Here is a 72,089-nt window from a genome sequence, read left to right as displayed (position 1 = left end):
GTATCCGGTTTGCTACTCAGAGTCATTCGGATAGGTATTAAAGCTTGCATCGACGTAACCCTTTACGCCGAACTCTTTATCACCTCCATAATCGAGAAACATGTCCTTATTTACTTCAAGGACAATTTTGACCGCTGTCCAATGATCCATTCCTGGATCATTCTTGTACCCCTTGACTGACTCATGGCAAGGCACACTTCCAGTGCGGTACACAGCACGGCATACTATAGAGCCTACGTCTGAAGCATAGGGGACGACCTTCGTCCTTTCTCTCTCTTCTGCCGTGGTCGAGCTTTAACTATTAACTTCATACCTTACATCTCAGGCAAGAACTCCTTCTTTGACTGATCCATCTTGAACACCTTCAAGATCATGTCAAGGTATGTGCTCATTTGAAAGTACCATTAAGCGTTTTTGATCTATCCTTATAGATCTTGATGCTCAATGTTCAAGCAGCTTAATCCAGGTTTTCTATTGAAAAACATCTTTCAAATAACCCTATATGCTTTCCAGAAATTCTACATCATTTCTGATCAACAACATATACTTATCAGAAATTCTATAGTGCTCCCACTCACTTCTTTGGAAATACAAGTTTCTCATAAACTTTGTATAAACCCAAAATCTTTGATCATCCTATCAAAGTGCATATTCCAACTCCGAGATGCTTACTCCAGTCCTTAGAAGGATCGCTGGAGCTAGCATACCTTTTAGCATCCTTAGGATCAACAAAAACCTTTCTGATTGTATCACATACAACCTTTCCTTACGAAAGTTGGTAAGGAAACTCATTTTGACATCTATCTGCCAGATTTCATAAATGCAGCTTATGCTAACATGATTCCGACGGACTCAAGCATCGCTACGGATGAGAAAATCTCATCGTAGTCAACTCCTTGAACTTGTGAAAAACTCTTCGCCACAAGTCGAGCTTCATAGACGGTGACATTACCGTCCACATCCGTCTTCTTCTTAAAGATCCATTTATCTCAATGGCTTGCCGATCATCGGGCAAGTCCACCAAAGTCCATGCTTTGTTCTGATACATGGATCCTATCTCGGATTCCATGGCTTCTAACCATTTGTCAGAATTTGGGCCCACCATCGCTTCTTCATAGCTCGTAGGTTCATTGTTGTCTAGCAACATGACCTTTAAGACAGGATCACCGTACCAATCTGAAGCAGTACGCGTCCTTGTCGTCCTACGAGGTTCGGTAGTGACTTGATCTGAAGTTTCATGATCACTATCATAAGCTTCTACTTCAATTGGTGTAGGTGCCACAGGAACAACTTCTTGTGCCCTGCTACACACTAGTTGAAGTGATGGTTCAATAACCACATCAAGTCTCCACCATCCTCCCACTCAACTTTTCGAGAGAAACCTTTCCTCGAGAAAGGACCCGATTTAAGAAACAATCCATATTGCTTTCGGATCTGAATTAGGAGGTATACCCAACTGTTTTGGGTGTCCTATGAAGATGCATTTTATCCACTTTGGGTTCGAGCTTATCAACCTGAAACTTTTTCACATAAGCGTCGCAGCCCCAAACCTTTAAGAAATGACAGCATAGGTTTCTCTAAACCGGTGTCATCTCAACGGAATTACGTGGTACCCTATTAAAGTGAATGTGGTTGTCTCTAATGCCTAACCCATGAACAATAGTGGTAATTCGATAAGAGACATCATGGTACGCACCATATCCAATAGGGTGCAAATATGATGTTCGGACACACCATCACACTATGGTGTTCCAGGCGGTATTAATTGCGAAACAATTTCCACAATGTCTTAATTGTGTGCCAAAACTCGTAACTCAGATATTCATCTCTATGATCATATCATAGACATTTTATCCTCTTGTCACAATGATCTTCTACTTCACTCTGAAATTACTTGAACCATTCAATAATTCAGACTTGTGTTTCATCAAGTAAATATTCTCAACATCTACTCGAATCATCTGTGAAGTAAGAACATAACGATATTCACTGCATGCCTCAGCACTCATTGGACCGCACACATCAAAATGTGTTACTTCCAACAAGTTGCTATCTTGTTCCATCTTACTGAAAATGAGGCTTTTCAGTCATCTTGCCCATGTGGTATGATTTGCATATCTCAAGTGATTCAAAATCAAGTGAGTCCAAACGATCCATCTGCATGGAGTTTCTTCATGCGTATACACCAATAGACATGGTTCGCATGTCTCAAACTTTTCAAAAACGAGTGAGTCCAAAGATCCATCAACATGGAGCTTCTTCATGCGTTTTATACCATTATGACTTACATGGCAGTGCCACAAGTAAGTGGTACTATCATTACTATCTTATATCTTTTGGCATGAAAATGTGTATCACTACGATCGAGATTCAATAAACCATTCCTTTAGGTGCAAGACCATTGAAGGTATTATTCAAATAAACAGAGTAACCATTATTCTCCTTAAATGAATAACCGTATTGCGATAGTCATAATCCAATCATGTCTATGCTCTATGCAAACACCAAATGACAATTATTCAGGTTTAATACTAATCTTGATGGTAGAGGGAGCGTGCGATGTTTGATCACATCAAACTTGGAAACACTTTCAACACATATCGTCAGCTCACCTTTAGCTAGTCTCCGTTTATTCCATAGCTCTTTTATTTCGAGTTACTAACACTTAGCAACCGAACCGGTATCTAATACCCTGGTGCTACTAGGAGTACTAGTAAAGTACACATTAACATAATGTATATCCAATATACTTCTATCGACCTTGCCAGCCTTCTCATCTACCAAGTATCTAGGGTAATTCTGCTCCAGTGGTTGTTTCCCTTATTACAGAAGCACTTAGTCTCGGGTTTGGGTTCAACCTTGGGTTTCTTCACTAGAGCAGCAGCTGATTTGCCGTTTCATGAAGTATCCCTTCTTGCCCTTGCCCTTCTTGAAAAACTAGTGGTTTCACCAACCATCAACAATTGATGCTCCTTCTTGATTTCTACTTTCGCGGTGTCTAACATCGCGAATACCTCAAGGATCATCATATATATCCCTGATATGTTATAGTTCATCATGAAGCTCTTGCAGCTTGGTGGCAATGACTTTGGAGAAACATCACTATCTCATCTGGAAGATCAACTCCCACTTGATTCAAGTGATTGTTGCACTCAGACAATCTGAGCACAAGCTCAACGATTGAGCTTTTCTCCCTTAGTTTGCAGGCTAAGAAAATCGTCGGAGGTCTTATACCTCTTGACGTGGGCACGAGCCTAAAATCCCAATCTCAGCCCTCGAAACATCTCATATGTTCCGCGACGTTTCGAAAATGTCTTTGGTGCCTCAACTCTAAACCGTTTAACTGAACTATCACGTAGCTATCAAAACGTGTATGTCCGATGTTCGCAACATCCACAGACGACGTTTGGGGTTCAGCATACTGAGCGGTGCATTAAGGACATAAGCTTTCTACTGTCCGCATAATTGCTACTATCAACTTTCAACTATATTTTCTCTAGGAACATATCTAAAAAGTGGAACTAAAGCGCGAGCTTACGACATAATTTGCAAAGATCTTTTGACTATGTTCAGGATAATTAAGTTCATCTTATGAACTCCCACTCAGATAGACATCCCTCTGGTCATCTAAGTGATTACATGATCCGAGTCAACTAGGCCGTGTCCGATCATCACGTGAGACGGACTAGTCATCATCGGTGAACATCTTCATGTTGATCGTATCTACTATACGACTCATGCTCGACCTTTCGGTCTCCGTGTTCCGAGGCCATGTCTGTACATGCTAGGCTCGTCAAGTTAACCCTAAGTGTTTTCGCGTGTGTAAATCTGTCTTACACCCGTTGTATGTGAACGTAAGAATCCATCACACCCGATCATCACGTGGTGCTTAGAAGCGACGAACTGTAGCAATGGTGCACAGTTAGGGGAGAACACTTCTCGTTCTAAGTAAACAAGATGCATAAACATGATAAACATCACATGCAATCAAATAGTGACATGATATGGCCAATATCATTTTGCTCCTTTTCATCTCCATCTTCGGGGCTCCATGATCATCATCGTCACCGGCATGACACCATGATCTCCATCATCATGATCTCCATCATCGTGTCTCCATGAAGTCGTCTTGCCAACTTATTACTTCTACTACTTTGGCTACCGGTTAGCAATAAAGTAAAGTAATTACATGGCGTTGTTCAATGACACGCAGGTCATACAATAAATAAAGACAACTCCTATGGCTCCTGCCGGTTGTCATACTCATCGACATGCAAGTCGTGAATCCTATTACAAGAACATGATCAATCTCATACATCACATATCATTCATCACATTCTTCTTGGCCATATCACATCACATAGCATACCCTGCAAAAACAAGTTAGACGTCCTCTAATTGTTGTTTGCATGTTTTACGTGGCTGCTATGGGTTTCTAGCAAGAACGTTTCTTACCTACGCAATACCACAACGTGATATGACAATTGCTATTTACCCTTCATAAGGACCCTTTTCATCGAATCCGTTCCGACTAAAGTGGGAGAGACTGGCACCCGCTAGCCACCTTATGCACCAAGTGCATGTCAATCGGTGGAACCTGTCTCACGTAAGAGTACGTGTAAGGTCGGTCCAGGCCGCTTCATCCCACAATACCGTCGAAACAAGATTGGACTAGTAACGGTAAGCATATTGAACAAAATCAACGCCCACAACTACTTTGTGTTCTACTCGTGCAAAGAATCTACGCAATAAACCTGGCTCTGATCCCACTGTTGGAGAACGTAGCAGAAATTCAAAATTTTCCTACGTGTCACCAAGATCTATCTATGGAGAAACCAACAACGAGGGGAAGGAGAGTGCATCTACATACCCTTGTAGATCGCTAAGCGGAAGCGTTCAAGAGAACGGGGTTGAAGGAGTCGTGCTCGTCGTGATTCAAATCACCGGAGATCCTAGTGCCGAACGGACGGCACCTCCGCGTTCAACACACGTACAGCCCGGTGACGTCTCCCACGCCTTGATCCAGCAAGGAGAGAGGGAGAGGTTGAGGAAGACTCCATCCAGCGGCAGCACAACGGCGTGGTGGTGGTGGAGGAGCGTGGCAATCCAGCAGGGCTTCGCCAAGCACCAAGGGAGAGGAGGAGGAGAGGCAGGGCTGCACCAAGAGGGAGAAGTTCTCATGTGTTGGGCTGCTCCAAAACCTCCAATATATATAGGGGAAAGGGGGGCTGCGCCCCCTTTAGGGTTTCCCACCCCAAGGGGTGCGGCCAGCCCTAGATGGGACTTGGGGGGCGGCCAAGAGGGGGAGAGAGGGGAGGCGCGCCTGGGGTGGGCCTTAGGGCCCATCTGCCCTAGGGTTTGCCCTCTCCCCTCCTAGTTGCGCCTTGGGCAAGGGTGGGAGGGGCACCAGCCCACTCTGGGGCTGGTCCCTTTCCACTCTAGGCCCATGCAAGCCTCCGGGGCTGGTGGCCCCACTTGGTGGACCCCCGGGACCCTCCCGGTGGTCCCGGTACGTTACCGATAAAACCCAAAACTTTTCCGGTGACCAAAACAGGACTTCCCATATATAAATCTTTACCTCCGGACCATTCCGGAACTCCTCATGACGTCCGGGATCTCATCCGGGACTCCGAACAACATTCGGTTACCACATACAAGCTTCCTTTATAACCCTAGCGTCATCGAACCTTAAGTGTGTAGACCCTACGGGTTCGGGAGACATGTAGACATGACCGAGACGTTCTCCGGTCAATAACCAACAGCGGGATCTGGATACCCATGTTGGCTCCCACATGTTCCACGATGATCTCATCGGATGAACCACGATGTCAAGGACTCAATCGATCCCGTATACAATTCCCTTTGTCTAGCGGTATTGTACTTGCCCGAGATTCGATCGTCGGTATACCGATACCTTGTTCAATCTCGTTACCGGCAAGTCTCTTTACTCGTTCCGTAACACATCATCCCGTGATCAACCCCTTGGTCACATTGTGCACATTATGATGATGTCCTACCGAGTGGGCCCAGAGATACCTCTCCGTTTACACGGAGTGACAAATCCCAGTCTCGATTCGTGCCAACCCAACAGACACTTTCGGAGATACCTGTAATGCACCTTTATAGCCACCCAGTTATGTTGTGACGTTTGGTACACCCAAAGCATTCCTACGGTATCCGGGAGTTTCACAATCTCATGGTCTAAGGAAAAGATACTTGACATTAGAAAACCTTTAGCATACGAACTACACGATCTTTGTGCTAGGCTTAGGATTTGGTCTTGTCCATCACATCATTCTCCTAATGATGTGATCCCGTTATCAACGACATCCAATGTCCATAGCCAGGAAACCATGACTATCTGTTGATCACAACGAGCTAGTCAACTAAAGGCTCACTAGGGACATATTGTGGTCTATGTATTCACACGTGTATTACGATTTCCGGATAATACAGTTATAGCATGAATAAAATACTATTATCATGAACAAAGAAATATAATAATAACACTTTTATTATTGCCTCTAGGGCATATTTCCAACACCATTGTCGTTGAACGAATCAGACCAGGGCAACACCCCGAACACGCCATCGAAATCCTGATCGAGCACCCCCGCACGACTAAGATGTCGGAGGAGGAAACCATACCTGCCATCCACAAACCATGAACACATCACACGATTCATCTTCCAGATGCCGTTGATGCAGACCACTATCTGCATCCGCTCCTTGACTACCTATCAAACTCCGCATCGCTGCTGGAGCAGAAGCCGTCGCAATGGTTGAGGCCGAGGACACGAGTCCACCACAAGAATGCCGCTACCAAGACATCCCCGCTTGAACAGGCAAGTTCCCAAATTCATCACCGGCTATAGAGTTGATCGCCTCGTCAGGGGGAGAATTGGAGCTTCTTTATTCAGCATCCTCACCGCTGCCGAAGCCAAGACGTTAACGACCACCACCGACGACCGAGTGGTCACCAGTGAAAGGAGCGGTCGGGGAATGACACCGGAAGGTTGGCCTCTCCTGGCAACAGCTAGGGTTCCAGTCCACACGCGACGAGAGGAAAAACCTTCAGCTTTGGTATTGTGCAGCATAGTACAACTTGCGTATGTTAATAATTTTTTATGGAGGTTGTGCAAAGTAGCGCACATGCTAATTTTCTTGTGGTTTCATCGAAGTTATAGCAACTCCAATAAGGCGACCCATTTCGTCCGCGGCCGTCCGTTTGGGTCGGTGCAGACAGAAAAGGCGGCCCAATGCGCCGACCCAAACGGACGCGCGTCCGTTTTTTGTCCGCAGGCGACCCATTCCTGGCCCATTCTTTAGCCTGATTTGCGTCGGCGCGGACACGTGACAGACGCGCGCGCGCTCGCCTACTCCTGTCCCCGGGCCTGCTCGTCTGTGGCACATTGGCCTCCCCTCCCCCCGGCCAACAAGCAACCCTCGCCCCCCGCCTCCTCCGTCACTGACGCCGCCCATTTTGTCGGCGACTCTTCCAGCTGCCGCCGCCTTCACATCCGCCCAGCAACGCCGCCCCTGCCCCCAGTCGCCCGCCGCCGCCGATTTGCCACCGGGGAGCAAGCTGGTTCCCGCCGCCGCTTCCCCCACCGCCCAGCCGCCCGCGACCAAGAAGACGCCTCGCCGCCCTCGTCACATACGACTAGCGCGCTCGTCGGACGCCGTCACACTCGTCGGACGCCGGTCGGGCAACTAGCTGGTCTGTGGCGCCACGTCTCCCCTCGCCGGCCGTCTCCTTCTTCGACGCCCGCAAGCTGTTCGACAGTTTGCCAAGGTACGAAAATGGACTCCGCCAACGAGTTCTTTTTCCACAATTTCCTTTGCGACTCCGACGATTCGTCGTCCGACGAGGAGGAGGAGATATTGGCTGCCGTGTTGGTCCATCACCACCTCAACAACCAGCGGCCGTTGTTCCGTGGCTCCATTCCGGGCCACCTTCCGGCGTTGAATCGTAACCGGGAGAGCGGGCATTTCCTTCTCTGGAAGGACTACTTTGATACAACAAACCCGTTGTTCAAACATCACAAATTCCGCCGCCGGTTCCGTATGAGTAGGCATGTTTTCAACCGTATTTGAGAGGGAGTGGTCGGCTATGATGACTACTTTGAGTGCAAAGAGTTTGTCGTCGGCAAGATTGGTTTCTCCTCTTACCAGAAATGCACTGCCGCCATCCGAATGCTTGCATAAGGAGTGCCCGGTGATCTCATTGACGAGTACGTCCGTATGAGCGAGTCTACATGCCTAGAGTCCCTGTATAAGTTCTGCAAGGCTGTGATTGCTGTGTTTGGCCCTGAGTATTTGAGAGAGCCGACAGCTGAAGATACAACCCGTTTGTTCGCGATGAATGCTAGCAGGGGCTTCCGGGGGATGCTTGGCAGCATAGACTGCATGCACTGGGAGTGGAAGAACTGCCTTTCTGCTTGGCAAGGGCAGTATAAGGGACATGTCAGGGCTTGCACTGTCATACTAGAGGCCGTGGTGTCTCAAGATCTGTGGATCTGGCACTCTTTCTTTGGCATGGCTGGATCACACAATGATATCAACGTGCTTCAGCGCTCGCCGGTGTTTGCTAGGCTTGCCGAAGGCAACAGCCCACCGGTGAACTTTAGTGTCAATGGCCACAACTAGGACAAAGGGTACTATTTGGGTGACGGTATCTATCCTCAGTGGACCACTATTGTAAAGACAATACCCAACCCTGTCGGAGAGAAAAGGAAAAGATTTGCCCAAGAGCAAGAGAGTGCTAGAAAGGATGTCGAGCATGCCTTTGGTGTTTTGCAATCTCGATGGGGCATCGTTCGATATTCTGCTAATACTTGGAGCACGCATAAACTATGGGAGGTGATGACTGCTTTGTTGGGGAACGTTGCAGAAAACAAAAAATTTCCTACGGTTTCACCAAGATCCATCTATGAGTTCATCTAGCAACGAGTGATCGGATTGCATCTACATACCTTTGTAGATCACGCGCGGAAGCATTCAAAGAACGGGGATGAGGAAGTCGTACTCGACGTGATCCAAATCACCGGAGATCCTAGCGCCGAACGGACGGCATCTCCGCGTCCAACACACGTACGGTCAGCGTGATGTCTCCTCCTTCTTGATCCAGCAAGGGGGAAGGAGAGGTTGATGAAGATCCAGCAGCACGACGGCGTGGTGGTGGATGCAGGAGTCACCGCAGCAGGGCTTCGCCGTTCTACTGCGAGAGGGAGAGGTGTAGTAGGGGAGAGGGAGGCGCCAAGAGTCAAGGGTGCGGCTGCCCCTCCCTCCCCCCCCCTTTATATAGGCTCCCCAAGGGGGGCGCCGGCCCTAGGAGATGGGATCTCCTAGGGGGCGCCGGCCAAGGGGTGGAGTGCCCCCCAAGCCAGGTGGGGCGCCCCCCCACCCTAGGGTTCCCAACCCTAGGCGCATGGGGTGGGCCAAGGGGGGCGCACCAGCCCACTATGGGATGGTTCCCCTCCCCATTTTAGCCCATGAGGCCCTTCGGGATGGGTGGCCCCACCCGGTGGACCCCCGGGACCCTTCCGGTGGTCCCGGTACAATACCGGTGACCCCCGAAACTTTCCCGATGGCCGAAACTGCACTTCCTATATATAATTCTTCACCTCCGAACCATTCCGGAACTCCTCGTGATGTTCGGGATCTCATCCAGGACTCCGAACAACTTTCGGGTTACTACATATTCATATCTCTACAACCCTAGCGTCACCGAACCTTAAGTGTGTAGACCCTACGGGTTCGGGAGACATGTAGACATGACCGAGATGGCTCTCCCATCAATAACCAACAGCGGGATATGGATACCCATGTTGGCTCCCACATGCTCCTCGATGATCTCATCGGATGAACCACGATGTCGAGGATTCAAGCAACCCCGTATACAATTCCCTTTGTCAATCGGTACGTTACTTGCCCGAGATTCGATCGTCGGTATCTGAATACCTCGTTCAATCTCGTTACCGGCAAGTCACTTTACTCGTACCATAATTCATGATCCCGTGACTAGACACTTGGTCACTTTGAGCTCATTATGATGATGCATTACCGAGTGGGCCCAGAGATACCTCTCCGTCATACAGAGTGACAAATCCCAGTCTTGATCCGTGTCAACCCAACAGACACTTTCGGAGATACCCGTAGTATACCTTTATAGTCACCCAGTTACGTTGTGACGTTTGGTACACCCAAAGCACTCCTACGGTATCCGCGAGTTACACGATCTGATGGTCTAAGGAAAAGATACTTGACATTGGAAAAACTCTAGCAAACAAACTATACGATCTTGTGCTATGTTTAGGATTGGGTCTTGTCCATCACATCATTCTCCTAATGATGTGATCTCGTTATCAATGACATCCAATGTCCATAGTCAGGAAACCATGACTATCTGTTGATCAACGAGCTAGTCAACTAGAGGCTTACTAGGGACATGTTGGTGTCTATGTATTCACACATGTATTACGATTTCCGGATAACACAATTATAGCATGAATAAAAGACAATTATCATGAACAAGGAAATATAATAATAATCCTTTTATTATTGCCTCTAGGGCATATTTCCAACAGTCTCCCACTTGCACTAGAGTCAATAATCTAGTTACATTGTGATGAATCGAACACCCATGGAATTCTGGTGTTGATCATGTTTTGCTCTAGGGAGAGGTTTAGTCAACGGATCTGCTACATTCAGGTCCGTATGTACTTTACAAATATCTATGTCTCCATCTTGAACATTTTCACGAATGGAGTTGAAGCGACGCTTGATGTGCCTGGTCTTCTTGTGAAACCTGGGCTCCTTGGCAAGTGCAATAGCTCCAGTGTTGTCACAGAAGAGTTTGATCGGCCCCGACGCATTGGGTATGACTCCTAGGTCGGTGATGAACTCCTTCACCCAAATTGCTTCATGCGCTGCCTCCGAGGCTGCCATGTACTCCGCTTCACATGTAGATCCCGCCACGACGCTCTGCTTGCAACTGCACCAGCTTACTGCCCCACCATTCAAAATATACACGTATCCGGTTTGTGACTTAGAGTCATCCAGATCTGTGTCGAAGCTAGCGTCGACGTAACCCTTTACGACGAGCTCTTCGTCACCTCCATAAACGAGAAACATTTCCTTAGTCCTTTTCAGGTACTTCAGGATATTCTTGACCGCTGTCCAGTGTTCCTTGCCGGGATTACTTTGGTACCTACCTACCAAACTTACGGCAAGGTTTACATCAGGTCTGGTACACAGCATGGCATACATAATAGACCCTATGGCTGAGGCATAGGGGATGACACTCATCTCTTCTATATCTTCTGCCGTGGTCGGACATTGAGCTGAGCTCAATTTCACACCTTGCAACACAGGCAAGAACCCCTTCTTAGACTGATCCATATTGAACTTCTTCAATATCTTATCAAGGTATGTGCTTTGTGAAAGACCTATGAGGCGTCTTGATCTATCTCTATAGATCTTGATGCCTAATATATAAGCAGCTTCTCCAAGGTCCTTCATTGAAAAACTCTTATTCAAGTAGGCCTTAATGCTGTCCAAAAGTCTCTATATCATTTCCCATCAAAAGTATGTCATCTACATATAATATGAGAAATGCTACAGAGCTCCCACTCACTTTCTTGTAAACGCAGGCTTCTCCATAAGTCTGCATAAACCCAAACGCTTTGATCATCTCATCAAAGCGAATATTCCAACTCCGAGATGCTTGCACCAGCCCATAAATGGATCGCTGGAGCTTGCATACCTTGTTAGCATTCTTAGGGTCGACAAAACCTTCCGGCTGCATCATATACAATTCTTCCTTAAGGAAACCATTAAGGAATGCCGTTTTGACGTCCATTTGCCATATCTTAATCATAGTATGCGGCAATTGCTAACATAATTCGGACGGACTTCAGCTTCGCTACCGGTGAGAAAGTCTCATCGTAGTCAACCCCTTGAACTTGCCGATAACCCTTAGCGACAAGTCGAGCTTTATAGATGGTAACATTACCATCCGCGTCCGTCTTCTTCTTAAAGATCCATTTGTTTTCTATCGCTCGCCGATCATCGGGCAAGTCTGTCAAAGTCCATACTTTGTTTTCATACATGGATCTTATCTCGGATTGCATGGCTTTAAGCCATTTGTTGGAATCTGGGCCCGCCATCGCTTCTTCATAGTTCGAAGGTTCACCGTTGTCTAACAACATGATTTCCAAGACAGGGTTGCCGTACCACTCTGGTGCGGAACGTGTCCTTGTGGACCTACGAAGTTCAGTAGCAACTTGATCTGAAGTTTCATGATCATCATCATTAACTTCCTCTCTAGTTGGTGTAGGCACCTCAGGAACATTTTCTTGAGTTGCACCACTTTCCGGTTCAAGAGGTAATACTTCATCAAGTTCTACTTTCCTCCCACTTACTTCTTTCGAGAGAAACTCTTTCTCTAGAAAGGATCCATTCTTGGCAACAAAGATCTTGCCTTCGGATCTGAGGTAGAAGGTATACCCAATAGTTTCTTTAGGGTATCCTATGAAGACGCATTTTTCCGACTTGGGTTCGAGCTTTTCAGGTTGAAGTTTCTTGACATAAGCATCGCATCCCCAAACTTTTAGAAACGACAGCTTAGGTTTCTTCCCAAACCATAATTCATACGGTGTCGTCTCAACGGATTTCGACGGAGCCCTATTTAAAGTGAATGCGGCAGTCTCTAAAGCATAGCCCCAAAATGATAGCGGTAAATCGGTAAGAGACATCATAGATCGCACCATATCTAATAGAGTGCGATTACGACGTTCGGACACACCATTACGCTGAGGTGTTCCAGGCGGCGTGAGTTGTGAAACTATTCCACATTTTCTTAAGTGTGTGCCAAATTCGTGACTCAAGTATTCTCCTCCACGATCTGATCGCAGGAACTTGATTTTCCTGTCACGTTGATTCTCAACCTCACTCTAAAATTCCTTGAACCTTTCAAAGGTCTCAGACTTGTGTTTCATTAAGTAGACATACCCATATCTACTCAAGTCATCAGTGAGGGTGAGAACATAACGATAACCACCGCGAGCCTCAACACTCATTGGACCGCACACATCAGTATGTATGATTTCCAATAAGTTGGTTGCTCGCTCCATTGTTCCTGAGAACGGAGTCTTGGTCATTTTACCCATGAGGCATGGTTCGCACGTGTCAAATGATTCGTAATCAAGAGACTCTAAAAGTCCATCTGCATGGAGCTTCTTCATGCGTTTGACACCTATGTGACCAAGGCGGCAGTGCCACAAGTATGTGGGACTATCATTATCAACCTTACATCTTTTGGTACTCACACTATGAATATGTGTAGCATTACGCTCGAGATTCATTAAGAATAAACCATTCACCATCGGAGCATGACCATAAAACATATCTCTCATATAAATAGAACAACCATTATTCTCGGATTTAAATGAGTAGCCATCTCGTATTAAACGAGATCCTGATACAATGTTCATGCTCAAACTTGGCACTAAATAACAATTATTGAGGTTCAAAACTAATCCCGTAGGTAAATGTAGAGGTAGCGTGCCGACGGCGATCACATCGACCTTGGAACCATTCCCGACGCGCATCGTCACCTCGTCCTTCGCCAGTCTCCGCTTATTCCGCAGCTCCTGCTTTGAGTTACAAATGTGAGCAACTGCACCGGTATCAAATACCCAGGAGCTACTACGAGTACTGGTAAGGTACACATCAATTACATGTATATCACATATACCTTTCGTTTTGCCGGCCTTCTTGTCCGCTAAGTATTTGGGGCAGTTCCGCTTCCAGTGACCACTTTCCTTGCAATAAAAGCACTCAGTCTCGGGCTTGGGTCCATTCTTTGGCTTCTTCCCGGCAGCTTGCTTACCGGGCGCGGCAACTCCCTTGCCGTCCTTCTTGAAGTTCTTCTTACCCTTGCCTTTCTTGAACTTAGTGGTTTTATTCACCATCAACACTTGATGTTCCTTTTTGACTTCTACCTCTGCTGATTTCAGCATTGCAAATACTTCAGGAATGGTCTTTTCCATCCCCTGCATATTGAAGTTCATCACAAAGCTCTTGTAGCTCGGTGGAAGCGACTGAAGGATTCTGTCAATGACCGCGTCATCCGGGAGATTAACTCCCAGCTGAGTCAAGCGGTTATGTAACCCAGACATAGTGAGTATGTGCTCACTGACAGAACTGTTTTCCTCCATCTTACAGCTGAAGAACTTGTCGGAGACTTCATATCTCTCGACCCGGGCATGAGCTTGAAAAACCATTTTCAGCTCTTCGAACATCTCATATGCTCCGTGTCTCTCAAAACGCTTTTGGAGCCCCGGCTCTAAGCTGTAAAGCATGCCGCACTGAACGAGGGAGTAATCATCGGTACGTGTCTGCCAAGCGTTCATAACGTCTTGTTCTGCAGGGAGAGCAGGTGCTTCACCTAGCGGTGCTTGTAGGACATAATCTTTCTTGGCAGCTATGAGGATGATCCTCAGGTTCCGGACCCAGTCCGTATAGTTGCTGCCATCGTCTTTCAGCTTGGTTTTCTCTAGGAACGCGTTGAAGTTGAGGACAACGTTGGCCATTTGATCTACAATACATGTTGTAAAGATTTTAGACTAAGTTCATGATAATTAAGTTCATCTAATCAAATTATTCAATGAACTCCCACTTAGATAGACATCCCTCCAGTCATCTAAGTATAACATGATCCGAGTTAACTAGGCCGTGTCCGATCATCACGTGAGACGGACTAGTCAACATCGGTGAACATCTTCATGTTGATCGTATCTTCTATACGACTCATGCTCGACCTTTCGGTCTTCTGTGTTCCGAGGCCATGTCTGTACATGCTAGGCTCGTCAAGTCAACCTAAGTGTTTGCATGTGTAAATCTGTCTTACACCCGTTGTATGTGAACGTTGGAATCTATCACACCCGATCATCACGTGGTGCTTCGAAACAACGAACTGTCGCAACGGTGCACAGTTAGGGGGAACACTTTCTTGAAATTATTATGAGGGATCATCTTATTTACTACCGTCGTTCTAAGTAAACAAGATGCAAAAACATGATAAACATCACATGCAATCAAATAATAGTGACATGATATGGCCAATATCATATAGCTCCTTTGATCTCCATCTTGGGGCTCCATGATCATCTTGTCACCGGCATGACACCATGATCTCCATCATCATGATCTCCATCATCGTGTCTCCATGAAGTTGCTCGCCAACTATTACTTCTACTACTATGGCTAACACGTTTAGCAATAAAGTAAAGTAATTTACATGGCGTTTCTCAATGACACGCAGGTCATACAAAAAATAAAGACAACTCCTATGGCTCCTGCCGGTTGTCATACTCATCGACATGCAAGTCGTGATTCCTATTACAATAGCATGAACATCTCATACATCACATATATATCATTCATCATTCATCACAACTTTGGCCATATCACATCACAGAACACTTGCTGCAAAAACAAGTTAGACGTCCTCTAATTGTTGTTGCAAGTTTTACGTGGCTGCAAGAGGGTTCTAGCAAGAACATTTTCTTACCTACGTTAAAGCCACAACGTGATTTGTCAACTTCTATTTACCCTTCATAAGGACCCTTTTCATCAAATCCGCTCCAACTAAAGTGGGAGAGACAGACACCCGCCAGCAACCTTATGCAACTAGTGCATGTCAGTCGGTGGAACCGATCTCACATAAGCGTACGTGTAAGGTTGGTCCGGGCCGCTTCATCCCACAATACCGCTGAAGCAAAATAAGACTAGTAGTGGCAAGAAAGTTAACAACATCTACGCCCACAACAAATTGTGTTCTACTCGTGCAAAAGGAACTACGCATAGACCTAGCTCATGATGCCACTGTTGGGGAACGTTGCAGAAAACAAAAAATTTCCTACGGTTTCACCAAGATCCATCTATGAGTTCATCTAGCAACGAGTGATCGGATTGCATCTACATACCTTTGTAGATCACGCGCGGAAGCGTTCAAAGAACGGGGATGAGGAAGTCGTACTCGACGTGATCCAAATCACCGGAGATCCTAGCGCCGAACGGACGGCACCTCCACGTTCAACACACGTACGGTCAGCGTGACGTCTCCTCCTTCTTGATCCAGCAAGGGGGAAGGAGAGGTTGATGAAGATCCAGCAGCACGACGGCATTGTGGTGGATGCAGGAGTCACCGCAGCAGGGCTTCGCCGTTCTACTGCGAGAGGGAGAGGTGTAGCAGGGGAGAGGGAGGCGCCAAGAGTCAAGGGTGCGGATGCCCCTCCCTCCCCCCCTTTATATAGGCTCCCCAAGGGGGGGCGCTGGCCCTAGGAGATGGGATCTCCTAGGGGGGGCAAGGGGTGGAGTGCCCCCCAAGCCAGGTGCCCCCCCCACCCTAGGGTTCCCAACCCTAGGCGCATGGGGTGGGCCAAGGGGGGCGCACCAGCCCACTATGGGCTGGTTCCCCTTCCCACTTTAGCCCATGGGGCCCTCCGGGATGGGTGGCCCCACCCGGTGGACCCCCGGGACCCTTCCGGTGGTCCCGGTACAATACTGGTGACCCCCGAAACTCTCCCGATGGCCGAAACTGCACTTCCTATATATAATTCTTCACCTCCGGACCATTCCGGAACTCCTCGTGACGTCCGGGATCTCATCCGGGACTCCGAACAACTTTCGGGTTACTGCATATTCATATCTCTACAACCCTAGCGTCACCGAACCTTAAGTGTGTAGACCCTACGGGTTCGGGAGACATGTAGACATGACCGAGATGGCTCTCCGGTCAATAACCAACAGCGGGATCTGGATACCCATGTTGGCTCCCACATGCTCCTCGATGATCTCATCGGATGAACCACGATGTCGAGGATTCAAGCAACCCCGTATACAATTCCCTTTGTCAATCGGTACGTTACTTGCCCGAGATTCGATCGTCGGTATCCCAATACCTCGTTCAATCTCGTTACCGGCAAGTCACTTTACTCGTACCGTAATGCATGATCCCGTGACCAGACACTTGGTCACTTTGAGCTCATTATGATGATGCATTACCGAGTGGGCCCAGAGATACCTCTCCGTCATACGGAGTGACAAATCCCAGTCTTGATCCGTGTCAACCCAACAGACACTTTCGGAGATACCCGTAGTATACCTTTATAGTCACCCAGTTACGTTGTGACGTTTGGTACACCCAAAGCACTCCTACGGTATCCGCGAGTTACACGATCTCATGGTCTAAGGAAAAGATACTTGACATTGGAAAAACTCTAGCAAACGAACTATACGATCTTGTGCTATGTTTAGGATTGGGTCTTGTCCATCACATCATTCTCCTAATGATGTGATCTCATTATCAATGACATCCAATGTCCATAGTCAGGAAACCATGACTATCCGTTGATCAACGAGCTAGTCAACTAGAGGCTTACTAGGGACATATTGGTGTCTATGTATTCACACATGTATTACGATTTCCGGATAACACAATTATAGCATGAATAAAAGACAATTATCATGAACAAGGAAATATAATAATAATCCTTTTATTATTGCCTCTAGGGCATATTTCCAACATGCTTGTGTGATCATGCACAATATGATCGTAGAAGACGAGCGTCCGGAACGTCTGTACGATCAAGGCTTTCAGTTTCAGGGTGAGAATGTTGTGCCTGAGCATGGAGTAGCGGCAACATTTGAGCAGTTCACTCAGTTTCATGAAGACATGCGTGATTGGGAAACTCACGTGCAACTGCATAATGATTTGGTTGAGCATATGTGGACTCATGTTGGCAACCAATAGATGTATCTTTTTTTATTCATTTGCAAAATTATGTGAAACATTTTTATTTTTATTTGGCATGTAAACTATACTATTTATTTGGGCGGACTATTTTGTTTGTTAAATTTTTATTTCACAATATATTGAATGCAATGCAAAATTGGGCGGCCAGCCGGCCACGCCTGCACATATGGGTCGGCGCGTTGGACGCGTTGCCGATCCATATGAAAAATAAGACGGACGCCGGGCGAATGGCCGACCCAAACGGACAAAAAACAGATGAAATCGCTATCCGTTTAGGTCGGCCCGTTGGAGTTGCTTTTATGTTTCTAGATTTTTTTAGCACGAACTATTTGTAAGTTGCATGAATTCCGAACTCGTGTGAAGTTGATTTTAGAGAGAATGCAAGTGCAGTTCAAGGCGCGGAGATGTGCACTTGATGAGCAACAATGAGGAGCGTGACATTGGTGAAACCGAGTTATTAAGAGCATCTACAGCCGGATGCCTCAAACCATCTCTCGTACGCCCGCGAACGCGCCCGGTCAATGACCAGACAGGAGAGAAAAAAAACACAACCCAACCGGATCCCTCATATCATTCCTATACGCCCGGGCTATTCGCGAACTCTCATATCCATCTCAAATATGGGGAGGATATGAGGGCTCGCGGACACGCCCAGACATTCTGCCACGTAGGATGCGGCCCCACCCCGGACCACCTTTCTCTTTCTTTATTCATTTTTTATTTCTCTATTTTCATCTCCACCAATCACATGCAAATGACTGGACATATGAGAAGAAAAATGAGGAGTGTGGCTGCGTGGATGGATAAACAGTGGCTCAAAACAGACACGCCCGGTCACAGATCGGACATGTCCGCAGACGTTTAAGGGGTCATATTTGCTATGTCTGGCTGTAGATGCTCTAAGACCTCATTGGAGATGTGAACAACGTGCGAGCCGTAGCGAACTGCAACATCCCCGGTGGAGGTGAGGAAGCGGGTTAACTGGTGCAGGTGGGGGTGTGCTATCTTATCAAAGAAATCTGATGGTCATGGAGGTTTAGAGGGATGGTTGGGAGTGGCGGTAGCACGGCGGTGAGGTGTACTGATGGAAAGGTAGCGAGGCAATGCGGGTAGGAGCACCACCAGCTGCGGGTGGAGGCTGGAGGAAGAAGGTGTTAGGGCATCTCCAATGTTGATCCTCAAATGGCCCGCATACGCCCAGACGTGTCTTGTTATCCAATGTGGTTTTGTATTGTTCTGTTCGATAGTCCGGACGGACTTTTTCCCACAATCCAGAGAAAACTAGGAAGGTTTTGCGGGCGTCCGAACCATTGCCATGTCCGCTTCTGACTGCCCTGGCCCGTGATTGACCTCCTCCCTCGTCCACACGCGCTTCCGTTCGATGCGGTGAGCGTCGCTCCAAAGCGTCAGTGCTGCATTCATGCCCGACCAGAGCGGACGTGGGCTCTCACTACCGTCAGCACTGAAGTGGCGCGCTGGCCGAGAGAGCGCCGTCCATGCCGCTTCCCGATGCACGCGACCGCTCCGCGTTCAAATGACACTGATACGTCTCAAATCGTATCTATATTTTTTTATAATTGCCATTATATTATCACTTTTGTATGAGTTATATACAATTTTATATTATTTTTCTGGACTAACCTATTAATTTAGTGTCCAGTGTCAGTTCCTTTTTTTGCATCTTTTTGGTTTTCCAGAAAATCCATACCTACAGAAGTCCAAACACGACGAAATTTTTTGACGATTTTTTTTGGACTATAAGAGACCTGGAGGCTTCGGAGGAATTAAGAAGACCCACGAGAGCCCCACAAGCCATGGGGTGCCCTAGGGGTAGGGTGCACCGCCCTAACTTGTGGGCCCTTTGTAGCTCCATTTTCCCTCTTGGCATATATATTCTCAAATATTTAGAAACCCTTGAAGTGTGATCCCAAAGAATTTTATCGCCGGCGCAAGCCTTTGTTCCGAAGTGATCCCGTCTGGAGCCCTGTTTCGGTACTCTATCAGATAGGGGAATCATTGGGAGGCCATCTTCATCAACCTTACTGCCTCCGTGATGATGTATGAGTAGTTCCTGTAGGACCTATGAGTCCATAGTAGTATCTAGATGGTTCTCTCTCACTTCTGATCTTTAATACAATTATCTTCTCTAAGATCCATCCAATATAATCTTTTGCAGTGTGTTTGTTGGGATCCGATGAATTGTGGCTTTATGATTAGATTATTCATTGAATTCTATGATTCTCTTGAAATTTCTTTGTTGCATAATTTCATAGTTTTGTATTTCTCTTCGATCTATTCGTCTACTTTGGCCAAGTTTGATTGATTTATCTTTAGCAAGAGAGGTGCTTTGTAGTAGGTTCAATATTGCGGTGATCTTGTCCAGTGACAATAAGGACAAACGCATGTATTGTATTAATGCTACTAAGGATAAAACGACATGATTTGGTCATTTTGATTGATCTTATTTTGTCTACATTATGTCATCTTTCTTAAAGCGTTACTCTATTTATCACGAACTTGATATTTTGAGATGCATACTGAATAGTAGTCTTGGGGTGGATGAGTAATATTATTAGATGAAATTGGATTAATGGTCTACTTATCATGGATGTAATGCATATGTATTGATTATGCCATGAATGATAACAATTATAACTGTGCTCAATTCTGTTAATTGCTCAACAGTAATTTGTTTACCCACCGTTGTTATGCTTTTGAGAGAGATGCCACTACTGAACCTATGACTCCTGGCTCTATTTTTCATCAATACTAAAGTCTCCAAAATTTCTCCTTCATTTGTTCTTTTACTTTTTGTTACTTTGCATGTCACTATCAGCTTTTAATCTTGTGGCTGACAAGAACAAGGGGACTGACGACACCCTTGCGTTTATTGGGTGCATGCAATTGTTTTGTTTGTGTGCGGGTGTTGTTAAAGTTGTCCGTGTGGTGCCTCCTACTGGTTTGATAAACCTTGGTTCTTAATAGATGAAAATATTATCAGCTACTATATTGCTTCACCATTCCTTTTCGGGAAAATCCAACGACTCCATCATAAGTAGCAGACATTGTTGTTCCGTCACCCTACATTAATGATATGCGGATGCCTAGGAACCTACTTGTCCAAAACATAATGAATTTCATCCGATTTATATGAAAAATGTCCTGATTGTAATAAATGTACTCCGGTTTATATGAAAATCCGACGTGCTTGCATGAATTTCGTCCGGTTAGTTGAAACCTGACTTGAATTGTATGCAGGCAGCATTGGATGGCCGCCTTCCGCATCCATGTCCGCGGATGGACTGCATGGCCCATTTCCCCTACCTCTCATGCCTTTTCTTTTGACTCTAAATTTAGAACTATTATATCCTTTGGAGCGAAAGTCTAATTTATTTTACTTTTTGCATATTCATGTTCCTTGTGACGAGGGCTTTAGAACAAGATCGCCCCTACGTTTTGATAAGTAAAAACCACATCAAGTTTCAACTACTAAAAGTTGATAGAGACGAATGATAAATTCATCGAGTTTCAAAAAATAAAATCCTAAATCCGAAGCTCTAACCTCTAAACCCTAAAAGCAAATGAAAGTTGATAAAAACTTAATATTTAATAAGGCCAGGGGCACCACCGTCAGCGAGGAAGAGTAATGCATGGTAGGTCGCCGCCACTCGATTCCCAAGAAGGACACCGCTCCTTCCTTCCCGCTGAAGCCAAGCTTGGTGGGTTGATCATCGTCGGCCGATTAGCCTCTCATGCTGCGGCGGCGGAGGCTGGGGAGGCAGATCTAGAGAGCGCCGAGGCAGAGCTGAAGAAGGCGAAGGCAAGAGCCGGGGCTTTAGTTCTCGGGACTCATGGCCGTACATGGGGAACGAGAGCCGATGATAATTTAAATTAGGTTTAGAGTAGGGTTTAGTTAAAAATTGTCCAAAGCATAATGAATTTCATCCGGTTTATATGAAAAATGTCCTGATTGTAATAAATGTACTTCGGTTTATATGAAAATCCGACGTGCTTGCATGAATTTTGCTCGGTTAGTTGAAAACTGACTTGAATTGTATGCAAGCAGCATTGGATGGCCGCCTCCCGCATCGGTGTCCGCGGACTGGTCCCACTGTCCGCAGATGTACTGCATGGCCCATTTCCCCTACCACTCATGCTTTTTCTTTTGACTTCTAAATTTAGAACTATTATATCCTTTGGAGTGAAAGTCTAATTTATTTTACTTTTTGCATATTCGTGTTCCTTGTGACGAGGGCTTTAAAACTACATCAAGTTTCAACTACTAAAAGTTGATAGAGCCGAATGATAAATTCATCGAACTTCAAAAAATAGAACCCTAAATCCGAAGCTCTAACCTCTAAACCCTAAAAGCAAATGAAAGTTGATAAAAACTTAATATTTAGTACCCCCCCCCCCTCACGCACATACACACACCAGTAATGAAGGGTGCCCCCGCTTGTGCATGCGATGCAAATTTCTCAGACCTAGCCCCAAAGAGGAACTTAGCAATCTCATGGGCCACCTTATTAGCCATTTTGCTGATCTTTGCCAGGGAGAAGCTCTGAAAACGACTGATGATCCCAAGAGCTTCCTTCTTCAAGTGAAGAGAGGAAATATCTATTGAGCATAATTCGTGAGGGTGATCTGGACTCTCGAGACGCTGCTGCTGGCGACCAACCGGAGTCGTTACCCTGAGTGGACGAAGGCCCGCGTATGTGAATGCTGTGTGGCGACCATTCTAAACAAGCTCCACATGGAGCCCGTGAGGCTCCATGGATGCTGCCACCGCGAATTACAGGAGCACAGTAACAGGCAGAGGCAGGATTGAGTTTTTTTTTTAGACAAAGTGGGGAAACGGAAGAGATGGTCGCGGATACAGAAAGCCCGATGCCTTGTCCGCACTAATCCAAAGCGGGTGGCCGTTTGTCGCCGACCGATCGTTACGCCGCACCAGCGATGACATTACCAACGCATTATTACCCTTTTTTTTTTTGCGGGGAGCACTGTGTAGCACAGTTCCGTGCATTTGCTTCTGAAACGGCAATCAGTGTCAACCCCTGCCTGGTTGACGTGATGTTTGATGATTAACAATAAGGGCGGATCCTTTTAAATGTCCGACCCTGAGCCAAACCAAATATAAGAAGGATCTAAGACGTAAACTAGCTGCCCGGGGTGTGGAAGGGGCGTCAGGCCAGGATTAATTAGCGTCCAATTCGGTAAGCAGTTGGATTATTCCGAATAGAGATGGAAGAGAATCTGAGTATTTCGCGCATGGGTTTCTCAACTTGGCACAAGAGAACAAAAGGGCATCATCCCAGTTGTGAAAACACTAGACTGACTGGACCGGTGTGGACGAGTCTTTGTCAGCCCCTCGCTCGTCGTTCTTGCTCACCGGAAACACGCCATTTCCCGCAGGGTGCGCCAGAGTCGGGTATCGTTATCGGAGGCCTACTTCTGATTGCAACATTGTTCTCCGGATGAAAAATGCGGAAGCTTCTTTTCTCGACGAAACATCCGTGACAAACTGCACACACACGCAAAAGGCGAAAGTTTCATCGCCAAAACGAGTGAAATTCTCTGTTGGAAAAAGCAAAAACACTTTTGTTAACTTTGAGAAGTGATGCCTTATTTTCCTTGCCGAAGTCTATCTGGTGTTCCGGTCACGAGTTTTCCGAGCTCGAGCCATTCCCGAAGCCTAGATACAGGGAGGTCAAATCCTACGCATCACTGAGTAAATAAGTAGTACAATCTGGGAAGACTTCAACTTGTTTTGCTTAGTATGTTCCGTCAGGGTGGTTGAGAGTCGTGGTAGTAGTAGTAGTTTCGTTCAAGCCAGTGAGACGGCTGGTGTATTATGTTTATATATTTTATAACGACTTGAGCCGGTCAGACGCTCATTCGGTCGTACATGTGCATCCCTACCTGAATACTACCTTGGTGTCACGACTTACGACCGACGACTGGCGACCTTTATTTTTCTATCTATGTCGTTTCTTTCAGAGTACAGAGAAGAAGGAAGCCGTACAACTCTCGCTACTACCAGTGCAGTACTGGTCTACATGCAAATTTAGGCAATTCGCAGGTTCTTTCCAAGCATGGACACACTGGAAAAAAGCACAAGGCAGGCTTCACCGGAAACTGCAACGCTACTACGTAGTACTAGTAGTACTAGCCGGTCTACAAATGGTGCTGATTTGCAAGGAATTTGCAAGCAGGAAAACGGCGGCGATAGGCTGTAATCCAAGGAGATGTGTGTACAGACAACAGAGTCGGTCACCCGGCAACTGGACTGAAATGACCGGCCACCAACCACCAGAAAAGGGCTGCAGCTTTGCGCCCAAACTAGAGTGCGGTATCTTATCTGCATCTGTTATCGTTCCCCTGTACAGTGCGGTATGATATCTGCATAAAAGGATGCCAATTTTTTCGCCAAACAGGGAAAGTGGATATTTTTGCTTAATCAGTCATGGCTACATCGGAGATTCCATAAATAGAGGTTCCTTATCTTGTTCCAACGCTGGATTTTATTTCCCCGGTTTCAACGTTAATATCTGGGAAAACTCTGTAAATCAACCGGCTGATCCCTTCCTCCTGTAAACCACCTCCTCCTCTCGACACGTGCCCCCTGTGGAGCCTTCCCACCACATCCCATTCCAGCCTTATCTTCTTTACAGGCTTCTTCTCCTTTACACATTTATTCATCTTCCTCTTTTCTGTTCTTCACGCCCGCCATGGAGAGACGCTCCCAGCGATGACCACCATCCCTCACTGCCGCGAATCAAGGGAGGTTTTGACGCATGCCCCACTGGCGTTGCAACGAAGCTTCCAATGGAAGCACCACCGAGCTTTTTACCGCTCATCGGTGCCGCCGGCGATGTGACGCGGCGCTCGACCACGGCCACCGTGCTGCAATGCAACCTCGTCGGCGTGCTCGCGCTGCGATGCAACCTCGCCGGCGCCGGAGCTGCAATGAAGCGCTCGCCGACGGCTCCCCATGCTCCGATGCAGCACTCTCGGGACGGTTCCCGGTGCTTCATCGCAGTGCTCGCCTGCAGCTCCCAATGCTCCGATGCAGCACTCTCGTGGTGGTTCCTTGTGCTGCATCGCTGCGCTCGCCGGCGGCTCCCCGTGCTCCGATGAAGCGCTTCCCATGCTGCAATGGAGCTTCGTCGGCGCCTCCTCGTGCTCGACGCGGCGCTTCCGGTGCTGCATCGCGGCACTCGCCGGCGGCAATGAAGCATCAACGGACCAACAGAGCAATGCTGGTGCTGCAATGGAGGGTGCTGCAGCTTCCGCCGGAGCTACATGTGCAGTGCGTTGACTCGGGGACAGTGCGTCTGCAGCACACTTGATGGCAGGTTGGGGATGGACGCGATGGTGTGGTACTTCGTGTAGTCCTGTCATGAGGGGATCGAGCGGCTGAAATCACAATATACCTGCGCGAATCAACAGCTGATCAGGCGGCTTAGGTTTGGCTGTTATCAGCCGACTGATCCGTAGCAGCCGCCTAATATCTGAGCTATTCCCCGGCTGCTTTGTTTTTCTTATTTTTGAATTTGAAGTGTCGCCATTTTATTCAGATATGCTCGGCTAGATCCTAGAGCACACCATTCACAATACAATCCAGAGGGGTTTGAAGCCATGTTTCACATATCCGCAGTTGTCCTTAGTTGAGATATGTCTGACGCTTTAACCGATCGCTGCACCCAACAAACCCTAAACTCCTCTTCAAAGCGGAGCAAGTCCTTCACTTCTTCAACAAGAGGCCAATATATAGTCATGTTTCTATCGGATCATTGAGTTTACCCCCCATCGCCTTGTTGTTGATCTCCACAATGAGCTTCCGAATGTCTTTATTCAAAAAAAGCTTTGGAATGTCCTTTTCCATTGCAATTGTATTGCACGATGAATTCTACCCGTTCATGGTCGGAGATGGGCAGGGGAAGGGTTGACTTTCTCTAGTGAGGGACGACCCATGATGGTCTTTAAGCACCGCTCTGTCTCCTTCCCTATTCCTCATTCTTCGACATCACCTTAATCCAACCATAGGTGGGAGGGAGCCAATGCTCCGTCTACGAGGGTTTGGGCATTATTGCCGCACCTCTGTATAACTTATGCCACTCCTCTATCAGACACCTGCTCAACAATTTTTTATGGCCACAGGTACACTTTCTATCATTCGCTTCATTCCTAGCCAATCATAGGTTGCTGAGCCCCTGAATTACCATCAATTTTTTCGCCACACCGGCATGACGTACCCATTCCATCATCCAGCTACGTAGGTCGCTTTGGAAGGCAATTGGCATCGGCAAGTTCGTTATGCAACCCCCCTTTTCATACTACCCATGTGCTACCATTAAATTTGTAAATCACAAGTCACCGTTGGACAATGTGCTTAGCATGAAAAATGGAGAAGAATAAGGAAATGTCCATTTTGTAGTCAGGCCTTTGTTTTAGTTTAATTTTCTCAGATATACACCATGTTACTTTTCTTCACGTTTTCTGTGGACATAAAAGCATTATCTTTGTTGTCATCGAGGAATAAGGAGACACAAACATGTCATTGAACTACATGCACCTTGTAAAAAAGAAAATTAACATGCCATTATCTCGTGATAGGTTAGAAGTGTTTCATTTGTAAATTAGACATACAATGGACTAGACTTTTTGAAGCGGTGACAATGCCAGAGTAATGGGGTGAATAGAATGGAAGTAAAGGGGTAGTAGGGCTCAAACTAAATATGTACTTTGTTTTCTTGCAAGGTGATGGTGGTTAAGGAGACATGACAATATCCAAGGATGAAGGAAGCGGGAGAGAATCGACCTCTATATTAATTGAAATCACATGCCATCATAAAATGGCATACATTTGGATCTATAATTTTTCACATGGCAACCCACAAGCATTCAGCCAGCATCACAAGCAACGCTATCAATCACTATTCATGGGTGCTTCACACATGCCTTCTCATTGTGTGTGTTTGAATGCAAGCCCATAGAAAAATATGGGAGCCTTGTATTGTATAAGCTTGACCAATAATTTACACTGTGTTTTCATGGAAGAAGATGAAAAAATTGAATTCGTGCTCTCGTTCAAATGTAATAATAGATGTAGGAAGTGTCTTTCCAACTTTAATCAGTGTCAACCATCCTAACATGAAGATTACAAATATCAACACCACTTCATTAACACAAGCTCTACAGACCGCATCACTAAACCCCATGGGCTCTCATCCCTCAAGCATGACACTGAGCATGGTGTTAGATTTGTCAAATGAATAAAAAAACCAAGAAATGGTGACACATGCATTGTCGGGCGGCAACAAAAGGCAACTCTTCCTGCCCAATGCAGAAGAAAGCTCGCGGGATATAGCCAATGCCCAAAGGAGAGAAGACATGGGCAATGATAAGAAGACATTTTCAATTATGAACTTTGGTGACATGTTCAAGATAAGACGGAGCAAGACATTGTCAGAGTCAGGGGCACATATAGGACACCCCATCAAGCTCATTTTCCTTTATACATTTGTTATTCATATACATAGTGTGTAACACCCTCAACTCCAAAACATGTGTGATTTTTCTCAGAAAAATAGAAAAAAATGTGGTTTTTGGCACAAACAAATGTGATATTTAGATTGTTTTTAGCAACATGTGCTATTTAGAAAAAAAAAAAGCAACATGTGATACTTAGAAATGAGTGGATGACACATGTCATGGGCCAGGATTGCGGGAAAAGGCTCCATAAAATGGGCCACGCTACCTCGTAGTAACCTGTTAAGCCCAAAACAATAAATAAATGAGGCCTGTTGTTTCTTCCGCACAGCGCTAGAGCCCAACACAGCGTTCCCGAGAAAAACCCAAAACCCAACACAACGGCGATAAAGGAAGCTGAGCGCTCCACATCACACGATTGGTGAGCGATGCGCGCGAGCGGCGGCGCGAGCCCACGACCCGCACCACCGAAGCGCTCCGCCCCTCCGACCACCACCAAACTACCAGTGCCCGCCTCCTCCTCCCTCGCCATGCCGGCCCCTCGCCTCGCCCACCTCCGCCGCCTACTCTCCCTCCACTCCCCACCTCCCCACCCACTCGCCCCCAGCCCCGCCCGCCCCCTCCGCCCATCCTTCCACCTCCCCCGCGCCATGGCCGGCGCCGCACAGGCAGGTAAGCTCGCGAACCGGACTGAAACAGAAACTTCCTCTCTGCTCCATTTGGGGACAGCGAATGATGCGGCGGTGCGTGTGCGTGGGGGGTGGGCGCAGGTGCGGCGACGGGGTCGGCGGAGTACGAGGAGGTGCTGGGGTGCCTGGCGTCGCTGATCAAGCAGAAGGTGCGCGCGGACACCGGCAACCGCGGCAATCAGTGGGAGCTCATGGCCAAGTACCTGCAGGTGGTGTTGCTGCGACGGCGGTCTATTCGATTCATCTGTGGTTTGTTCTGTTGTTCCTGATTGCTGTTTGGTTTGTTTTGTTTTGCTAGATACTGGAACTGGAGGAGCCCATCACGCGGCTGAAGGTGGTTCACGTCGCCGGGACCAAAGGGAAGGTGAGTGCAGCTGGACGCGGCGTTAGGGATGGCGTTGCTGGGTTAAGATTTGAATTGTTCCGGAATTCTGGATGGGTTTAGGCTTGCGGTTTTAGTTTATTGGTAACCAAGCACAGCAATAGTTGTAACAGTATGAACTAGTGTTATCTACATCGTTTGCATTTCAACTCTGTTTTCTCGTGAAACGTTGGATTGGCAAGATGACCACATTGCCCCTCCGCCTCTGTCTCAATCTTCCCTGGACGCTGGTGGGGGCACATCCTCGGGCCTTCATCCAAGTCTCTACGCAGGTGCCACACTGTTATATGTTTGGTCGAATGTCTGGAAGGAGCAGAGCAGACACATTTTTAGAAAGGGAATGAAATGACTTCTTAGATGCCGAGCGGATTTCTTTCCTCACTCAAGAGGATATCTTACTCCCTCCGTTCCAAATTACTCGTCGCAGAGATGGACGTATCTAGAACTAAAATACATCTAGATACATCCATACCTGCGACAAGTAATTCGGAACGGAGGGAGTACATTATAGTGTGTCTTGCAGTGTTTAAGCCAACAGGTAGACAGCCTGCTTCTTTGTTTTGCCGAGGCGACCGAGCCCCCCTCCCCCCTATACTTTTAGAACTTTGTTCCTCTGAATGAAGGACGACGCTCCTACCGTTTTTCCAAAAAGAGAAGGAAAATAAAACATTGGATTGCCTTGTTTTTTATGTGTGTCTTCATCTGGCGTGAAACACGGAGTAATACAAATTGGCATCAAGCAGTTTACTTTAGAAACTAACATAATTGCTGAAGTAGCCTTTACCTGAGGCCTTGCTTATTTTAATGAAGTGTTTGTAATTTTGTAGTCTGTGTTGTGTTTCTAGTTGTTTGTGATAATGGTTTATGACCCAGCGATATCCAACAATATAAACAGACTATAGCACTTTCTGATTGTTTCCGTGCGCACTTACTGAGTCAATCCTTTGTGATATTCTTGCAAAGAAAATTTTTCTGCAGAGCGGCTGTTAACTTCTCTGGGCTTTTTATATCCGCCAGGGTTCAACATGCACATTTGCTGAGTCAATTCTTCGATCATGTGGTTTCCGCACTGGACTTTTCACCTCTCCACACTTGATTGATGTCCGTGAGCGGTTTCGGCTTGATGGGTACTTTTCTCTTTGCTGTGATGCTACATTTTTTAAAATGAAAGTCTTTAGTTGCTTCTCATTATAATTAGACTTGAGGGAATTACTATTGTTGAGTGACTTATTTAATTCGTCCTATCACTATGCATCATTGTACTTACCTATTACCCTTTTTTTCTGGTGAGGTTACAGGCTGGACATTTCAGAAGAAAAGTTTATTAGGTATTTCTGGTGGTGCTGGAACAAATTGAAGGTACTAGTAAATATCACCTGTTTTATTTCATATGATGCCATTGCGGCTGTATCATGTTGAAGCAGGACTATATGAAATAAATACTAGTGGAATCTGCATCATTTCTTTTCATGAACTTTAATACTTTCCTTAAAACACCCATTAATGTGGTGAATTTGGTTTACGTTTCAGGTCAAAACTGGTGATGATATTCCAATGCCAGCCTACTTTAGGTTCCTTGCGCTGCTAGCATTCAAGATTTTTTCAGATGAGCAGGTTAATACTTTTCGAATACTTATTGTTCGACAAGCTTTCACTCTTGTCATGAATCTGGATAAATACATGTTTGGGCCTTTTCTTATATGTGAATTTTTGAAGACTTTCCCCATCTAAAGGCTAGACATTGTGGACACTTGCTCATTGTGTATCAGATTATTTGTATGTTTATGAAAGAAATGGCTTTATTGTCTGTAAAAGGCTGCCAGTACCCACCTCCATAATAATTTTCATCTTCACTCGAACTGTCTGTAGGGGTGAGTGTATGCGCGTGTATACGAGCGCTTGCATCTGTACTTTGTTAAAAAAAGCCTATATTACTGAGTACTGACAGGTGTCATATGACTGGTAATTTGAACTGTGAAAGGGTCAGTTATCAGGTAGTTTTATTCAAAGGCATCGTGATTTTCTAGGTAGATGAGCCTGTGGTATACTTCTCGATTTTCAGAACTGCATTTATGATGGTTTCCTAGAATGTACTCATTTTGTGTGTTGTGTGTTTAAGCAGGTGGATGTAGCTGTGCTGGAGGTCGGTTTGGGAGGGAAATATGATGCAACAAATGTGGTTTGTGACATTTCTATGATCATTTTGTAGTTAAATAATCCACATTAATATGAAGTGCCTGTATGACATGATCACCAACCAAAAAGAAAGCTCATACACCAGCACATGTGGTCCTTTTGATACTTCACTTTGATTCTGATTTTAATACTAAACTTGCATATGTACTTTAGCTGCCAAAAGGCTGGTCGGAGATCACAGTGCAAACTATAGCAGAATGACAGTCATGTAGTTCATTTAACCTAAGTTCACCTGTAAGATATCTAGAATCTGTCTGGAATGCATACTAAGCTTATCTTTCTTCCTATTTTAGCCCATTGAGATCACCGTCAACATCTTGACTTAAAAGACCGGAGAGCATAACTGCTGTGAAAATTGAAACTTTTGCAGGTAAAAGCACCTGTAGTTTGTGGGATATCTTCCCTCGGATACGATCACATGGAAATTCTTGGTTAGTCATGAAACTGAATGAAAAAATAAAATCCCTTGCATCCGTAGTAAACTGGTTTCATTCATGTTGTCGATGCTTGAGCAGGAAATTCACTTGTAGAAATTGCTGGGGAGAAAGCTGGAATATTGAAGGTTTCTCTCGACCTATTTTTTTCCTTAACATATTTTTTAGGAGAATGTAACATGTTTGCTTTGCTCCTATCTCCTTCAGCTGACAACTTCTGTAATTAAATTTGACTGTTGTTTTGTACCTGCATGACTTTCTTTTTATCAAAACACAGAAGGGAGTTCCAGCCTATACAGTTCCACAACCAGAGGAGGCAATGTCTGTACTGAAGCAGAGAGCTTCTGAATTGGGTGTATGTCATATTCCGTGCTACACATTTTTTGGTCGCCTCTCTGCCTGCCACATTCTGATTGCAATGAGCATGACTATAGTTTGGTCCAGTTAATTTATGAAACTTAAATTCATTAAAGGTTTCTATCCGAATAGTTCCACCTTTGGACCCACGGCAATTAGAAGATCAACCTCTTGGGCTGCATGGTGAACACCAGTACATGAATGCAGGCCTTGCAGTTGCATTGGCTAATACCTGGCTTGAGAGGCAAGGACATTTGGACAGAATACATGTCAAAGATCATGTAAGTATTCCAAACTGGCATTTATTTATTTTCCGCAAAAGGATAATGTTAGGATCAGTTATCATGTTACCATGGAGTGCAGGGCACCTTACCAGATCAGTTCATCAAAGGGCTATCGATTGCTTGTTTGCAAGGCCGAGCACAGATTGTCCCAGATCTACAAGTGAGCTCAGAATGTAAGGATGCCAGTTATCCCTTAGTTTTCTATTTGGATGGGGCACATAGCCCAGAAAGTATGGAAATATGCGCAAAGTGGTTTTCCCATGTTACGAAAAAGGATGCAGCACAACCAGGTCCTTTGGAGCAGCCTCGTAGTGGTATCAATTCTAAGAAGGTATGCTATGCCTTGCAGTGGCAGCCTTTCGGATTAAAGCAATGTTGAAATGGTCTCTCTCTCTCTCTCTCACACACACATTCTCTTGTGGGACGCTTTCAGATTCTCCTGTTCAATTGCATGTCAGTAAGAGATCCTCAGATATTGCTTCCACGTCTTCTAGATACATGTGCTCAGAAAGGTACGTCAACATAATTCTTTGCTGATGTATCAATGATGATCTTGAACAATGCAACTATTTCATTTTGTAGTTACTAGCAAACATGCCCGTGCGTTGCAACGGGAGGAAAAATCATAGATCTGTAAACAAATTAGCATTGATGATTCCCCTCCTGACCTTCACATACTCTATTTTAACATGGCACTCATCCTCCATGTCGCCACTCATCTTCCTTTTCTATGGCCGCTTCCTGTGTTGCAAAACTCGATGCTCATGTCTTTGGAGCCCTTTTGCAGCTCGGACACGAGCCGCTCCTTTCAACCTCTCAGGATTTTGTATGTGTTATTATCCATCGTGTCCTTGCTCGGATTACCACCGTAATTCACCTCACTTTTTGTTAACGGTAGCCTGCTCCTTGTTTACTCCGTCATTTTGATCCGCGGCAGAATAAAAAAAATGGAGTAAATTAGCAGCACAGGATGATGTTTAACTAAATATCTTAAATAGCATCATGATTACCTGGGAATTGGTAACACCTTCTTTTGACAACTCACATGACTTGCCTGTTACTCATCACTCCATTGGCTAATACGTCATTGTTGCCCCACTCAAACGGAGACCAGGTTGCGGGTTGATCAAACCAGTCTCAGACTACAGTTGAACTAAATACAAAAAAATGTATCTATCTAAATAGGATCTTAAAATATAATAACATATGCGAAAATCTGCACGCATAGTTAATCTAACAAATATATTTCTCTATATGTACCATATGAGCTCTACTTAAAATATTAAATGTCAGATTCATGAATCTTTCCCCCTTTCCTTCAACTCAAAACCATGAATTAGCGATGATGGCTTTGGACCTGCCCATGAAAACGATTGCAGCAATGAACAAGATTTGTAGAGGATTCCTGTGGTGCAGAAGGAAGGAGGCGAATGGTGGTAACTGTGCAGTTGCTTGGGAGACTGTGTGCACCCCGAAGTGGGCTGGTGGTCTCGATCTGCCTAACCTACGCTGGATGAATGTGGCAATGCAAACTAGATGGCCATGGCTTAAGAGAACGGACAATACCAGACCTTGGAAGGAATTTAACATCAAAGTCCCCAAAGACTCGTTGCTACTCTTCAAAGCAGCCACAAGGAGCACTGCATGGGATGGTCAATCGACCTTGTTCTGGGAGGACCGCTGGTTGAATGGACAAAGGGTTCAGGAGGTCGCTCCCTTGATCTACAACATGATCCCGGCGCGGATTCGCACTAATCGGACAGTCCGGGAGGCCATGGGGGATGGAGCATGGGCACAGGATGTGGGTCCGAACTTAGGATTGGATGCTTTGCATGAGTTTCTTCTACTGTGGCATGAGGTCGTCGCTTGGGAGCCTACGGATGACGTGCAAGACGAATTTTCTTGGTCTTGGGAGGATAATGGGCAGTTCACGGTTCGATCGGCATATGCGGCAAAGTTCTGGCCGAGAGAAGTGGCACCCGCAGCGGATCTCACTTGGAAATCAAGGGCGCCCTCACAATGCAAAATTTTCACATGGTTTGCCCTGCGGGATAGATGCTGGACGTAGGACCGCCTGGCAAGGCGAGGACTACCGCATCAAGATGCATGCCCCTTTTGCGACCAGGAGGAGGAGGAGTCTATCAACCACATCTTGCTTACATGTGTTTTTGCCAGGGTGATCTGGGCGGAGTACTGTCAGGCCTGGGGAAAGCCGGATTGGGTGCCGTCGCAGCATGACGCTCTCACGCCATGGTTGTAAAGATGGGGCCTAACAAAGCCAGTACGAAAGACTTGTGCACCATCCTTGGGCTTACCTTGTGGGAACTGTGGAAGCACAGGAATGCTATTGTCTTTGATGGCGTGCGGCCTTCGTGTGAGACGCTACATGGTAGGATTAGACTAGAGGGTCTAGTTTGGTTGTCGGCCGGCCTGCTAAAAGGAGATGTTGCACCCTGCTTTAGTCGGTTAGCGTGGTGGGATAGGCGTGAGGAGTGAAGTAGTATGTAAACTCTTGTAACTAACGGTGGAGGCATTCTTTTGCCCTTCTTTAATATATGATATGCACACTCGTGCATATTCGAGAAAAAAACCCCATGAATTAGCCTGTATGTGGAATAGATTTAAGAATCATACAATTCTAAGTTCTAATTAACAAATGGATCGCCACCCAGTTCTCAACTCTCCCCTAAAAAAAAGACACTCATGTGAAAAAAGAATAAAGAAGATATGTCTGTTATATTTCCCATGAGCTTTCTTCTTCTTCTTCTATTTTTTTGTTCTATCCCTCTTCTGCATTCTGATTTCTGTTTGGATTTATAAGAGGGACTGCCAAATCAGTTTACCAAACAATCCTTATTATTCACATTCTCTGCTTGCCATGTCCGAGTCTGGCATCTGCCGGGCGTACCGCGGCGGGCTGCACGATTAGCCAAAAAATTAGCCGCATACAGTGATGCCTTTAATCTTCTTATAAAATTTATTTCCTTCTTTTAATCCTCCCTTCCTTTAATTAGCCGCCAGTGATCGCTGGGTCGTTACTTGCCTCGCTGATGGACAGTGGAGATCCCAGTCGCTCAGATGGGCCGCCTAATCGCTGGTCCGTTTCTTGCCTTGCTAGAGGGACAGGACACAAACTTATTGTATGCTGAAATTGGAATCCTGTTCGGGCCAGTTAGTCTGGTTCAAATCCTGGGCACATCACATCCCTGTTCGTGCTCACAATACTGAAATTCATCAGTTCCCGCAAAGCTGGTTTGAGTGTGCACGCACGTCCATCCTATGGAATATATTCCTTGCAGTCCGTCCACATTTCATGACATTAAATCCTTTCCCTTTTTAATAGTCCCAAGACACAGCCGACAAATTCCATTCCATTCCCTTAGTTGCACACCTTTCCTTTTTAATAGCCCCACATGACAGCCCACAATTTCTGTTTAACGATCAGAATCTATGTACCTTCTTTATATATACCCTCGACAGCCCATAATTCATCTCGTCCGTCCTCCCTGTTGTTGTCAAGGCGTCTTGCTGATATGAATTTGCAATTCTATATAAACTGGTCCTTATGTGTCTTCAGGAGCGAGGTGGTATTATTAACACTAAATATGAATGCCCGAGTTGGTTGGTGCAGCTTGCGACTCTTATACTTCCAAGTCACGAGTTCGATCCCCCAGCGCGGCATTTTTTTTTGCGTGGATGGTCCATACGAAAAGGCCCATCTGTGGCCCAGTAGCGCAGTGAAGACCGGGCTAGGCGCACGATTTTTTGCCGTACTAGCCCCCATCCGTAGCTACTCTTTTCACGAGGCTCACATATTCATGACGGAGTGCGTGTTGGTTAAAAAAATACAATGTCTTTTTTATAAATATTAATGACGGGACGAAACCAAGAATATCACCTTGCTTTATTAGTAGGTATAGACTCAGCATGTTTTGAGGAAACAAATTTCTACTAGAGCAATTGTTGGCTTTTACATTTTGCTTTTTTATTTTAGCTATGGCTTTTGTAAATAAGCTTGTACTCCTTGTTTTTTTCAGTTAATGAAATGGGCAGAGTCCCCGCCTTTAACGTCAAAGAGAAGTTGTTCATTTGCGTGCCATGTAGATAATCTGTCTTGTATTTCCATAATGGCTTGTGTGGTTGAATGAACTACCAGCAAGCGACTGTCTGAAGTCACTGGCATAATTTTCTTTGTGCTTACTTTTCAAGATGAACAATATACTACTACTGTAAGTTGAGTGGATGCTTTCGTTGCTCTTCTATAGTGACAAGTTATTTTGCCCAGGCCTCCGCTTTGATCAGGCCTTATTTGTGCCAAATCAATCGCAATACAACAAGCTTGGTTCACATGCATCACCACCTCCAGGGAGAGAGCAAATTGATTTGTCATGGCAGTTGTCACTCCAAACAGTCTGGGAAGACTTGCTTCGCGGCAAGAAAGGTATTCTAAAAATTCATCGCAGTTAGTTCTCAAACTGGGTTGTACTGTCAACACGACCATTTGAGTTAAAGATGATTGATGAACTTCAATGGGAACAATGCAGGTCTAAATGGCACAAGTTCTAGTGGGGCTAGTTTAGTTTTTGAATCTCTTCCATCAGCAATTAAGTGGCTAAGGGAAACTTCTCAACAAAACCAATCTACTTCATGCCAGGTAATTTTTGGGCATATTTGATTGCTTTCAGTGATGTTCTCTGAAATGTCTCATAGCAGTACTTTTTTTTTGAAACGGAACACAGATTGCATTCCTCTTTCATATCATTGCTGGACAAGTCCCCAGCTACAAGGTTCTGAACAAACTCTGGGAATTGTCACAGCCAAGTAATACATGCACCAGAGTTCAATTTTGCTCCAAACGCTGCTAGCCTATGCGCCACTCGGTTACATGTTCGTGAACAGTTTACAACACATACATCTGAAAAACCTACATGTAACTGAAATTTAATCTCTCTGAAAATGGCCCCCAGTGCAGACAGGTCATATTCCTCAGTAGACACAGACCTTCTCAACTGTGTAGAATCTGTTTCAAACATCACTCTATCACAACCCATTTGGCTAGCAATGTTTATTGCATACAACATAGCCACCGCTTCAGATTGGAAGGCATCAGCCATATGTTCCAGTTTGCCAGCACCTGCAGCTATAGCTGTACCTTGATCATTTCTAATAATAAATCCCCAACCTCCATCATTGGAAATCCTGTGAAAGCTGCATCAGTGTTGATCTTCAATATTCCTGAAGCTGGTTGTTATGACCGGTTTGGTCTATACTAGGAAGAGGCCCACCGGGCATTAGTATTAGGGGCTTGGCCCACAAGTTATCTTAGGCAAGTTATCTTAGGCTAAAGTTATAAATACTAGTTGTAAGACACCGTTGAGATCAAGCAATAAAGATATTATAATCTTCTGTTGCCCGGCTCCTTGAGGAGCCGGAACCCTAGCCGCCGCCTCCAACCCTAGCCGCGACGGCGCCTGTCCGCCGGCGCGCCCGCTCCAGCCCTCGTCCCCCTCCTCCTTGCCCATACAATCTGCGCCGGAGGCCTGGTAGGAACCCTAGTCCTACCAATTTGGTATCCAGAGCACCAGGCCGATCATGTCGCTTCCTCCATCACAGTCGCCGCTGCCAAACACCACCGCCTCACCTACGCTGCCGCCAGCCCCGTCCGCGTCCATGCCGGCGCTCATGTCCGGGACGGCCACCCCGACAGCGCCGACCGCCACTGCGGCGGAGCCGCCCCCCATCCTCTCGCCCGAGGAGGTCTCGGGTACCCTTCGGGAGCTCGTCCAGGCGGTCAAGGGCATCAGCCTCTATCTCGCCGGGAACCAGCCCCCGCCGCCGAGCGCCGCCACCACCGCCTACGGGCCGCCGCCGCTCCAGTGGCCCGCCCCGGCCTTCCAGTCGCCCTACGGCGGGCTGCCCCCGCCGCCGCTGCTGCAGCAGCACTACCCGGCCGCGGGGAACCCTTGGCCCGCGTGGCCGGCCGCCATCGCACCGCTGGGGGACCCTTCCCAGCAGCTTCTCCAGGCGCCCCCGCCGGCTACTTCGACGCTGGCTGCGGCGCCGCAGCTCCACCAGGCGCCGCCACCGTCGACAACATCACCACCCGTGCCCCGGCCCACTGGTCGGCCCCTGCACCAGGTGCAGTTTCCGCCATCGCCATCGCCAATACCCGCGTGGGCGGCCGGCTCGTCTTCGGGCCTGGTGTATACCACGGCGCCGGAGCACCCGACGCCTTCCCCCCGGTTTGACCGTCCCTCCGGCTCGGCGACCTACGCCCCGGAGATTCTCGACCCGGCACACTCGCTGCCGCCGACTGCAGCAGCCCCCGGGCACGGCGGTCTGACACCCCCTCGCTTCGCCAAACTGGACTTCGCCACCTACGAGGGCACGGAGGACCCTCTCAACTGGCTCAACCAGTGCGAGCAGTTCTTTCGCGGACAACGGACGCTCGCTTCGGATCGTACCTGGCTCGCGTCCTATCATCTCCGCGGCGCGGCGCAGACCTGGTACTACGCCCTCGAGCAGGACGAGGGCGGCATGCCACCATGGGAGCGCTTCTGGGAGCTCTGTCTTCTCCGGTTCGGGCCTCCTATCCGCGGGAGCCGCCTGGCGGCCCTCGGCCGTTTACAGTTCACATCCACGGTCCAGGACTACGCCGACCGCTTCCAGGCCCTGGCGTGCCACGCGCCGAGCGTCTCCGGGATTCAGCGCGCCGAGTTATTTGTGGGCGCTCTGCCGGACCATATTCGCGTGGACGTCGAGCTCCGGGATCCCCCCGACCTCCAGACGGCCATGTAGTACGCCCGGGCTTTCGAGCAGCGGGCCCAGGCACTGCAGCAACAGCCCGGACGGGGCGGCCGCCAGCCCAGTCGACCAGCGCCGACTCCTCTAGCACCGGGCCGGCCTCCTCCAGCCGCGATGGCCGCGCCCCCGGCCACCACACGGACTTTCCATCGGTTGTCACCGGCTGAGCAGCAGGAGCGTCGCCGTCAGGGACTCTACTTCAACTGCGATGAGCCCTACACACCGACCCATGTTTGCCCCCGCCTATTTTACTTGGAGCTGGTCGACTACACCGAGGTGGACGACTCGACCGACGCGACACCACCACCCGAGGCGGCCGCGGACACGCCCGCGGATCCCACGGCGACGGCGTGTGTTGTCTCCCTCCACGCCCTCGCCGGCATCCGTGGCGAGCGGACCATGCTGCTGCCGGTGATGATCCATGACGAGCGGCTGGTGGCCCTGCTGGATACTGGCTCCACCCATAACTTCTTGCCCGAGGCGACCATGCGTCGGCTAGCCCTTCCGACGACGGGCGGGGAGCGCCTGCGGATCACGGTGGCGAACGGTGATCGCCTCCGGTGTCATGGGCTCGCCCGCGACGTTCCCATCTCCATTGGTGGCGAACACCTCTCCATTACCTGTGCAGGGATCGACCTCGGCTGCTTCGACTTCATCCTCGGGGTAGATTTTCTCCGGACCCTCGGTCCCATCCTATGGGACTTCGACGCGCTCACGATGACGTTCTGGTGGCTGGGCCGCCGCGTCCGGTGGGACGGCCTTGGGGGCGCTGCGCCAGCCGTGCCACATCTCCAGCTGATCGCCGTGTCCTCGGAGGCCGAGCAACCCCTGCTGGATTCCCTTCTGCAGCAGCACAGCGACCTCTTCGACGAGCCACGGGGTCTTCCGCCCGCCCGGGTGTACGACCATCATATTCACCTCATGCCGGGTACCCCTCCCGTGGCGGTTCGGCCCTACCGCTACCCTCAGCTGCAGAAGGATGAGTTGGAGCGCCAGTGTGCCCTTATGCTCGCCGCGGGCATCATCCGGATCTCCACGTCACCCTTCACCGCCCCGGTGCTGCTCGTCCGCAAGTCGGACGACACTTGGCGTTTCTGCATCGACTACCGCGCCCTGAACGCGCTCACGCTCAAGGACAAGTTCCCTATACCGGTGGTCGACGAGCTCTTGGATGAGCTCCATGGGGCGCGCTTCTTCACCAAGCTCGATCTCCGGTCGGGCTATCATCAGGTGCGTATGCATCCCGACGACATCGCTAAGACGGCGTTTCTTACCCACCATGGCCACTTTGAGTTCTTGGTGATGCCCTTCGGCCTCGCCAACGCCCCAGCGACTTTCCAGGCCCTGATGAACGACGTCCTCCGGCCCTACTTACGGCGGTTTGTGCTTGTTTTCTTTGATGACATTCTTATCTATAGCGCCACCTGGGCTGAGCACCTCCAGCACGTCACCATCGTCTTCAACGAGCTTCGGGCACACCACCTCCACCTTAAGCGCTCGAAGTGCTCGTTCGGGACACCTACCGTCGCCTACCTCGGCCATGTCATCTCTGCCGACGGGGTGGCTATGGACGCCGACAAGGTGGCGGCCGTCTCCGCATGGCCGACACCTCGCTCGCCGCGGGCTCTCCGCGGGTTCCTCGGCCTCGCCGGCTACTACCGAAAATTTATCCGGGAGTTCGGGCTCATCGCGGCGCCCCTCACGCGGTTGCTTCGCCGCGACGCTTTCGCTTGGGACGACGAGGCGACGACGGCATTCGAGGCCCTCAAGGGGGCCCTCACGACGGGCCCCGTCCTCCAGATGCCCGACTTTGACCGCCCGTTCGTGGTGGACTGTGACGCCTCGGGCGCTGGTTTCGGCGCCGTGCTTCATCAGGGCGATGGACCCCTCGCCTTCTTCAGCCGGCCTTTCGCTCCTCGCCATCTCAAGCTGGCGGCATACGAGCGGGAGCTCATTGGCCTTGTGCAGGCTGTTCGTCATTGGCGGCTGTACTTGTGGGGACGGTCCTTCCACATTCGCACGGACCACTACAGCCTGAAGTTCTTGCTGGACCAACGACTGTCGACCGTGCCACAGCACCAGTGGATCAGCAAGCTCTTCGGCTTCGACTTCTCCGTCGAGTATCGGCCGGGTCGCCTTAACACCGTGGCCGATGCGCTGTCCCGTCGCGACTCCGACATCGCTCCCTTCGTCAACGAGTTTGCCGGGGCGGTCCTGTGCATCCGCTCCGGGCCGACGTTCGGTCTCTTCGCCGACATCCGCCGCGCAACTGCGACGGCTGACGACGCCGTCCTTCTTTGGCAGCAGCTCACGTCCGGTGACCTGGAGGAGCCTTGGCGCTTCTCTGACGGACTGCTTCTCCATGGGCGCCGGATCTTTGTTCCGGCGCATGATGATCTCCGTCACTAGGTGTTACAGCTCGCCCACTCGGCAGGTCATGAGGGTGTGCAGAAAACCCTCCATCGTCTTCGCGCCGACTTCTACATCCCTGGCGATCGCGCCCTGGTCCGTGACTGGGTTCGGTCTTGTCAGACATGCCAGCGCAACAAGACAGAGACCCTGCGGCCGTCTGGGTTACTTCAGCCCTTGGAGGTGCCGTCTCAGGTCTGGGCGGATATCTCCATGGACTTCATCGAGGGCCTCCCCAAGGTGGGCGGCAAGTCGGCATCCTCACGGTGGTCGACCGCTTCTCCAAGTATGCCCACTTCATCGCGCTCGGCCATCCGTACACGGCGGCGTCCGTGGCCCGGGCCTTCTTCGACGGCATTGTCCGCCTACACGGGTTCCCTGCTTCGATCGTCAGTGATAGGGACCCAGTATTCACGGGCCATGTCTGGCGCAACCTCTTCAGGATGGCGGGTGTCCAGCTCCGCCTGAGTACGGCGTTCCATCCCTAGACAGACGGTCAGTCCGAGGTGGTTAACAAGGTCATTGCCATGTATTTGCGTTGTGTGACAGGTGATCGGCCTCGCGCTTGGGTGGACTGGCTCTCTTGGGCGGAGTACTGCTACAACACCTCCTATCACTCCGCCCTGCGCGCTACGCCGTTTGAGGTGGTCTATGGTCGACCACCCCCGCCTATACTACCGGTGGACCCGGAGACGGCTCGGACAACGGTTGCGGGTGACCTTATCCGCACCCGTGACGAGATGCTTGCTGAGGTCCGTCAGCGTCTCTTTCAGGCCCAGCAGCTGGCCAAGCATTACTACGACGATCATCATCGCGAGGCGGAGTTCGCGGTCGGTGATTGGGTGTGGCTGCGTCTTCTCCACTGCTCTACGCAGTCACTTGACCCGCGCGCCAAGCGCAAGCTCGGGCCTCGCTACGCCGGGCCCTTCCCTATCTTGGAGCGCATTGGGAAGGTGGCCTATCGTCTTCAGCTTCCAGCCTGCGCTCGCATCCATGACGTCTTCCATGTGGGGCTGCTCAAGCCTTTCCGTGGCGAGCCACCGGCGGCTCCTCCGGCGCTTCCGCCAACCGCCGATGGTCGCATTCTTCCAGAGCCGGCAAAGGTGTTGCAGGCACAGCTCCGTCGTGGTGTCTGGTTTGTCCTCGTCCAGTGGGCGGGCCTTCCGGAGGAGGAGGCTACTTGGGAGCAGCGTGAGGATTTTCGCCAACACTATCCAGACTTTCAGCTCGAGGACGAGCTGTTTGCGCAGGCGGGGAGAGATGTTATGACCGGTTTGGTCTATACTAGGAAGAGGGCCACCGGGCATTAGTATTAGGGGCTTGCCCCACAAGTTATCTTAGGCAAGTTATCTTAGGCTAAAGTTATAAATACTAGTTGTAAGACACTGTTGAGATCAAGCAATAAAGATATTATAATCTTCTGTTGCCCGGCTCCTTGAGGAGCCGGAACCCTAGCCGCCGCCGCCTCCAACCCTAGCCGCGACGGCGCCTGTCCGCCGGCGCGCCCGCTCCAGCCCTCGTCCCCCTCCTCCTTGCCCATACAATCTGCGCCGGAGGCCTGGTAGGAACCCTAGTCCTACCACTGGTCTTGTCCACTTTTGCTTTGGCTGTTGGGCTATCCCCTTCCCTTTCTCCTGTACCTTCATGACATAGCAGTACTACATTATGTCATGCGATGACTGGAGTATTTCACCCAGCCATCCATAACTAGCTACCCCCCTCTAGGCATTTTAGGATTCGCTATCACTTATCCTTTACTGACCCTCATTCACACATGTATGTAATTGTCTGCCCTTTTGGCATATATTATTCTTCTACTTGTTCAATTCACGTTCATTTGCTTGTTTGTTTGTTTACTTCTTCTGGTTCTGCTATTCCATGATTTATACCTGCCATTTTATTACACTGGTGTTTTGGTTTGCTTTATGTTTATTCAGTTCTGCTAATCCATGACTAAGAACATGTGTTATGTATCTGTATTTATTCTCTTGCAAGTTGCAACTACTTTCCTACTCAATTCTTATAGGTTTGTTTTTGTGTACTGAATCAGGTCTTGGTTACTGGCTCCCTGCATCTCATTGGCGATGTCTTAAGATTGATTAAGACCTGATTCTCCTTGTGTCTTCTTGGTGATGTCTCGAGATTTCTCAAGTAAATTTGGTTGGAATACAAGGTTCAGATTGAAGTGTCTGTTTACTAGACCACCATACACCGGAGCCTATTGTTATTTATGATTGGCATCCACAATACAACTACCTGGCTGAAGAATGGGAGACTTGAAGGCCTTTTTATTCTGACGTTGACTAGGCGCAAACATGTTGTACTACCTCATTTTTTGTTTCTGCCTATGTGGGCGCTTGTACAACACTGTAGCCCATTTTTGTTTAAATATATTCGCTCTGCTTTGGAGTGTACAAACAGCGAACTATATTATGATACGAATAACCATGCAAATTTTCAAACTTGGAATAACAATGTTTTCCAAGCTTCGATTCTTCAAAAATTATTGTGTCAAATCCGGATACCCTTCATACCGGCATTCCTTGTTGGAAGATAGAGAATAGACTGACTAATTGTCAGGTACTTTTCCTGCACATCCATCGTAACTTTACTTTGCATTGAAGCAGACAGGACTGACAGGTCACTCTTTTGCAGAGCAAATTCTTGGGACTGAAGCTAGATCAGAGGTATCCTGTTGTTGGTTTGTGGCCCTGAGAAAATAGAGTATGTACATAATGTGAATCCAAATTGGTAATGTTTCACCTTCATTTCTCTTGTTTCTCCATTTCATAGACTAAAGCTACTAGCAACTGAATTGCTCATTTAGATAATTCTAGGAGTTATCTTTTTGTGCCTTGAATTTTTATATAAGCTTTTGCTGCATCGTTTCTTTGTCTCTGAAAAGCTGTTTGGGTTCAAGGCCAAACAAGGTCTTGGTGTTTATTCATTGTATATTCAAGTGCATGTTATTTGATATATTTATCATATGTGCTGTAAACGAGCATGTTTTTTCTGGTTATATTGAGAATGCATGTGTGTCTTTCTGGGTGCACTAAGAATAGATTTAACATCGATCACCTTCGTGCAAGAAAAACTTGACCGACAGATAACAACGCCTTCTAATTTCGCAATACTTCTCCCTATGTCCTGGACTATTGTTAGTATTTAGTTATCTTTGGACACTAAATATAGTTGAACACTTTGTATAGGAGAATAACCACAAATTAGAACCGTGCAAGGAGTAATCTCCAAAGTTAGCATTATGACGTGGCACATCTATTCCCATCTCTGACCTTTTCCTGTGGCTTGGTGTTAGAGCCTAGCCTCTTCTATTTTAACTTCTACCTCTCCCAAATCCGGTTTCAGGCATTCATTTAAAGCCTTCCACTGCTTCTGGGTCCAACCTCTCTTTGGCTTTCATCTGCTTCTATTAGGTCGCAGATCGAGAGCCGAAGACAGGTTATCTTGATAGCATTAGAAGGCTTGAGCCAGACAACTCTTGTTAGCAACTGAGTGGCATATTTCGCTAGGTTTCACCACCAAGAATATCAAGATGACATTCTATGGTACACAGGACAAGTGCAAGGCTTGTGACAAGACCGTTCATTTCATTGACCTCCTTACTGCGGATGGCATTCCCTACCACAAGTATTGCTTCAAATGCAGCCATTGCAAAGGCACTCTTTCGGTAATGCCCCCTTCTTGACATTTGCTGTCGGATGCATCAGTTTCTCACATCCCTTTGCTCTGTGATCTTCTGAATTATGTCTTGTGCATGAGCTCACGTTGAACTGCACTATTTCTAGATGTGCAGCTACTCCTCCATGGATGGAGTTCTTTTCTGCAAGACTCATTTTGAGCAGCTTTTCAAGGAAACAGGCAGCTTCAAGAAAAACTTCCCCACATGTAAGTTTGTCCTGCATTGCTCTTCCCGCTGTTGTTTTGTTTGCAATTACAACAGAAATCTCATCACATTGTACTTGTTCTTTTTTTTTGTTCAGGCGCAAAGGCAAATAATGAGCAGGTATTGCTTTCTCGCCATTCTGTGGGCCACACTTATATTTGTTGTGAAATGATTATGAAAAAATATATATTGCAGCCCAATAGGTTATCCTTTGCTGCTGATTTAATGCGAGTATTTCGTAGAGTACAATCAGCAATATCATTATTTCCCAATTTGTCACAGATTGCAGCTCATAAGTCGTTTTTTCCCTTACAGTCTAAGGTCCCAAACAAGTATGGCTCTGTGTTCTGTGGAACTCAGGACAAGTGTGCTGCCTGCAAGAAGACTGTGTACCCATTGGAGAAGGTAAGAAATTTCCATTCTTGAACGATTAAGCCGGTCACGATTAAGCAGTGGAAACTTCGGTAACTGGGAAATCTCAACTTTTGACTAACAAAATTCAAGAGCAATAAAATGAACATGCATATATCTGTTTGCATCATTTCAGTCCTTGATCAACCTACCCAAATTTCATGAGTAATCTTTTGGACACGACAGACTACGCATACGCCTGTTGCCTCGTTTTCCATATGCAAAAGTCTGTCTGATAATTTCAATTCCTTGGCAGATGACCTTGGAGGGCGAGCCCTACCACAAGACCTGCTTCAAGTGCGCTCACGGCGGCTGCATCCTGACGACCGCATCCTGCGCCTCCCTTAACGGGATCCTATACTGCCAGAACCACTTCTGGCAGCTGTTCAAGGAGACGGGCAGCTACAGCAACCTGCTCAAGCCCGCCTCGGCCAAGAACGCCGACGAGCCAGAGGCAGCCAAGGAAGAGGAGCAGGCGCCGGAAGCTGCCGAGGACCAGGAGAGCTCATAAGAACTTAAACGTGTACAAGAACCTACATACATGTTCGTTCCCCACGCTGATGTTGCTCTTGTGTATTGCTGCTGCTGCCCATCTTTTCTCTTATCTCAGAGGCACGCAGCGGCTGTTATGCATCTTACTGCCTTGGCTATCGCAATCCTGAATTCTGTACCTCATTGCCCGTGCCATCGGTCCCGTGAATGGTAGCAGAATTTGCACGAGTTTGTTCTATCTTGGTCTTGCAATTCCAAGGATATTCGCTAGCCTTTGACGGGTCCAGGTCGAAAGAAGGGGAAAAGGGACGCATTCATCGGACACTATTCTTCTTGCTCTTTTTTCTCTCCTCTAAAAATGGTATTAGAAGACAATTCAAACTCTAGACATTCGCCCGGTTGCCCCACGCCCCTGTTCTTCTGCAGTATCGTAACGTGCCTGTGTTATATTCCTTTATCGTACATAAACCAGGAGACAGGTGATTGACAACGAAACAACCTCCAAGGTCATAAAAGGAAGAGAGCTGCACGCACCGGCAAATCCAATCTACCAGACAGGTTGTGTGTGGATGCTATTGCTGGGCAAATTGTCCAAGATTAGCCTCATCAGAATGTTGGTTGATAGACACGTTTTTTCTGTAGAGAAAACAGACTCAGATTCATTTCCTGAGAAGCTAAAACAGCGCTGTCTCTTTCCTCAAAAAAGCAAAAGCGCGCTCTTTCAACCAGTGATCGTCTACGTGCAGAGCACATTTCGACTTACATTATTTTTTCGATAAAAGGGTGTTTTATTACTCAAAAGGTTTAAACATTAATCCCGCCTCGGTATAAATGAGATGCACACAAGCATAACCAAGTACGCCTAAGACGTAGGAGGGCCAATCCAAAAATCATGTTGTCATCCATATTAGGTAAAAATGTCTCTTGCCGTGGCCTCCAATCATGTAAGCACCTCCGTAAACAGATATCAATTCTCCACACATTGTAAAGACGATCATAAACGAAGCGTACTAGTGCATCTATAGATAACCTGCATAAAAAAAGTACTTTTATCATTAAAAACCTTATCATTTCTACATAGCTGAAGCGACCAAATAACGGCAAGCGCTCCCGCCTTGAAAATAATTCTAAACCTGTATTCAATCCCATATAACCAGTTGTCGTATATATTTGCAACATTAGGTGGAGGATACAAGCTAGAAGCTACTTGAATGATTGATCATATAGAACGAGCCATTTTGCAATGGAAAACAAGTGTTTTATTGTCTCATTGATGACAAAACACACAATGTGTACTTCCATATCACTTCCTCTTAATGAAGATAATCTTTGCTAAGAATGACTCCTCGACGAAGATACCACGCAAAGATTTTAATAAAACACTGCTTCGAGGTAAAGGCATAGTAAAGCATGTTCATTACATTTCACTCTCTCCCAGTTGTTTAAAATTGTGGTACATCTTGGCCACATTTCCTAGAAATCCAAAGCGTATGTGGGCATACGAGGTACCCGATTACACGACGAAACCTAACAAGGTTCAAAGTAAACGCCTACAATTTTTAAGACATGACTATGGACACTTCTCCACGTGAACTAAATTAACATAATATATTTAGCATCATCTCTCTATCATCACGCCATAGATGATCTGCCGCCCGGTCCATCCCTCTCACGACCTTTCTATCTAGCCTTTTAGTTCGGTGCAGTGTGTTTTGGCTACACCGTGCTTTTAGATATTAGGTTTGGCTACACATGTTTGATTCAAACACGTAGCACTTCACTAATTATAGCCTAACACATAAACATATTCGTCAAGGTTTCAACAACCTCAAGTGATATGAATTTCAACAAAATGTTACCTATGCTAGCAACCATATATGGCTAGAAATATCTGAAGACATATGCGACCAAGCTAAGGGGACAGGGATCAATGTACGAGGATTGCTAATTTAAAGGAAGAAGATGCGAACACGAATTTTGCAGTGTGCGAGGATTACCAATTTAAAGGAAGGAGACGCGAACACACACAAAAATTCATCGCCACCAATGCAAGGAGGAAGAATTACATCCATAGGCTCATGCATCGGCAAGGTTGGGTCACCGACCACAAAACCAAGGAGAAGATCATACATGAGCACCTCTCCGACATCATGGGACGGGAGACTAGAGTGCCAAAGATTTTAATTGGAATGAACTCAACTTGGAGGTTCACGACTTGTATGAACTTGACAACCCCATCTCGGAAGAAGAGGTCAAGGAGGCCATCAATGACATGCCAAGTGACAAGGCACCCGGGTTGGATGGCTTCACCAGTGCATTCTTTAAGAAATGTTGGGGGTATCATAAAGGGTTATATCTGAAGGAAATATGCCCTAGAGGCAATAATAAAGTTGTTATTTTATATTTTCTTATTCATGATAAAGGTTTATTATTCATGCTAGAATTATATTGATCGGAAACTTAAATACATGTGTGAATACATAAACAAATACCATGTCCTTAGTAAGCCTTTACTAGACTAGCTCATTGATCAAAGATGGTTAAGGTTTCCTAACCATGGACATGTGTTGTCATTTGATAATGGGATCACATCACTAGGAGAATGATGTGATGGACAAGACCCATCTGTTAGCTTAGCATAATGATCGTTCAGTTTATTGCTATTGCTTTCTTCATGTCAAATACATATTCCTCCAATTATGAGATTATGCAACTCCCGGATACCGGAGGAATACCTTGTGTGCGATCAAACGTCACAAGTAACTGGGTGATCATAAAGATGCTCTACATGTATCTCGGAAGGTGTTTTTTGAGTTGGCATAGATCGAGATTAGGATTTGTCACTCTGAGTATTAGAGAGGTATCTCTGGGCCCTCTCGGTAATACACATCGCAAGCTTGCAAGCAAATGACTAAGGAGTTAGTTATGAGATGATGTATTATGAAACGAGTAAAAAGACTTGCCGGTAATGAGATTGAACTAGGCATGAAGATACCGATGATCGACTCTCGGGCAACTAACATACCGATGGACAAAGGGAATTACGTATGTTGTCATAACGGTTCAACCGATAAAGATCTTCGTAGAATATGTAGGAGCCAATCTGGGCATCCAGGTTACACTATTGGTTATTGACCGGAGAGGTGTCTCGGTCATGTCTACATAGTTCTCGAACCCGTAGGGTCCGCACGCTTAACGATCGTTGACGATATAGTGTTATATGAGTTATATGATTTGGTGACCGAATGTTGTTCGGAGTTCCAGGTGAGATCACGGACATGACGAGGAGTCTCAAAATGGTCGAGAGGTAAAGATTGATATATAAGACGATGGTATTTGTGAAGGAAATATGCCCTAGAGTCAATAATAAAGTTGTTATTTATATTTCCTTATATCATGATAAATGTTTATTATTTATGCTAGAATTGTATTAACCGGAAACTTAGTACATGTGTGAATACATAGACAAAATAGAGTGTCCCAAGTATGCCTCTACTTGACTAGCTTGTAATCAAAGATGGTTAAGTTTCCCGGCCATATACATGTGTTGTCATTTGATGAACGGGATCACATCATTAGAGAATGATGTGATAGACAAGACCCATCTGTTACCTTAGCATAATGATCGTTTAGTTTTATTGCTATTGCTTTCTTCATGACTTATACATATTCCTCTGACTATGAGATTATGCAACTCCCGAATACCGGAGGAACACCTTGTGTGCTATCAAATGTCACAACGTAACTAGGTGATTATAAAGATGCTCTACAGGTGTCTCCAAAGGTGTTTGTTGGGTTGGCATGGATCAAGATTAGGATTTGTCACTCCGTGTATCGGAGAGGTATCTCTGGGTCCTCTCAATAATGCACATCACTATAAGCCTTGAAAGTAATGTGACTAATGAGTTAGTTGCGGGATGATGCATTAAGAAACGAGTAAAGAGACTTGCCGGTAACGAGACTGAACTAGGTATGATGATACCGACGATCGAATCTTGGGCAAGTAACATACCGATGACAAAGGGAATGACGTATGTTGTTATGCGGTTTGACCGATAAAGATCTTTGTAGAATATGTAGGAACCAATATGAGCATCCAGGTTCCGCTATTGGTTATTAACCGGAGATGTGTCTCGGTCATGTCTACATAGTTCTCGAACCCGTAGGGTCCACACACTTAACGTTCGATGACGATTTGCATTATGAATTATGTGTTTTGGTGACCGAAGTTTGTTTGGAGTCCCGGATGAGATCACGGACATGACGAGGGGTCTCGAAATAGTCGAGAGGTAAAGATTCATATATTGGAAGGTTATATACGGACACCGGAATGATTCCGAAGAGGTCCAGGGATTTTTCGGAGTACTGGGAGGTTACCGGACCCCCCCCCCCCACAGGAAAGTTAATGGGCCTCATGGGCCATAGTGGAGAGAGGGAGTAAGGCCAGAAGAGGAGGCGCATGCCTGCCCCCTGCCCAATCTGAATTGGACAAGGGGTGGGGGTGCGACCCCCTTTCCTTCTCCCTCTCCCCTCTTTCCCCTTTCCCCTCTCCGTTGGAAGGAAGGGGGGCGAATCCTACTAGGAGTGGAGTCCTAGTAGGACTTCCCCCCATGGCGCGCCACCCCTAGGGCCAGCCACCTCCTCCTCCCCTCCTTTACATACGGGGGCGGGGGGGGGGCACCCCAAAGGCACATCAATAGTTCTCTTAGCCGTGTGCAGTGCCCCCCTCCATAGTTTACTCCTTCGGTCATAGTGTCGTAGTTCTTAGGCAAAGCCCTGCGCGCATCACATCACCATCATTGTCACCACGCCGTCGTGCTGATGGAACTCTCCCTCGACCCTCTACTGGATCAGGAGTTCGAGGGACATCATCGAGCTGAACGTGTGCTGAACACGGAGGTGCCGTATGTTCGACACTTGGATCGGTTGGATCGTGAAGACCTTCGACTACATCAACCGCATTAACCTAACGCTTCCGCTTTCGGTCTACGAGGGTACGTGGACACACTCTATCCCCTTCTCATTGCTATGCATCTCCTAGATAGATCTTGCATGATCGTAGGATTTTTTTTGAAATTGCATGCTACGTTCCCCTTCAGTGGCATCCGAGCTAGGTCTATGCGTAGATGATATGCACGAGTAGAACACAAAGAGTTGTGGGCGATAATAGTCATACTGCTTACCACCAACATCTTACTTTGATTCGGCGGTATTGTTGGATGAAGCGGCTCGGACCAACATTACATGAACATGTTCATGAGACCGGTTCTACCGATGTGCTTTGCACACAGGTGGCTAGCGGGTGTCTGTTTCTCCAACTTTAGTTGAATTGAGTTTGACTATGGCCGGTCCTTGTTGAAGGTTAAAACATCACACTTGGCGAAAAATCGTTGTGGTTCTGATGCGTAGGTAAGAACGGATCTTGCTAGATGCCTGTAGCAGCCTGATGTCTACTATGAAACTTTATTCTTGTAGACACGTGTTGGGCCTCCAAGCGCAGAGCTTTGTAGGACAGTAGCAATTTACCCTCAAGTGGATGACCTAAGGTTTATCAATCCGTGGGAGGCGTAGGATGAAGATGGTCTCTCTCAAACAACCCTGCAACCAAATAATAAAAAGTCTCTTGTGTCCCCAACACACCAAATACAATGGTAATTTGTATAGGTGCACTAGTTCGGCGAAGAGATGGTGATACAAGTGTAATATGGATAGTAGATATTGATTTGTAATAAGAACAATAAAAAACAGCAAGGTAGCAATTGATAAAACGGATCACAAACGATATTGCAATGCTTAAAAATGAGGCCTAGGGTCCGTACTTTCGCTAGTGCAATCTCTCAACAATGCTAATATAATTGGATCATATAACCTTCTCTCAACGTGCGATGAAGAATCACTCCAAAGTTCCTATCTAGCGGAGAACATACGAAGAAATCATTTATAGGGTACGAAACCACCTCGATACTATTCTTTCCGATCGATCTATCCAAGAGTTCGTACTAAAATAACACCAAATAATTTCAGATTCATAATACTCAATCCAACACAAAGAACCTCAAAGAGTGCCCCAAGATTTCTACCGGAGAAACAAAAGACGAGAACATGCTTCAAACCCTATGCATAGATTACCCCAATGTCACCGCGGGAATCCGCGAGTTGAGTGCCAAAACACATATCAAGTGAATCAATATGATACCCCATTGTCACCATGAGTATTCATGCAAGACATATATCAAGTGCTCTCAAATCCATAAAAGTATTCAATCCAATAACAACGAAATCTCAAAGGGAAAAAATCAATTCATCAAAAAAAGATAGAGAGGGGAAAACACCATATGATCCGACTATATTAACAAAGCTCGCGATACATCAAGATCGTGACATCTCAAGAACACGAGAGAGAGAGAGAGAGATTAAACACATAGCTACTAGCACAAACCCTCAGCCACGAGGGTGGACTACTCTCTCCTCATCGTGGTGTCCGTCGGGATGATGAAGATGGCCACCGGAGATGATTCCCCTCTCCGGCAGGGTGCGGGAAAGGGTCTAGATTGGTTTTCGGTGGCTGCAGAGCCTTGCGGCGGCGTAACTTCTGATCTAGGTTAACCCTGAGGGTTTTTTGAATATTTGTGAATTTATAGGGTATAGAGGGGGTGCGGGAGGCCACCGAGGTGGGCACAACCCACCTGGGCGTGGTTATGCCCCCCTCGGGGCACCCCCCAGGTGCTGCTCTGGCCCATCCTGGGTGTTCTGGTTCATAAAAAATCTCCAAAAAAGTGTTTGGACTCCGTTTGATATTGATTTTCTGTGATGTAAAAAACAAGCAAAAAACAGCAACTCGCACTGGGCACTTGGTCAATAGGTTAGTCCCAAAAAATGGTATAAAGTTGCTATAAAATGATTGTAAAACACCCAAGAATATGTAAAAACCCGAAAGTGTTCGCCGCCAATTTAGTCCGTCCCGTGGGTGACGGCTTGTGTCCCTGGCGTTTCTCTGGGCGACTCCCGCCGCCGCCGCCACCGACGCTAGGGTTTCTGTGCTCCGGCTGCTCCGCCCCCCTCCCCCCAACGTCGCCGGAGCGCTCCTGGGGTGCCCCCCTCGGCGCCTCTCGTTTTCCTCGCTGGGTGTGCAGCCTAGATCTCCAGGCCACCCACGATCTGATTTTGGGCTCGGAAGCCTAAGATTTCGAGATACTAGTTCGTTGTGCTCGCTTGTGTGAGATGGAGAAGGTGAATAACCTGCTGCAGGGCCTGAAGCTGTCGGAGGCGGAGAAGAAAGGAGTGAAGATCGGTGGGAGGGGATCTGGGAAGATTGGAATGGAACCAAGAGCCATGGCTAAATTGTTCTCTGAGAAGCCGGCACATGCAGATGCGCTGGCCCAGGCGCTAGGGAAGGCATGGAGTCCGATGAGAGGGGTAAGTTGCAAGGATTTGAGAGGGAACATCTTCCTGTTTACTTTTAAACAGGAATCAGAGAAAAGAAAGGCGTTGGAAGGGGGCCCCTGGACGTTTGATAAAGATTTGCTGCTACTAGAAGAGTTTGATCCGTCTAAAAGGATTGAGGACTATGAATTTCGGCATGTGCAAATGTGGGTGCGGGTGTTTAATCTGCCTCTTGGGGACATGCATAGGGACAATGGAGAGGTGATTGGCAACCTGATAGGAGAAACAATGGAAGTGGATGTGGGGGAAGATGATATGGCCATTGGAATTTTCATGAGAATTAAGGTGAAGATGCTTGTTGCTGAACCGTTAATGAGAGGAAGTTGGCTCACTGTAACAAAAGAGGTAGAAGGAAAAGAAAAAGAAGAAAAGATATGGGCAAGGTTTGAGTATGAGTTCCTTCCTGACTTTTGTTTTGTGTGCGGAATCATGGGCCATGATGCTAAGGACTGTTCCATAAAGCAAAAAAGAGGAGAAAAACCACAATTTGGAAAGGATCTCAAGGCTTTTATAGAGTCTAGGAGGGGAGGAGACGATAGAGGGAGATGGAGCAGTGGTGCGGGCAGCAGTAGCAATGGCCGAGGCTACTATGACGGAAGATGGAATGGAAAATCTCGAAGTGATGATCGATCTTGGAGGAAAGACAATACGGGCAAGGGGAGCAATGCTAGTGGGCAATCAGGAGGGGGGATGAAGTGTCCAGCCCATTAAAAAACTTGCCAGCATCAAGTTTAGATGTGCTAATCTCGAGAAAGCAACTCATGTTTATGGATAAGGGGGCTGATACAGGAGCAGAGAATGGTGGTGTTAATGATAAAATCATGGAGGACAAGGAGGATGAAGAAAAAAGGTTGCAGGAGCAATTTGAGAAGGCAAAGGCAGAGAGCGAAGCTCGGGAGAGGGAGCGGGAGGAAGCTGACTTGAGAGTGAAGGAAAAGGTAGCACAAGAAAAGGCACTAACCCAATAGGAAATGAAACAAGAGATAGCAGCAATAGAAAAGGAGGGATTGGGTAGAGAGAAAAGTGAAGTGGAAAAGGAACTCGTCGGCATGGAAAGAAGGGTGGTACAGAGTAATGTCGGGGGTGGAAAAGTAGTGAAGGGGCTTGGGAAGCATGGTGGCACATATAAGAGAACACCGAGGACTAGTAGCAAAGCGCAAGAACCTTTGGGAGTCAGGGCGGGGGAGAAGAGAGGCTTAGTGCCAATGGAGGTGGAGGATGGGCCTCAGGGGGAGCCATCAAAGAAGCAAAAGGGTGACGAAAGAACGTCTGAAAAATCAGGAGCGGGGCTGACGTTTCAGCCCTACGAGCAGCAATGGAGCTCGTGGCGTGGAATTGTCGGGGGTTGGGGAACGGCCCGGCAATTCGAGGGCTCCTGGATATCCGGGAGAAGGAGGACCCTGATGTGATGTTTCTCTGTGAGACAAGGACCGATGAGAAGGGATTGGAGTGGCTCAGGTGGAAGTTAGGGCTCCCTAACTGGGTGGTGCAGAAAAGTGCGGGACAGAGTGGCGGATTGGCAGTGTTATGGCGGAATGGTTTGACAGTGAAAGGTGGATGGTGTTCTCGGTATCACATTGACACTGAGATTACCGAGGAGGATGGTTTTGCCTGGAGATTTACTGGTATCTATGGGGAGTCAAAGATGGATGAAAAACACAAGACTTGGAAACTACTGCGTACTCTGAAAAATCATAGCAATAAACCTTGGCTGATGGCGGGGGATTTCAATGAGATCCTACTCCAGTGCGAGAAGGAAGGGGGGGGTGGCTCGGTCCCAACAAGCTATGGACAGCTTTTGAAGTGCTCTGGAGGAGTGTGACCTGCATGATCTCGGCTTCGCTGGTGATCCATACACCTGGCGAAATAACAATCATGACTCGAATAAATATATCCGAGAGAGACTTGACAGAGCGGTGGCTTCACCAAGCTGGTGCCAACGATTCCCCTTTTACAAAGTGGTGCATGGTGACCCTCGGCACTCTGATCATAGGCCACTAATTGTGCAGGTGGAGTCGGAGGGTAGGAGTAAGAGGCAAAGGGGTAGGAAGGGCCTATTTCGCTTTGAAGCCAAGTGGCTGGAAGAGGATCAGTGTGGTACTGTGGTGGATAATGCATGGGGCAGAGAGATAAATGCTAGAGGGGGCTCCGTGATGGATGCACTAAAAGGAGTGGCGAAGGATCTGACTGAGTGGAGTACAACCTGCTTGGGCCAGTTGGAGAAACGAATTTCAAGACAAAAAAAAGAATTGGAGGCATGTCGAAGAAGTGCCATTTCCCCTCAATCGATTCGGCGTGAGCAGATTCTGAAATATAAGTTGGAAAGGTTGGAGCATCAACTTGATACATACTGGAAGCAGAGGGAACACGTTAATTGGATGGAGAAGGGAGATAAAAATACTTCATATTTTCAGGCCTATGCATCAGCTAAAAAAAAGATGAACCACTTCAGCAAACTCAAGAAGGAAAATGGAGAGGTAGTGGAGGAGGAGGCGGAGATGGCGGCGGAGATAACTAACTACTTTCGTTCTCTGTTTGAATCACAGGTTGGGGACCGAATGGAGGAGCTTTTGGACCGAATTTCTCCTCGGATAACTTCGGAAATGAATGAATTCTTAACAAAGGAGTTCACCAGGGAGGAGGTACGGAAGGCCTTGGATAGTGTGGGCGACCTAAAGGCCCCTGGGTGTGATGGAATGCCGGCTGTGTTCTTCAAACGACATTGGGAAACAGTAGGGGACAAGGTCACGGAGGAAGTACTGCATGTGTTAAACGGAGGTGACATCCCACAAGGCTGGAATGACACGTGTGTGGTGCTAATTAATACCCAAGGTAAAGAAGCCAAAAATCTGAAAGAGCCGCGACATATAAGTCTCTTCAACATAGTGTATAAGCTGGTTTCAAAAGTCCTGGCAAATCATCTCAAGGCCATCCTCCCTGAAATCATTGCTCCCAACCAAAGTGCCTTTGTGCCGGGCCGGTTAATCACGGACAACATATTGCTTGCCTATGAAGTGACACATTACATGCAAAATAAGAGGTCTGGATCGGTTGGGTATGCAGCATTGAAGCTAGACATGAGCAAAGCATATGATAGGGTTGAGTGGCAATTCTTGGAGGAGGTGATGAACAAGATGGGGTTTGCAGCAAGCTGGGTGTCCACTATCATGAAGTGTGTGAAAACAGTGAAGTATAGGTTCAAATTCAATAGCACCTGGACAGAAGAGATCACTCCAGGTAGAGGCCTCAGACAAGGGGATCCAATCTCCCCATATCTCTTTCTAATTTGTGCTGAGGCTTTCTCAAGTCTACTGAACACGGCAGAGGTGAATGGTGAACTACAAGGTGTGAAGGTTTGTCGTGATGCCCCGAGTTTTAACCATCTACTGTTTGCAAATGACTCGCTAATTCTTCTGAAAGTGAATGAAGAAAGTCCGCATCATCTTCAAAACATTCTTTCTCTTTATGAGGTTTGCTCGGGACAGACTATAAATGTTGATAAATCATCTATCATGTTTAGTAAGAACACCAAGCAACATGACAAGGTTCATTTCATGCAGCAACTAGGAGTTCAGAAGGAAACTCGAAATGAAAGATATTTGGGACTGCCGGTGTACGTGGGACAGTCGAGGGCAAGTGTCTTTGCCTATCTAAAAGACCGGATATGGGCACGTATCCAGGGCTGGATGGAGAAGCTCTTATCTAAGGTGGGTAAAGAGATTTTGATAAAAGCTGTTGCACAAGCAATACCCACCTTTGCCATGTCTTGTTTTGACTTAACCAAGGGCCTTTGTGAGCAGATTAGCATGATGATTGGGAGATATTTCTGGGCACAACAAGATAATGAGAACAAGATGCATTGGATCAGCTGGGAGAAGTTAACACTTTCTAAAGCAGAAGGGGGGCTGGGCTACAAGGACCTGCATTCTTTCAACCTGGCCATGCTAGCAAAACAAGGATGGCGACTGCTAACCGACCCAAACTCGCTGTGTGCACGCGTTCTGCGGGCCAAATATTACCCCGATGGGGATTTGTTAGGTGCACAGCCGAAAGAGGGTATGTCATATACTTGGAGGAGCATATTGCAAGGTATTGAGCTGCTGCGAAACGGAATAATAAAGCGGGTGGGTGATGGTTCCAGCATCAATATTTGGGCAGATCCATGGCTGCCTAGGCAATGGTCCAGAAGGCCGATTACACCCCGAGGAGGCTCTTTGGTCACGAAGGTGCAAGAACTGTTTGATCCATACACAGGTAGTTGGGATATACAGCTTGTCCACGATCTATTCTGGGCAGTGGATGCCTCTTTGATCCTTGCGATCCCAGTTAAAACAGATATAGAGGATGATTGGGCATGGTCATGTGACCCCAAAGGAATCTTCTCAGTTAAGTCGGCGTACAAGTTGCATCGGCTCATTGGACGAAGGGAACAAGCGGGAACTTCAGATGCAGCAGGGCAGGAGGAATTTCATTGGTATGATATCTGGAATGCTCCGTATACAGCGACGGCAAAACAATTTTTATGGCGCATCGCGCACAATAGCTTGCCAACGCTGCTCGGAATCAAGCGAAGAGGGATTGAGACTAATACCCTCTGCCCAGTTTGTCACCGTTTTGATGAAGACGGAGCTCACTTGTTTCTCAAGTGTAAGGAGGTACGCAAAGTTTGGGCAGGCCTGGAAATGGAGAATGAACGCCAAATGCTCCTGGAATGTGTTGGCCCCAAAGAATTCTTAAACAGGCTACTGAAATGGGAGACAAAGAAGGCCATGACAAGTATCGCCTTACTATGGACTTGGTGGAAGACAAGAAATAAGATAAATGCAGAGAACATGAAGCTGGACATCGGCGCCGCGCTGTTCCAAACCAGGAGAATGGTCACTGATTTTGAGACTTTTTGCCTTAAGACTCCAAGGGAGAGGATCGCTCAGGTGCAGAAATGGGAACCCCCAACAGATGACACACTGAAGATTAACACAGATGGGAGTTTTTTTCTGAATGAGAGGGCAGGAGGCTGGGGCTTTGTGATTCGCGATAGGGCTGGGGAAGCTGTTGGCTCAGGGGCGGGCAAGCTCAATTACTTGCAAGACTCGCTTCAGGCGGAAGCGGAGGCATGCTTACACGCTATTACGGCTGCGCAGGGATGGGGCATGACAAACATTGTGGTCGAGACGGATTCTTGTGAACTTATTCAGGCGGTAACCACACAGCTCTACGACCTCTCTTCCAATGGAGCCCTGTTCTGTGAGATTAAAGCATTTGTTAGTCTGAATTTCTCCTCTTTCAAGTTTGTGCACTGTCCTAGAACCTATAATAAGATTGCTGATGCACTAGCGGCTTTTGGTGCGAAGATGAACACATACCCCCAAGCCATATGGCCGGGTGGAGCCCCTACCTTTGTACGTGACTTGATGGCCAGCGATTTTGCTGCGCCTGCTGGTTAATGGAATAGAGTTTGTTCCAGGTCAAAAAAAACATCCAAGAATGATAATAAAACATCATGAATACTTCATAAATTACAGATACGTTGGAGACGTATCAGCATCCCCAAGCTTAATTCCTAGTCGTCCTCGAGTAGGTAAATGATAAAAGAAATAATTTATGAAGTGTGAATGCTAGCAAAGTGTATAAGTTTGATCAATGACAATTTCAATCACTTTTCCTAGCATCATAACAACAATTCTTTCTTTATAAAACTTCTCATGTTATAGTAGCAACCAACTCACATGTTAAGGTGCAAACAATGAACTCTCTTGAAACTCAACAACCTATGTTCTTAGTCACCAAGCAATTGCAATTCAACCTATTCAACAGAGTTTAAGTAAGAGCTCCACATACTCAACCATCTTATAGTCTTCTATGATTGCTAACACTCACCGCATACACATGAGCAAAACGTTTCAACCGGACACATAGAAAGATAGGGGCTTATAATTTCGCCTCCCAACGTATTCACCTCAAGGGTGATGTCAACAATAATAACTCATGCTACCCATATCCAACTGGATATATGTGCCTAGATCTTTCCTCACCATATGATGCTTGCCCAAAGAGAAAAATAAAAAGGAATAGAGAGAAGAACTTTGACTCTTTGCATAAAAGTAAATACATAAAAGTAAAAGATATGCCCTTCGCAGAGGGAAGCAGAGGTTGCCATGCGCTTATTTATTTGTATGCTCAACCCCTTAGTGCAAAATGACGTCACGTTATATTGCCCCTTATGATAGCAACCTTTATTATGCAGTCTGTTGCTTTTATTCTTTGCCATCACAAGTTCGTACAACGCTCAATTTTCTCTTACACTGAATGATCTCACACTTTTAGAAGCAATTTTTATTGCCTTATTGCACCGATGACAACTTACTTGAAGGATCTTGCTCAATCCTAAGGTAGGTATGGTGGACTCTTGAAAATAAGATTTGGGTTTAAGGGTTTTTGGATGCACAAGTAGTATCTCTACTTGGTATCGGAGAGGTATCTCTGGACCCTCTTGGTAATGCACATCACTATGAGCCTTGCAAGCAATGTGACTAATGAGTTATTCACGGGATGATGCATTACGAAACGAGTAAAGAGACTTGCCAGTAATGATATTGAACTAGGTATGATGATACCGACGATCGAATCTCGGGAAAGTAACATACCGATGACAAAGGGAACAACGTATGTTGTCATGCGGTTTGACCGATAAATATCTTCATAGAATATGAAGGAACCAATATGTGCATCCAGGTTCCGCTATTGTTTATTGACCGGAGATGTGTCTCGGTCATGTCTACATAGTTCTCGAACCCGTACGGTCTGCATGCTTAACGTTCGATGACGATTTGTATTATGAGTAATGTGATTTGATGAACCAAAGTTTGTTTGGAGTTCTGAATAAGATCATGGACATGACGAGGAGTCTCGGAATGGTCGAGAGGTAAAGATTCATATATTGGAAGGTTACATTCGGACACCGGAATGGTTCGGGTCGTATCGGATGAGTTTCGGAGTACCGGGGGTTACCGGAACCCCCTCCCCCCGGGAAGTTAATGGGCCATACATGGGCCTTAGTGGAGAAGAGAGGGCCGGCCAGGGAGGCGGCACGTGCCCCCCTTGCCCAGTCTGAATTGGACAAGGGGTGGGGGCGGCGCCCCCTTTCCCTCTCCTACTTCTCCTCTCTTTCCCTCTTTGTTATTCCGACAAAGAAAAAGGAGAGGAGAATCCTACTTGAGCTAGGGAGTCCTAATAGGACTCCCCACACCTGGCGCGGCCCCCTTGGGCCGGCCACCTCTCCCCCCTTTACATACGTGGGAGGGGGCACCCCAAAGACACACCAAGTCTTCTCTTAGCCGTGTGTGGTGCCCCCCTCCACAGTTACACACCTCAGTCATATCGTCATAGTGCTTAGGCGAAGCCCTGCACCGGTAACTTCATCATCACCGTCACCACGCCGTCATGCTGACGGAACTCTCCCTTGTCCTCACTGGATCAAGAGATCGAGGGACGTCATCGAGCTAAACGTGTGTTGAACGTGGAGGTGTCGTACGCTCGGTGCTTGGATTGGTTGGATCGCGAAGACGTTCGACTACATCAACCGCGTTACTAAACTCTTCCGATTTCGGTCTACGAGGGTACATGGACACACTCTCCCCTCTCGTTGCTATGCATCTCCTAGATAGATCTTGCGTGATCGTAGGAATTTTTTTGAAATACTGCGTTCCCCAACAGTGGCATCTGAGCCAGGTCTATTCGTAGATGTTATATGCACGAGTAGAACACAATGAGTTGTGGGCGATAATAATCATATTGCTTACCAGCAACGTCTTACTTTGATTCAGCGGTATTGTTGGATGAAGCGGCCCGGACCGACATCACATGACCTCGTTCATGAGACTGGTTCTACCGACGTGCTTCACACACAGGTGGCTAGCGGGTGTATGTTTCTCCAGCTTTAGTTGAATCAATTTTGACTACGCCTGGTCCTTGTTGAAGGTTAAAACAACACACTTGATGAAAAATCATTGTGGTTTTGATGCGTAGGTAAGAACGGTTCTTGCTAGAAGCCCGTAGCAGCCACGTAAAACTTGCAACAACAAAGTAGAGGATGTCTAACTTGTTTTTGCAGGGCATGTTGTGATGTGATATGGTCAAGACGTGATGATATATAAATTGTTGTATGAGATGATCATGTTTTGTAACAGTTGTCGACAACTGGCAGGAGCCATATGGTTGTCGCTTTATTGTATGAAATGCAATCGCCATGTAATTGCTTTACTTTATCACTAAGCGGTAGCGATAGTCATAGAAGCAGTAGTTGGTGAGACGACAACGATGCTACGATGGAGATCAAGGTGTCAAGACGGTGATGATGGTGATCATGACGGTGCTTTGGAGATGGAGATCAAAGGCACAAGATGATGATGGCCATATCATATCACTTATTTTGATTACATGTGATGTTTATCTTTTATGCATCTTATTTTGCTTAGTACGGCGGTAGCATTATAATATGACCTCTCACTAAATTTCTAGGTACAAGTGGTCTCCCTGAGTATGCACTGTTGCTATAGTTCGTCGTGCCGAGACACCATGTGATGATCGGGTGTGATAAGCTCTACGTTTACATACAATGGGCGCAAGCCAGTTTTGCACAAGTAGAATACTCAGGTTAAACTTGACGAGCCTAGCATATGCAGATATGGCCTCGGAACACTGAGACCGAAAGTCGAGCATGAATCATATAGTAGATATGATCAACATAGTGATGTTCACCATTGAAAACTTCTCCATCTCACATGATGAACTATAATATGCAAGGGATGGATAAGACAATTCCCGAGCTCTTCGCAATGCTAAAAGCTGTGGAGGTAGAAATAAAGAAGGAGCATCAAGTGTTGATGGTTAACAAGACCACTAGTTTCAAGAAGAAGGGCAAAGGGAAGAAAGGGAATTTCAAGAAGAACAGCAAGCAAGTTGCTACTCAAGTGAAGAAGCCCAAGTCTGTACCTAAGCCTGAGACTGAGTGCTTCTACTGCAAAGGGACTGGTCACTGGAAGCAGAACCACCCCAAGTATTTGGCGGATAAGAAGGATGGCAAAGTGAAAGGTATATTTGATATATATGTTATTGATGTGTACCTTACTAATGCTCGTAGTAGCGCCTGGGTATTTGATACTGATTCTGTTGCTCATATTTGCAACTCAAAACAGGGCTACGGATTAAACAAAGATTGGCTAAGGACGAGGTGACGATGCGCGTGGGAAATGGTTCCAAAGTCGATGTGATCGCCGTCGGCACACTACCTCTACATCTACCTTTAGGATTAGTTTTAGACCTGAATAATTGTTGTTTGGTGCCAGCGTTAAGCATGAACACTATATCTGGATCTTGTTTAATGCGAGACGGTTATTCATTTAAATCAGAGAATAATGGTTGTTCTATTTATATGAGTAATATCTTTTATGGTCATGCACCCTTGATGAGTGGTCTATTTTTGCTGAATCTCGATAGTAGTGATACACATATGCATAGTATTGAAGCCAAAAGATACAAGTTTAATAATGATAATGCAACTTATTTGTGGCACTGCCATTTAGGTCATATTGGTGTAAAGCGCATGAAGAAACTCCATGCTGATGGGCTTTTGGAATCACTTGATTATGAATCACTTGATGCTTGCGAACCATACCTCATGGGCAAGATGACTAAGACCCCGTTCTCCGGAACAATGGAGCGAGCAATAGACTTATTGGAAATAATACATACTGATGTATGCGGTCTGATGAGTGTATATGCTCGCGGCGGGTATCGTTATTTTTTGACCTTCACAGATGATTTGAGCAGATATGGGTATATCTACTTAATGAAACATAAGTCTGAAATATTTGAAAAGTTCAAAGAATTTCAGAGTGAAGTGGAAAATCATCATAACAAGAAAATAAAGTTTCTACAATCTGATCGTGGAGGTGAATATTTGAGTTATGAGTTTGGTCTTCATTTGAAACAATGTGGAATAGTTTCGCAACTCACGCCACGTGGAACTCCATAGCGTAATGGTGTGTCTGAACATCGTAATCATACTTTATTGGATGTGGTGTGACCTATGATGTCTCTTATTGATTTACCGCTATCGTTTTGGGGTTATGCTTTAGAGACGACTGCATACACATTAAATAGGGCACCATCTAAATCCGTTGAGACGACACCATATGAACTGTGGTTTGGCAAGAAACCCAAGTTGTCGTTTCTTAAAGTTTGGGGCTGCGATGCTTATGTGAAAAAGCTTCAACCTGATAAGCTCGAACCCAAATTGGAGAGATGTGTCTTCATAGGATACCCAAAGGAGACTGTTGGGTACACCTTCTATCACAGATCCGAAGGCAAGATATTTGTTGCTAAGAATGGATTCTTTCTAGAGAAAGAGTTTCTCTCAAAAGAAGTGAGTGGGAGGAAAGTAGAACTTGATGAGGTAATTGTACCTTCTCCTGAATTGGAAAGTAGTTCATCAGAAGAATCAGTTCTAGTGATTCCTACACCAACTAGTGAGAAAGCTAATGATAATGATCATCAAACTTCTGATCAAGTTACTACCAAACCTCATAGGTCAACCAGAGTAAGATCTGCACCAGAGTGGTACGGTAATCCTGTTCTAGAAGTCATGTTACTAGACCATGATGAACCTACGAACTATGAGGAAGCGATGATGAGCCCAGATTCCGCGAAATGGCTTGAGGCCATGAAATCTGAGATGGGATCCATGTATGAGAACAATGTATGGACTTTGGTTGACTTGCCCAATGACCAGCAAGCAATAGAGAATATATGGATCTTCAAGAAGAAGACTGACACAAACGGTAATGTTACTGTCTACAAAGCTCGACTTGTTGCGAAAGGTTTTCGACAAGTTCAAGGAGTTGACTACGACGAGACCTTCTCACCCGTAGCGATGCTTACATCTATCCGAATCATGTTAGCAATTGTCGTATTTTATGATTATGAAATTTGGCAAATGGATGTCAAAACTGCATTACTTAATGGATATCTTAAAGAAGAGTTGTATATGATGCAACTAGAAGGTTTTGTTCAAAAGGTGCAAACAAAGTGTGCAAGCTCCAACGATCCATTTATGGACTGGTGCAAGCCTCTCGGAGTTAGAATATACGCTTTGATAGTGTGATCAAAGCATATGATTTCATATAAACTTTTGGAGAAGCCTGTATTTACAAGAAAGTGAGTGGGAGCTCTGTAGCATTTATGATATTATATGTGGATGACATATCGTTGATTGGAAATGATACTGAATTTCTGAATAGCATAAAAATGATACTTGAATAAAAAAAATTCAATGAAAGACCTCGATGAAGCTGCTTATATATTGGGCATCAAGATCTATAGAAATAGATCAAGACGCTTAATTGGACTTTCACAAAGCACATACCTTGATAAAGTTTTGAAGAAGTTCAAAATGGATCAGTCAAAGAAAGGGTTCTTGCCTGTGTTACAAGGTGTGAAGTTGAGCCAGACTCAATGCCCGACCACTTTAGAAGGTAGAGAGAAAATGAAAGTCATTCCCTATGCCTCAGGCATAGGTTCTATCATGTATGCAATGTTGTGTACCAGACCTGATGTGTGCCTGGCTATAAGTTTAGCAGGGAGGTTCCAAAGTAACCCAGGAGTGGATCACTGAACAGCGGTCAAGAACATCCTAAAATACCTGAGAAGGACTAAGGATATGTTTCTCGTTTATGGAGGTGACAAAGATCTCGCCGTAAACAGTTATGTCGATGCAAGCTTTGACACCGATCCGGATGACTCTAAGTCACAAACTGGATACATATTTATACTAGAAGAACGCCCGTGTGTTGCAACGGGGCCACATTAGCTTTAAAAGTTTAATATCAATTATGTTAATATTACATTGAATATTCTCATACATATTAAGGGACATTGACGACCTTTTTTACCATCAAATTCTCACACACACACCCTCTCCCTCCCTCTTCCTCACTCTCTCTCCCCCTCTCCCTCACTCGGGAGGTGGGACGAAAATAAACCCGGACGGAGACTACCAACTGAGACATTAGGAGTTGAGATCATTTAGTTAATAAGAATAAATAGAAAATGGTGTTAAAAAGGAGAAACAGATTAGAATACAATGAAAAACCAAAAGGACAATGTAAAAGGGGATTCGCCCTGCCCCCGGGGCCTTGCCACCGAACCGGCTCAGCGGTCCAGTCCCCGCGCGGTCGTCTTCTCCTATTCCCCGAGCCGTGTCGCTACAGAGCCGGGATCCCGCTCGACCACCTCGCTGGCATCGAAGGGGAATGGATAAGGGTGACGCCCTGCCTTCCCTGCCCCCATGGCCTCACTCCTCCTCGACGCCCCCTCCCAAATCCACTTCTCCTCCTCGCTCGATCCCGTCGATCTGGACGAAGTCAGACACCACGGTCACCATGACCGACCCCGTCCACATGGCCACTGCCCTCTCTGCGGGCTAGCAGCTTGTCGAGGAGCTCCGAACGCCTTCGCTACTTCGTCTGCGCCAACGAGATCAAGTCCAGCACCCCCGCATCGATGTCGCTATCGTCTTCCTCAACCTTGGGCCACCGTGACATTGTCGTTCGATCCGCGCTGCCCCGAGCTCCCATGTCTTCCCCTAGGGCGCCATTGACACCGCCATGATCTCCTCTTGCCTTTCCCATGTTTCCCCTCTTGTTTGCTTTCGTTAGGTATTTCGCCGTGGCCGAGAACTGCCGTCCGCCATGGTCATTGCAGGGGTAGCCACCGAGCTCCTCGGATTGACCCCGTGGCACATGCCCGCTCCTATGCACGCCCATGCCCGAGCCTGCCGCTCTTCTTCTGCGCCCGCGGGGCCACTCCCTCTTCATGCCCATGCCCGTGCTACACCGCGTCGGTCGCGCCTACCACTGCCGTCGCGCTCGCCGCAGCCACCGCACCACTGTGCCCCGCGCGACACACGCCCTGGCCGCGCGCCACACTCTCTCTAGATGCGCTCGCCCCGTCTGCTGCCGTCTATCCCTTCGCTCTCCCCGCTATCACGCGCCGCCTCCAGTCGTTGCCATCTTCTGCCGGCCGCCCCCTCAGCCACGCCGGCCGCATCTCTGCCCTCCACCGTCGGCCGCTCGCCTCGCCTGCTGTGTGTTGCTTCCTGCTGCTATGCGCTGCTCTACCGTTGGTACGCTGCTGCACCATGCCCTCGACACCGCCGTGGACAAATGTGGCGGAGGGATTGTTAATGGAGTACGAGAAGGAGGTGGCGGAGAAGGTGGGGAGAGGCAGGAGGTCTGGGGCGGTGTCACCTGGCTGTGGTGGAGGTGTTTATGCGAGAAGGAGCCGGAGTGGAAGGAGAGGTCACAATTGAAAAGAATCGCAAAAAAATCATAACGCGGAGATCTCAGTTCAAAAAAATGCTAATATTGATGGAAAACATAGGAAATATTGGTTGTTATCAAGGAAAGGTAAAAATTTAGGAAAGTTGGGATTTTTGAACTGATTTCTATGCAAATGGGGTTTTATTGTTTGGTAACATGATATCAGTACCTGCCCGTTTGTGACGTGTCTGATTAGGAAAGTTTGCAAATGTTAAGAAACTATTTATTGGGAGGAAAGTTGTGACGTGTCTGTTATTTGTTTCCTAAAACAAATTTCACTAACAAGAGAAATCGATTGATTTAGATAAGTTAGGGAAGTTAGATTAAAATGTATTATTTGTTTCCTGAAAATCTGTTATTTGTTTCCTAAGACAAATTGAACCAATAAAAAGAATCAATTGATTTGCATAATTTAAGGAAGTTAGATTAAAATGTATTATTTGTTTCCCGAAAATCTGTTATTTGTTTCCTAAGACAAATTGAACCAATAAAAGGAATCGATTGATTTACATAATTTAAGGAAGTTAGATCCGTGATTTGCTATACGTTAGGAAAGTTCTGGTTGTAATAAAGAGTGGAGAGAAAAATAAACCGATGGTCCAGGGTGGGAGGGGGTGATGGGAGGAGAGACGAAAAAACCAGCGAAAATAAACCGCGAACCAGGGTGGGAGGGGGTGGTGGGAGGAGAGACGAAAAAACCCGGCAAAAATAAACCATGGATACGATTCACCAACTCGTCCATTAGGAGTAGATATTGATTGGTGGAGCTGTCAGTTGGTGCAGTTCCAAGCAGAGCGTCGTGGCGGGATCTACGTGTGAAGCAGAGTACATAGCTGCTTCAGAAGCAACAAATGAAGGAGTCTAGATGAAGGAGTTCATATCCGATCTAGGTGTCATACCTAGTGCATCGGGTCCAATGAAATTTTTTTGTGACAATACTGGAGCAATTGCCTTGGCGAAGGAATCCAGATTTCACAAGAGAACCAAACACATCAAGAGACGCTTCAATTCCATCTGCGATCAAGTCAAGGAGGGAGACATAGAGATTTGCAAGATACATATGGATCTGAATGTTGCAGACCTGTTGACAAAGCCTTTCTCACGAGCAAAACCTGATCAGCACCAAGGCTCCATGGGTGTTAGAATCATTACTATGTAATCTAGATTATTGACTCTAGTGCAAGTGGGAGACCGAAGGAAATATACCCTAGAGGCAATAACAAAGTTGTTATTTATATTTCCTTATATCATGATAAATGTTTATTATTCATGCTAGAATTGTATTAACCGAAAACTTAGTGCATGTGTGGATACATAGACAAACAGAGTGTCCCTAGTATGCCTCTACTTGACTAGCTCGTTAATCAAAGATGGTTAAGTTTCCTAGCCAAAGACATGTGTTGTCATTTGATGAACGGGATCACATCATTAGAGAATGATGTGATGGACAAGACCCATCCGTTAGCTTAGCATAATGATCGTTTAGTTTTTCTGCTATTGCTTTCTTCATGACTTATACATGTTCCTCAGACTATGAGATTATGCAACTCCCGAATACCGGACGAACACCTTGTGTGATATCAAACGTCACAAAGTAACTAGGTGAGTATAAAGATGCTCTATAGGTGTCTCCGATGGTGTTTGTCGAGTTGGCATAGATCGATGATTGGCAAGCCATAAAGAATAAATGGATCTTCAAGAAGAAGACTGACGCTGACGGTAATGTTACTATCTACAAAGCTCGACTTGTTGTGAAAGGTTTTCGACAAGTTCAAGGAGTTGACTATGATGAGACCTTTTCACCCGTAGCGATGCTTAAGTCTGTCCGAATCATGTTAGTAATTGCCGCATTTTATGATTATGAAATTTGGAAAATGGATGTAAAAAATGCATTCCTTAATGGATTCTTAAAGAAGAGTTGTATACGATGCAACCGGAAGGTTTTGTTGATCCTAAAGGTGCTAACAAAGTATGCAAGCTCCAGCGATCCATTTTTATGGACTGGTGCAAGCCTCTCGGAATTGGAATATACGCTTTGATAGTGTGATCAAAGCATATGGTTTTATACAGACTTTTGGAGAAGCCTGTATTTATAAGGAAGTGAGTGGGAGCTCTGTGGCATTTCTAATATTATATGTGGATGACATATTGTTGATTGGAAATAATACAGAAATTCTGGATAGCATAAAAGGATACTTGAATAATAATTTTTCAATGAAAGACCTCGGTGAAGCTGCTTATATATTGGGTATCAAGGTCTATAGAGATAGATCAAGACGCTTAATTGGACTTTCACAAAGCACATACCTTGATAAAGTTTTGAAGAAGTTCAAAATGGATCAGTCAAAGAAAGGGTTCTTGCCTATGTTATAAGGTGTGAAGTTGAGTCAGACTCAATGCACGACCACTGCAGAAGATAGAGAGAAAATGAAAAGCATTCCCTATGCCTCAGTCATAGGTTCTATCATGTATGCAATGCTGTGTACCAGACTTGATGTGTGCCTTGCTAAAAGTTTAGCAGGGAGGTACCAAAGTAATCTAGGAGTGGATCACTGGACAGCGGTCAAGAACATCCTAAAATACGTTAAAAGGACTAAGGATATGTTTCTTGTTTATGGAGGTGACAAAGAGCTTATCGTAAATGGTTACGTCGATGCAAAGCTTTAACACTGATCCGGATGACTCTAAGTCACAAACCGGATACGTATTTATATTGAATGGTGGAGCTGTAAGTTGGTGCAGTTCCAAGCAGAGCGTCGTGGCGGGATCTACGTGTGAAGCGGAGTACATAGCTGCTTCGGAAGCAGCAAATGAAGGAGTTCATATCCGATCTAGGTGTAATAGCTAGTGCATCGGGTCTAATGAAAATCTTTTGTGACAATACTGAAGCAATTGCATTGGTGAAGGAATCCAGATTTCACAAGAGAACCAAACACATCAAGAGACACTTCAATTCCATCTGCGATCAAGTCAAGGAGGGAGACATAGAGATTTGCAAAATACATACGGATATGAATGTTGCAGACCCATTGACTAAGCCTCCTTCACGAGCAAAACATGATCAGCACCAAGACTCCATGGGTATTAGAATCATTACTATGTAATCTAGACTAGTACAAATGCTCGTGCATTGCACCGGGTGAAAAAGAGGCACAACCTGCTTCATGTGCCATTATGCATCATTTTTAATGTCCAATTTTAATAAACATCAATAATAAGGTTAAACTGATTAGTGTTTTTAACTCCCGAACGTGAAGTCGCTCCTCCTCCTCCAAGAAAGAAAGCTAGGGTTTCTGCCTCTCGCTGGCGCCGCCGCAGGTCTGCCTCATCTCTGGTGGCCCTAGGGCCATGGGGGCGCGGTGGATCCTGCCAAGGGCCAGCGGGAGGGCTCCGTTTTCAGTCTTTTTTCCTGTCTTGTTAGGGTTTGTGTCATGCTCAGGAAGGCGAGACGGCGGCGGCTCCCTGAAGATGGAATAAAGGACTCCCCGCCTAGCCCCCGTTCCGGCGGTGCATCTAGCATCGTTGGTGCGCGTGTGGAGGTGTGTCTCCGGCGGATCTATCTTTGGTGGATTTGCTCGAATCTCGTCGTTGTTCGTCTACGTTCGTGTGTCTTCGGGTTGAATCCTTCCAACCTACGTTATTCTTCATCGGCGGCGGTTGCTGTTCTGGTGCGCCGGTCCTATGGGGCCTTAACACGACGACTTCCCGACTGTCTACTACAACAAGTTGTGCCCGACTCCGACAATGGAGGGGTGATGACGGCGGCGCGCCTTCGGCTCGCTTCAGTGCTTGTAGTCGTTGCTAGGTGGTCTACGGATCTAGATGTAATTTTTATTTCTAGTGTTCATTGTACTGCCATGATTGAATATGAATAGATTGGAAGCTTTTTCACAAAAAAAATTAGTGTTTTTTTAGCATGAAGATCGGACGTGAAGAAGCCAACATACCATTCTTCATCGGATGGAACAATAGTTTTGCATAGAATAGATTGTCAATCGTTTTTATTTTGCTTTTCTGAAAACGCAGAAAATTCCTTATTTGTAATAAAAGTTATCGTTTTCATAAAAAAACAGGAACACATTAGCTTCCACCCACTCATATGATGCATGCTCCAAGAATATATATTTCTTCTTTTTATCCCATCCACGAGACATAATGATGTCACCAAGATAGCTTGTCAGCCATGGATACATTGACATGACAAAAACAGTAATTATGTTCATACCTTGTGAGTTACTCCCTCCGTCACATAATATAAGAGCATTTTTAACACTGCACTAATGTCAAAAACGATCTTATATTATGAGACGTGGGGACTATATTCTAAGTAGAATATAAATGACGAAGAAACAAATTTTCTGTCCATACTCATTACTCTGTACACTTGTCCTGTAACAAGTTAATCTTGTGTTATTACTCTACGCAAATGTAGAGTGTAGTAACACTTGTATGGGAAAATGATCAACCAGATGATCTGCAAGAGCAGACTACCTTATCAGATATTAGTACATGACTCTCTTTCTTTGCTGCTATTACTCGGTACACTTGTCCTGTAACAAGTTAATCTTGTGTCATTATAGAACTTAGTAGAGTTTAGTAACACTTGTATGGGAAAATGAATAACCAGATGATCTGCAAGAGCAGACTACCTTATCAGCTATTAGTACATGACTCTCTTTCTTTGCTGCTGGTAACTTATAACAGTAATGCAGAACACGAAACTCAACTCAATCAAGGTAATGTGTATGCTCCCCTCCGAAATACGCCCTTAAAGAAGAAATAGTACTCCTGGTGAAAAAGAAGAAATAACAGTCAGCTCCATGTAAAAAACTATTATGCTGCAATAATAGAAATAGAAGTTACGAAAGGCTGACCAGTTATTCCTGCCCACTAAGCAAATCTGTAGCACTATCCAGGTGGGGTTTGGTTTGTTAATTATTTGCACAGTTTCACCAGGTCCGCCGTATAGCAAGGAGCACTATGCTCTATGGCAGGTGACGAATGAATGGGCTATATAATAAGACGTAGGTCAAGATTCAGTGAGTACTACGGCAGGAATCAATGAGTACTGCGGCAGGAATCAATTAAGTGAACACATTAACGAATCAGCTATACCAACCCATACAGCAAGAAGCACTACAACAGGAATCAATTGACAACATTATTGTATCAAATGGCTCTATGCCCATATTGTACAGCAAAAAACATTATTGTTGCAGCTAGTTTGACAAAGGAAACAAAATGGCAACAATATAGATCGAAGAGGTGCTTGATTGAGCCTATGCCAACAGACCAATTGTGTTAAATACTTGCTCACATCAATTTAAATTGCTAGTTTAACCATCAGTAAACTCTGGTTGTAAAAACTGTAAATCAGACATAGCTCCGTCATAATTTGCACAAAGAAAAAAGATACCTGCGGCGAAGTAGGTCTAGGTGACGACTGATGGTCTTCCGGCAAAAAGTCGGCGGAGACGATGGCGGATGGTCTTCCAACTAAGATCTGTGTGTACCTATATGCCTTCAGTAGAGAATCTAGAATTTTGTGTTTGGGACATTCTTTCAGTAATTCCCTCCCAGCTCCATCTT

The 72,089-nt window shown here is 46.5% G+C and overlaps 3 protein-coding genes across 15 annotated transcripts in view; 2 read left to right on the top strand and 1 right to left on the bottom strand.

Annotated features, from left to right (window-relative positions):
* Window positions 1-27,728: 27,728 nt before the first annotated feature.
* Window positions 27,729-43,338, top strand: LOC123047991 (folylpolyglutamate synthase). Of its 2 annotated transcripts, none has more exons than XM_044471255.1 (16): window positions 27,729-27,991; window positions 28,090-28,217; window positions 28,307-28,372; window positions 29,408-29,517; window positions 29,689-29,749; window positions 29,921-30,004; window positions 30,513-30,569; window positions 30,957-31,017; window positions 31,102-31,148; window positions 31,298-31,375; window positions 31,494-31,658; window positions 31,741-31,992; window positions 32,095-32,173; window positions 35,947-36,102; window positions 36,206-36,315; window positions 42,925-43,338. In XM_044471255.1, the coding sequence occupies exons 1-16, from the start codon at window positions 27,748-27,750 to the stop codon at window positions 42,982-42,984; spliced, it is 1,758 nt and encodes a 585-aa protein (XP_044327190.1). In that variant the 5' UTR covers window positions 27,729-27,747; the 3' UTR covers window positions 42,985-43,338. The 2 variants fall into 2 exon arrangements, with proteins under 2 accessions (XP_044327190.1, XP_044327189.1); XM_044471254.1 differs by having other exon boundaries at window positions 31,298-31,406; window positions 31,510-31,658.
* Window positions 43,339-44,226: 888 nt separating this feature from the next.
* LOC123048018 (LIM domain-containing protein PLIM2b) lies at window positions 44,227-45,919 on the top strand. Its single transcript, XM_044471256.1, has 5 exons — window positions 44,227-44,562; window positions 44,681-44,780; window positions 44,876-44,898; window positions 45,094-45,183; window positions 45,446-45,919. Exons 1-5 carry the CDS (start codon window positions 44,428-44,430, stop codon window positions 45,698-45,700), a joined length of 603 nt encoding a protein of 200 aa, XP_044327191.1. The 5' UTR covers window positions 44,227-44,427; the 3' UTR covers window positions 45,701-45,919.
* Window positions 45,920-70,844: 24,925 nt separating this feature from the next.
* The window catches only part of LOC123047900 (uncharacterized), a 3,738-nt gene continuing 2,493 nt past the window's right edge, over window positions 70,845-72,089 (bottom strand). For 6 of the 12 annotated variants that reach the window (XR_006423232.1, XR_006423231.1, XR_006423234.1 and 3 more), the window contains 3 exons: window positions 71,917-72,089; window positions 71,375-71,510; window positions 70,845-71,288 (listed from right to left, as the gene is read on the bottom strand). The exon at window positions 71,917-72,089 is cut by the window's right edge. Coding sequence is in view for 2 of the 12 variants with exons in the window: in XM_044471252.1 (XP_044327187.1) it covers window positions 71,232-71,288; window positions 71,917-72,089 (230 nt within the window). In the remaining 10 variants the exon portion in view is untranslated. The remainder of the gene's footprint in view (window positions 71,289-71,374; window positions 71,511-71,916) is intronic. The other 6 variants (XR_006423235.1, XR_006423229.1, XR_006423223.1 and 3 more) reach the window with 6 other exon arrangements.

The sequence above is a fragment of the Triticum aestivum genome, chromosome 1A, assembly GCF_018294505.1.
Source record: "Triticum aestivum cultivar Chinese Spring chromosome 1A, IWGSC CS RefSeq v2.1, whole genome shotgun sequence".
NCBI lineage: Eukaryota > Viridiplantae > Streptophyta > Magnoliopsida > Poales > Poaceae > Triticum > Triticum aestivum.
Note: the sequence above shows the minus strand (reverse complement) of the source record. Positions and strands in the feature narration are given on the sequence as shown.

Bases quoted from the DNA above. Each gene is read 5' to 3' on its own strand.
- LOC123047991 (XM_044471254.1), top strand. From the start codon at position 27,748: ATGCGCGCGAGCGGCGGCGCGAGCCCACGACCCGCACCACCGAAGCGC. The intron at 30,005-30,512 runs GTTAATACTTTT...GTGTTTAAGCAG, and splicing joins AGATTTTTTCAGATGAGCAG to GTGGATGTAGCTGTGCTGGA. The intron at 31,149-31,297 runs GTTTCTCTCGAC...ATCAAAACACAG, and splicing joins AGAAAGCTGGAATATTGAAG to AAGGGAGTTCCAGCCTATAC.
- LOC123048018 (XM_044471256.1), top strand. From the start codon at position 44,428: ATGACATTCTATGGTACACAGGACAAGTGCAAGGCTTGTGACAAGACC. The intron at 44,563-44,680 runs GTAATGCCCCCT...CACTATTTCTAG, and splicing joins ATTGCAAAGGCACTCTTTCG to ATGTGCAGCTACTCCTCCAT. The intron at 44,899-45,093 runs GTATTGCTTTCT...TTTCCCTTACAG, and splicing joins CAAAGGCAAATAATGAGCAG to TCTAAGGTCCCAAACAAGTA.